This window comes from Danio rerio, chromosome 20 (assembly GCF_052040795.2).
Source record: "Danio rerio strain M-AB ecotype USA chromosome 20, GRCz13ab, whole genome shotgun sequence".
In the NCBI taxonomy this organism is placed as follows: Eukaryota; Metazoa; Chordata; class Actinopteri; order Cypriniformes; family Danionidae; genus Danio; species Danio rerio.
In genome coordinates, this window is record NC_141040.1 from 12,655,001 (window position 1) to 12,706,246 (window position 51,246).

The following is a 51,246-nucleotide window of genomic DNA, read 5'->3' on the forward strand; positions in this document are numbered from 1 at the left end:
AGCCAAGCTTTTGGCCTATGCTGTACCAAAAAAAATAAAATCACCCAGGTGATGACAATTAAATATTACGATTATAACATTGTGTTAGTGGCCAGTGGGGTGGAACAACGTCATTGGTCAGAATTAACCACGTGATGAAGACGTCCTATAATATTGTATTTAATGCGATTTTCTTCCTGTAAACTGTATATAACTATATAACTATAACTATATATATAATGCTGCAAATTACTGTAAATTGACTGTACTCTATATTAACTGCAAAAATTATAAGACTGATTAAATAAAAGACAAATTAACTAAATGCATGTGCTATTGTTTCATTAGTATTTTAATTTAATATTTTTCTTTATATGATATTTATTATAATGTAATTTTGTTCAGATTATAATATATACTATAAATACTAACTATACTATAGTGATCTGCATTAAACAACCTGAACAAATCAGTCCTCTCTCTCTCTCTCTCTCTCTCTCTCTCTCTCTCTCTCGATTTGATCAAAAATGTAAATGAGGCCTTCCGATTAACAGTCCAGTGGACCCTAGCAACAGCCTAGAAACCACTCAGAACACCCTAGCAACTACCTAGAAATGCCTTAGCTACACCTTAGCAACCGCCTAGCAACCACTTATCAACCGCTGTGCTTCCTGCCAACTGCCTTTGAGTCCCCGGCGCAGTCACGTTGGCTTTCTCAAGCCAACATCAAAGTTCGTCAACGAACTTTAGGTTCTAGTTATTATTATTATTACAGGGAGTGCAGAATTATTAGGCAAGTTTAATTTTTGAGGAATCATCTTATTATTGAACAACCATGTTCTCAATGAACCCAAAAAAACTCATTAATATTAAAGCGGAATATTTTTGGAAGTAGTTTTTAGTTTTAGCTATTTTAGGGGAATATCTGTGTGTGCAGGTGACTATTACTGTGCATAATTATTAGGCAACTTAACAAAAAACAAATATATACCCATTTTAATTATTTATTTTTACCAGTGAAACCAATATAACACCTCCACATTCACAAATATACATTTCTGACATTCAAAAACAAAACAAAAACTAATCAGTGACCTATATAGCCACCTTTCTTTGCAAGGACACTCAAAAGCGTGCCATCCATGGATTCTGTCAGTGTTCTGATCTGTTCACTATCAACATTGCGTGCAGCAGCAACCACAGCCTCCCAGACACTGTTCAGAGAGGTGTACTGTTTTCCCTCTTTGTAAATCTCACATTTGATGATGGACCACAGGTTCTCAATGGGGTTCAGATTAGGTGAACAAGGAGGCCATGTCATTAGTTTTTCTTCTTATATACCTTTTCTCGCCAGCCACACTGTGGAGTACTTGGACGCGTGTAATGGAGCATTGTCCTGCATGAAAATCTTTTTCTTGAAGGATGCAGACTTCTTTCTGTACCACTGCTTGAAGATGTCTTCCAGAAACTGGCAGTAGGACTGGGAGTTAAGCTTGACTCCATCCTCAACCCAAAAAGGCCCCACAAGCTCATCTTTGATGATACCAGCCCAAACCAGTACTCCACCTCCACCTTGCTGGCGTCTGAGACGGACTGGAGCTCTGTGCCCTTTTCCAATCCAGCCACGGGCCCATCCATCTGGCCCATCAAGACTCACTCTCATTTCATCAGTCCATAAAACCTTAGAAAAATCAGTCTTAAGATATTTCTTGGCCCAGTCTTGACGTTTCAACTTGTGTGTCTTGTTCAGTGGTGGTGGTCGTCTTTCAGCCTTTCTTACCTTGGCCATGTCAAGTATTGCACACCTTGTGCTTTTGGGCACTCCAGTGATGTTGCAGCTCTGAAATATGGCCAAACTGGTGGCAAGTGGCATCTTGGCAGTTGCACGCTTGACTTTTCTCAGTTCATGGGCAGTTATTTTGCGCCTTGGTTTTTCCACACGCTTCTTGCGACCCTGTTGACTATTTTGAATGAAACGCTTGATTGTTCGATGATTGCACTTCAGAAGCTTTGCAATTTTAAGAGTACTGCATCCCTCTGCAAGATATCTCACTATTTTTGACTTTTCTGAGCCTGTCAAGTCCTTATTTTGACCCATTTTGCCAAAGGAAAGGAAGTTGCCTAATAATTATGCACACCTGATATAGGGTGTTGATGTCATTAGACCACACCCCTTCTCATTACAGAGATGCACATCACCTAATATTCTTAATTGCTAGTAGGCTTTCGAGCCTATACAGCTTGGAGTAAGACAACATGCATAAAGAGGATGATGTGGTCAAAATACTCATTTGCCTAATAATCCTGCACTCCCTGTATTATGCAATTATAAAAATTATGCAATTATAAAGTTAACACATTCTATCTATTTGAACCACACACAGCTAGCAGGCTTACATTCATTGCATATCTATAAATTAGGCTATTTATAAAAACGTAAATTAGTAGTATTATTAGACATTTGCCATGAAAATAAATTCATAGTTCTCTACTGAAGAATAAGACGAATGTGTGATTACGATCCTTGCGTGAGCAGAGCGAAGAATTTATATAACTATAATATTTTTATAGTTTATATAAACTATATATTTTTAATATGAACTATGAAAAGATAAAGTATTATAAGCTGCAGCTAAATGAAGGCGCCTTGTCTGTTGGTGCGTACCTCTAAAGAACAGACTAGTCAGACTACATAATTTTCAAACAAAACTTGATGCTTATTTACATTATCCAAAGACATTCCTTGGATCTGTTGTTGTATACTTTTCTTTTTAATATGAAGTTATTTTCTTAAATGTAGGCATAGTTGTCCTTCATGCGGTAAAATAACCACAGCCTTTGTATTTGATATATTTGTAAATTGTCCTTCCAGTTTGACACAATATAAGTAACATTTTGGCCTGTTACTTATTAAATACTGAGTTAGTGAAATCCTTATTTTTCACGGAGAAACAAATCATCCATCTGCAGTTGTGTAGGACTTGTGTGAACAATATATATTCCATTAGGGGCGGACTGGCCATCTGACAACTCTGGCAAATGCCAGAAGGGCCGGACCATTTTTTAAATGTGGGCCAGTCAGCTATTTTTTTATATGTATTGTTTTTACATGTAGGCAGCTTTTATCTCGTGTGAGATGTGAATATTATCATGATGATGATGATAATAATATTAAGAATAAGAATAATAAATGTTAAGCATTTGCCCAATTTTGAGATGGGCCGACCCAATCTGAGGTTACCTAGACGTAATCAAAATCTGGCAAGAATGTCAAACAAACAGTAAGTGCAACACAAGCTAATTGTCAGAGATGGACCATAAAAAAAGAAAAACCAGACATTGCCAAATACATAAAATTAACTCAACTAGTCTCGAAAGGGGGCAGTGCAGTGGCACAGTAGGTAGTTCTGTCGCCTCACAGCAAGAAGGTCACTGGTTTGAGCCTCATCTGGGTCAGTTGGTGTTTCTGTGTGGAGTTTGCATGTTCGCTTGGGTTTCCTTCTGGTTTCCTTCACAAGTCCAAACACATGCTATAGGTGAACTGGGTAGGCCAATTGGGAATTAGGTAACCCTATAATGGGTTGCAGCTTTGAGGGCATCCGCTGTGTAAAACATATGCTGGATAAGTTGGTGATTCCCAGATTAATAAAGGGACTAAGCCGAAAAGAAATGACATGATTGCATATATAAATGAGTTGTTTTTGTTCCAGTCACATACATTAAATGTTTAAATATCTCTTAAATAGGTACTGCTTAAATAATTTTACCATCTCTACACCAATATAAGTAGTGAATGTGCATGTCTGTGGGAGGGCTGTGTCGGTGTGGTAATGTGGGCTGGTATGGCTACAGTGCCAGGGCTAATTTTTAGTCCCAGTCTGCCCCTGTAATCCATGGCCTATTTTTGTTGGAAAATGTATCTTTTTGAATTTTGTTTGGTATAATTAAAAAATTAACAATACAATAAAAAAATACAGGAAGAATAACATTTGAGGTGCTTCAAAATAAGATCCACTATAGGCTGCAGCACCCAAAACCCAGTATGTTAAATAAAATTATTTAAAAAAATAAAAATAAAATATTCACAGTTTCATAGACTGTAGTATAACCAAACTTTATTCACTGTAAATGACGAAATCTTCCTTTGCGCCGGTCAGTTTCACCTTTATAATCTTTTTTCTTAATCTTAAATAAGAATCTTTAATTTGAATGAGCCAGAACAGCCTTTACAGACTCTTTGTAAGACCGAAAAATTATAACTCGGTCTGTGAAAGAGAAACTCTTTAAAAATGGAGATGCATGTTAGATTTGTTTATATCCCTATACAATGTGAATAAGCAACAAGTTTTTATTGAGATTGTGTCCTTGTACTGTTCTTTGATGCACACGCAGTAAAGCTCTGAAAAGGCGCCTTTAGCCTGTAGCTTTTAGATTTTTTACATATTATGTTCCATTACTGTAAATGTATTTTTTTTTATTTATGGCTTATATAAAAATATATAGTTATATAAACGCTTCGCTCTGAAACTGATCATGCAAGGATCAAGTCCAAAAAATGCGCATTTGTCTTAGGCCTGGCTATTTTAAATAGATCCGTAAATTCTGTATTTTAAAAAATGATCATTTATAAGGACTAAGCTGTTAATAACTGTAAGTCTTCGAATGGAAAAGTTTTGATTAAAGTCCTGTCGTTTTAAAGATTTTTTTACAATTTAGGAAGAATTAGATTAAAGATAACTTAATTCGGCATAGGCTTGTATAGTGCGCGAATGCACTTCCCTTTTTTGTTATTTATTGCAATAGTAAAAGCATAAAATAAAATGCAAACAGTTAGCAGCACTGAGAAGAGCCAATGTCAAATTATTAGCGCAACGCACAGACAGCTAGCTCGTCAGTTAGTCTGAACTACAAGCCATTATTTATTGTCAAATAAGTATGTGTTTAATTAGTTAATTTGAAAATGTGTTCATTAATCCAGCGTTTTAGAATTTCTTGAAAGTCTTGTTGAGTGAAGAATACGCGAGAAATATAATGCGGCTCACCTTAAACACACACATATATATATATATATATATATATATATATATATATATATATATATATATATATATAATACAAAATGAAATAACAGATATGCTACTAACAGCAACAACAAATAAATAAATAATAATAAGACAGGCGCATTTTGGCGTTGCAATAAAATCTTAAAGATCTTAAAACCTGCGTCTTTTTGTTTGTAAAGTATTGTTTTTTGTTATTACTGATTCAAATTACTGGGGTATGGGAGACGGAGCGGGCTAATCAGGCGCAATCATCGAATAGGCTATTCAACGCAAGCCGGCGCCACTGTATTGACTGCATGACCGGATGTGGTGAACTCTCATGATTTTGGCTTTTGCAGGACACTGAGTAATGCTCATCAGAGGGGATTTAGAAGTGGTCAAAGCCACCTGATGAATAAGTGGTGATAGCCATACATACCTGCGCAAACCCGTTCTCACGGGTTGCCTGGGTATAGCCTACCCTTCCAACACACCGCTATCGTCATTTTTTATTGCGATTTGCGACTTGTAAAAATCATTTACGTCCTTGTCTTTTTATGAGTCAATTTCTGAAACTTTAAAAGCACCATGCATGCGCAAATTGAAAGCCACATACACCTGACTCTTACTTTTTTCACGACACACATCTACCAATTTGATTTTTTTTTTTAAGTTTTTACGCCATTTAAGTCATTTTAGGTCATTTTAAGTCATAAGTTTACATACGTTGCATGTTGCATTATAGGCCTACTGACCTAAATAAGCTTTTTGCATCACTTTTCATCACGCAGTTTAAAAGTTTACAGGCAATTCCCTTTAAATTACTTTTGGTCCAATAAATAAGCCAGAATAGTTGAAAGTGTTAACATATTCTTTAAATATATTTATGACATTTAGTTACTAAACAAGGTAAATCATAATTAATTCGCCAAGAAATACTTCACTTATACTACCTGGGCTGTAAGCATATCCATGGAATGAAAATAGGTCCAATATGTACACTCACATTAACATAAAAGTTGTGCTTTTGTAAAATAGAGAAAATAAGCAAGATGCGCTTTCTGCAGCCTCCGTGAAATATGGCGCGTCACAGCAATGTATGCAGCCTTGGTTATCTTAAATTTTTCAGTCAACACTGACTGAGAATAATGCTGCACTATTTTATTAACAAATAATTTAATTTTTTTCTTTTCCCCCAACACATTCATAATCATTACTCTTGCCAGCGCAAGTTTTATGCGCCCGCTTGAGCGCCGTATAGGCTAAGCCTATGCCGGCGCTTATGCAAGATGCCAATTTGGGTGGCACCACGGCACATGCTGGCACACCCGTGGCTATGCCCCTGCTACAATAAACAACATCAACCACAACAAAATAATAACAAAAAAATAATAATAAGATAGGTAGGCTTTGCCTTTGCAATAAAATAATATTAATTATCAAATAAATAATTAAAATAGCCAATAGCATATAATTAAAATAGGAGGAAATTTAATAGAAATGGTACCATTTGTTATAGCCCCATGATGGGGCGTTTTCTTATTCTAGTCCTTGCAACTATTAAAAAACTAAGTAAATAATTATAATAATAATAATTTTATTATTATTATTATTATTATTAGTTATTACTATTATTTAGGCCTACAGCGCATGCAAACCAGGTGCTGCTCGGAAATGGCTATCTTTGCTCAGCATCAGGTGCACAGCAGCAAGTTTGGCTGAACTATGAATTTATTTTAATAACAAATGTTTAATTATACTACTAATTTATGTTTTTATTTAATTTATACATACGCAATGAGTGTAAACCTGCTAACTGTGTGTGCCCCTTTCAGCAGGGGCATAGCCACGGGTGTGCCTGCATGTGCCGTGGTGCCACCCAAATTGGCATCTTGCATAGCCTATATAAGTGCCGGCATAGGCTTAGCCTATTCGGCGCTCAAGCGGGCGCATAAAACTTGCGCTGGCAAGAGTAATGATTATGAATGTGTTGGGGGAAAAGAAAACATTTAAATTATTTGTAAATAAAATAGTGCAGCATTATTCTCAGTCAGTGCTGGCTGAAAAATTTAAGATAACCAACGCTGCATACATTATAAGGGTTTCTATTGTTTAATTTTCAGTTCATTGCTGTGACGCGCCATATTTCACGGAGGCTGCAGAAAGCGCATCTTGCTTATTTTCTCTATTTTACAAAAGCACAACTTTGATGTTAATGTAAGTGTACATATATTTCCATTCCATGGATATAGGCTCACAGCCCAGGTAGTATAAGCATTTCTTGGCGAATTAATTATGATTTACCTTTAGTAACTATATGTCATAAATACATTTAAAGAATATGTTAACACTTTCAACTTTTCTGGCTTATTTATTGCACCAAAAGTAATTTAAAAGGAATTGCCTGTAAACTTTTAAACTGCGTGATGAAAAGTGATGCAAAAAGCTTATTTAGGTCAGTAGGTCTATAATGCAACATGCAACGTATGTAAACTTATGACTTAAAATGACCTAAAATGACTTAAATGGCGCAAAAACCTAAAAAATAATAATATTGGCAGATGTGTGTCATGAAAAAAGTAAGAGTCAGGTGTATGTGGCTTTCAATTTGCGCATGCATGGTGCTTTTAAAGTTTCGGAAAATGACTCATAAAAAGACAAGGACGTAAATGATTTTTACAAGTCGCAAATCGCGTAGGCTATACGCAGGCAACCCGTAAGAACGGGTTCACGCAGGTATGTATGGCTATCACCACTTATTCATCAGGTGGCTTTGACCACTTCTCCCCTCTGATGAGCATTACTCAGTGTCCTGCAAAAGCCAAAATCATGATGACAGTTCACCACATCCAGTCATGCAGTCAATGCAGTGGCGCCGGCTTGCGTTGAATAGCCTATATTCGATGATTGCGCCTGATTAGCCCGCTCCGTCTCCCATATGCCAGTAATTTTAATCAGTAATAACGAAAAAAATACCTATACAAACAAAAAGAAGCAGGTTTTAAGATCTTTAAGATTTTATTGCAACGCCAAAGTGCGCCCGTCTTATTATTATTACTTTATTTGTTGTTGTTGCTGCTAGCAACATTGGGCCTATTTGTTATTTTATTTTGTATTATATATATATATATATATATATATATATATATATATATATATATATATATAAGGTGAGCCGCAAGGTGATATAAGGTGAGCCACAATATATTTCTCGCGTATTCTTCACTCAACAAGACTTTCAAGAAATTCTAAAACGCTGGATTAATGAACACATTTTTAAATGAACTAATTAAACACATACTTATTTGATGATAAATAATGGCTTGTAGTTCAGACTAACTGACCAGCTAGCTGTCTGTGCTTTGCGCTAATAACTTGACATTGGCTCTTCTCGGTGCTGCTAACTGTTTGCATTTTATTAAATAATGCATTAAATAATAAAAAAGGGAAGTGCATTCGCGCACTACAGGCCTATGCCGAATTAAGTTATCTTTAATCTAATTCTTCCTAAATTGTAGAAAATCTTTAAAACGACAGGACTTTAATCAAAACTTTTCCATTCGAAGAGTTACAGTTATTAACAGCTTGGTCTTTATAAACGATCATTTTTTAAAATACAGAATTTACGGATCTATTTAAAATAGCCAGGCCTAAGACAAATGCGCATTTTTGCGCATGATCCTTGCATGATCAGATTCAGAGCGAAGCGTTTATATAACTATATATTTTTATATAAGCCATAAATAAATAAAAAAATACATTTAGAGTAATGGAACATAATATGTAAAAAATCTAAACTAAGCTACAGGTTAAAGGCGCCTTTTCAGAGCTTTACTGCGCGTGCATCAAAGAACAGTATAAGAGGACACAATCTCAATAAAAACTTGTTGCTTATTCACATTGTATAGGGATATAAACAAATCTAACATGCATCTCCATTCTCAAAGAGTTTCTCTTTCACAGACCGAGTTATAATTTTTCGGTCTTACAAAGAGTCTGTAAAGGCTGTTCTGGCTCATTCAAATTAAAGATTATTATTTAAGATTAAGATTAAAGATTATAGTTGATTAAAGGTGAAACTGACTGACGCAAAGGAAGATTTCGTCATTTACAGTAAATAAAGTTTGGCTATAGCTACTACATATGAAACTTTGAATATTTTACTTTAATTTTTTAAAATAATTTTATTTAACATACTGGGTTTTGGTGCTGCAGCCTATAGCGGATCTTATTTTGAAGCACCTCAAATGTTATTTTTCCTGTTTATTTTTATTGTATTGTTAATTTTTTAATTATACCAAACAAAATTCCTTTCAAAAAGATACATTTTCCAACAAAAATAGGCCATGGATTGTATATTGTTTACACAAGTCCTACACAACTGCGGATGGATGATTTGTTTCTCCGTGAAAAATAAGGATTTCACTAACTCAGTGTTTAATAAGCAACAGGCCAAAATGTTACTTACATTGTTTCAAACTGGAAGGACAATTTACAAATATATCAAATACAAAGGCTGTGATTATTTTACCGTATGAAGGACAACTAGGCCTACATTTAAGAAAATAACTTCATATTAAAAAGAAAAAGTATACAACAACAGATCCAAGGATTGTCTTTGGATAATGTAAATAAGCATCAAGTTTTGTTTGAAAATTATGTAGTCTGACTAGTCTGTTCTTTAGAGGTACGCGCCAACAGACAAGGCGCCTTCATATAGCTGCAGCCTATAATAGTTTATATTTTTATAGTTTATATAAAATATTTAGTTTATATAAACTATAAAAATATTATAGTTATATAAATTATTCGCTCTGCTCATGCAAGGATCGTAATCACACATTCGTCTTATTCTTCAGTAGAGAACTATGAATTTATTTTAATGGCAAATGTCTAATAATACTAATTTACGTTTTTATAAATAGCCTAATTTATAGATACGCAATGAATGTAAGCCTGCTAACTGTGTGTGGTTCAAATAGATAATGTGTTAACTTAGTTTATATAATTGCATAATAATAAAAATAATAATAATAATAATAATTAAAAGCTTACGTGCAGGTAAATGCGTGCATTATGAATTTGCCAAGAAATGCTCCACTTTACCAGTGTAAAATAATGCCCCCCACTTACGCTATACTACAACCTGGGCTGTATAGGCCTATATTCATGGAATGGAAATATATGTACACTCACATTAACATTAAAGTTGTGCTTAAAATAAGCAAGATGCGCTTTCTGCCGCCTCTGTGAAATATGGCGCGACACAGCAATGAACTGAAAATTAAACAATAGAAATCCTTGAAATGTATGCAGCATTGGTAATCTTGATTTTTTTTTCAGCCAACACTGACTGAGAATAATGCTGCACTATTTTATTAACAAATTAATTTAAACGTTTTCTTTTCCTCCAAAACATTCATAATCACTGTTCTTGCTAGCGCAAGTTTTATGCGCTTCATTTTTGTCAAAACGCCTCTGAGAAGCGAGATTAGCCATCCGTGGCAGACAGGGAAGATTGCGCACGCTCGGTGTTGCGTGCGCTCGGTCTCTCTTCTTTGGTGCGCTCTCGGTGTTGCGCCCACTCGCTTTCTCCTTTTTTGCACACTCGTGCTCTGTTTCCCTCATTCGTCAGAGTAGTGAAAAAATGTCCTCTTTTGATTGTATTAAAATTTTGTTTTTAATAGCGATTTAAAGCATTTAATATAGGAAGTCCTCAGCTATTATTATTAATCAGACGATGAGTGTACATAGTTTTTTACGTTAGGAAATGCAGTCTTGAATGTAGGCTACATACAGTCTGCAAGTCCCGGAGAACTTGATGAAACACATGTAGTTTTCAGTCACGCTCATGTAAACGTCATATTAAACTCATTTAGTTTTGCCTCCATTCATTTGTGTTTTCAATCGTGACATAACGCACGAATCTTCAACACATTTACAGCACGCTTTTAACATTATAGTTTAACTAACTAAGTTCTAATAACTAGCCTACTTTTTTATCTTTCCCATGATGGTTAGTGTATAAGGTTTAGTTATTTTGCAGACAAAGTCCTTTTTAGTCCCCTCTACAGTCTTTGATTCAGATTCAGATGTAATGGACTTGTTATGGTAACTTTAGGAGAGTTGGAAGTCAAGTTATTGTATAACTGGTTTGTGGTGTAGACAATTAAACAAATACACAGAAAATGAGCAAGCTAATAATGCTGACCTTAAAAATGTTTTTTTTATTGTTATTAAAAACTACTTTTATTCAATACAAACTGTAAGAAATAAGACTCACTATAACTTCAGAAGAAATATTTTTTGTTTTATAGTGTGAAAATGTCCTTGGTTTGTTAAAGATCACTCGGAAAACATTATTTTATATTAATGGAAGGGCAAAAAAATGTCAAGAACCGCCACTGCCTAGTACAGGGGTGTCCAAACTTTTTGGGCCGAGGGCCAGATTAAAAAAAAAAAATGTTGTCCCGGGCCAAATTTTACACACATCACACAGACACGCATATATATATATATATATATATATATATATATATATATATATATATATATATATATATATATTTATATTTATATATATATATATATATATATATATATATATATATATATATATATATATATATACATATATATATATATATATATATATATATATATATATATATATATATATACACACATACATATATATATATATATATATATATATATATATATATATGGATGGATGGATGAATGTATGGATGGATGGATGGATGGATAGATGGATAGATGTGTGTGTGTATATTATTATGGAATTATTTTATTTCATCATCCAACTGTGTTTCTAAAAAGACTTAAGTTTTTAAAAAACTTGAATCTTCTCTGGGCAAATTACAGTTGCAACACTCATCCTTTATAAATTCTCCTTCAGTGAAGGGTTTCCTGTGCTGTGCGATTAGCTGAGCTACCTCATAACTAGCCACACTGCAAAAAATGCTTTTCTTACTTAGATTTTTTTTTGTCTTGTTTCGAGTCCAAATATCTAAAAATTCTCAAATCAAGAAAAATTTTCTAGTCAAGCAAAACATAGTCTTGTTTTGAGAAATAATATGCTTATATTAAGAGATTTTTTCCTTAAAACAAGCAAATTAATCTGCTAATGGGGTAAACAAAATAATCTTAAGTCAAAAGGAAAAACAAGATTATTTTGCTTACCCCATTGGCAGATTAATTTGCTTGTTTTAAGGAAAAACTCTCTTAATATTAGCATATTATTTCTCAAAACAAATTAGAAAATTTTCCTTTATTTAAGATTTTTTAGATATTTGGACTTGAAACAAGACAAAAAATATAAATAAAAAAAGCATTTTTTGCAGTGCAGTTTAGAATTTTCTTGCACTTTATTAGCACGAAAAAACTGCTGTTGTTGAGCTGATAGGGCAGCTGCTAATTGTTTTACTTTTTGATCTCATTCGCCAAAATGTGATTATCAATTATGTTTCCTTCAGTTTGATCGGTTAGTTTTACATTATAACAAGAAGTGCTGCCTAATTGAAGGCATGTAATACCGACACCCGGTGGTTATTTATTGAATTACGTTCATTTTTGTATAGCGGGCCATTTTCTATTAATATTTATAAAAAGCCTCGCGGGCCACCACAGAACTGATTGCGGGCCACAGATGGCCCGCGGGCCGTAGTTTGGACACCCCTGGCCTAGTACATGCAAACCAGGTGCTGCTCGGAAATGGCTATTTTTGCTCAGCATCAGGTGCACAGCAGCAAGTTTGGCACCGAACTATGAATTTATTTTAATGCCAAATGTTTAATAATAATACTAATTTACGTTTTTATTTAATTTATGCATTTGCAATGAATGTATCCTGCTAACTGTGTGTGGTTCAAATGATAGAATATAAACTTATTTTATTTATAATTAAATAATAATAATTAAAACGTCTGGTTGCAGGGCTTTTATTTTGAGGGCGACGTCACGAGCTCCGATTTGGTTGACCAATGAGAGGAAAGTTGGCGTTTCAGCACCGCCTACATGTGTATAATGAACTTTAAACTCATTTATTTGTTTTCCTACCCTAAATAAAAAAAAAAAAAAACGAAAATCCAGCCAAAATCTCGTTTTTTGTGAGCAAAAGAAAAACCGAAAAACTGCAGTTTTCTTCCTTTCCTTTATTCCATTTAAAACCAGAAAATAAATAATGCACGCCCACGCTGAGTTCATTTTTTTTTTTTGATCAAACGAATAAGCAAATAAGTACACGATTTTTTGACTCATTATTTCGTTTTGGTTTTGTTTTTGTTTTAATATTACGTTTTAAGTTAATAAGCAGAATAACAAATGAGTTTCTGTTTTTTCTGCCTACAGAATAAACAGAAAAACGAAATATTCATCGTTTTCCTGATGTTTCGTTTTCCGGAATAAAAGGAAATAATCAAATGAACGGATGATACACGGACCTGTATGCTGCTTGACATTTAGAAATACATTTGTGAAGCAATATTAAAATTGGGGATATTCTAAAATTCTAAAATTGGGAATATTCTATCTGTTAAACTACATTTTATAGCAGAGTTGAAAATGTCCTAGTAGAAAAATAATAAATAAATGAAATTATTAATAAAACAATAAATGTTATTATATGTTAAAAACGTATAATAAAGCAAAATCATATAAATAAAGAAGTTCCAATTAATAAAATAAAATGTAACTGCATTTTTTTTTACATTCATAAATAAAAAAAACACCAGCTGGTTAATTTATGCAGTATATTGCAAGGCTTTAAGAATATATTTAAATTTATATATTTTTTAAATGTCTTTGATGTTTCACTTGAGCAATCTGTTCCTAATTTAGCAATCATCCAACAAAATGTGTATCTCTTGCAATATATTGCTGAATTTTTTAGACTAGAAATTAAATAATAGTTTCTTTAAAATGAATATAAGTGTCTCACCAGTAAGGATATACAGCCACATCACACTGATACGATAGTGATATTGTGTTTACAACAGTTTGATACTTGTGTATAAAAAAGAAAATCAAACACGGAGAGTCTCAAAATTATTTTGTATAAGGAACTACTTTTTCTACAACCATTTCTACACATCTGCTGCTTTTAATGCCAACTGCAGACGTATTTGGCTAAAAGGGAGCTGAATGAAGTGACGACCTAATTAAAAATGCTTGACTCTGCAGTTCTCATGTAATATCAGGTAAGTTCACACTATGCTAAATCATAAACATTACTCATTTTTGATTGCAGCAAGGATCTCAGCAAAAACAGTTCTGCAGACACTAAATGCTAAGAATGAAACGTAAAAGTGTAAGTTCACACACCCTGCCATACAGGTGGAGTACACTGTCAGAAAACAGTTTTGGCAAAAGTAAAGTTTTTTTTTTGGACTTTCAAATTTGGCATCCTACCGCACAACACGACATGTTTGCTACAGCCAAATCATCCTGCAGCCCAAGACCTGTTAAGCTAAGCAGGTCTGAGCCTGGTCAGTACCTGGATGGGAGACCACATGAGAAAAATTAGGTTGCTGCTGGAAGTGGCGTTAGAAAAGCCAGCAGGGGGCGCTTAACCTGTGGTCTGTGGGAGTCCTAATGCCCCAGTAAAAGTGAAGGGGACACAATACTGTCAGTGGGCGGCGTCTTTCGGATGATATGTTAATCCGAGGTCCTGACTCACTGTGGTCATTAAAAATTCCGTTGCACTTCTCATAAAGAGTAGGGGTGTAACCCCGGTGTCCTGGCCAAAGTCCCTTAATCAGCCTTTACGATCATCAGCTACCAATCATCCCCATCCATTGAATTGGATGTATCATTGCCTCTCCATTCCACCAATAGCTGGTGTGTGGTGAGCTGTTGTCCTGTGGCTGCTCTCTAATCAACCAAGTGGATGCTGCCCATTAGTGGTGGTGTGGAGAGACCCCCCACATGATTGTGAAGTGCTTACATTACATTCCAACCAGTCTCTTTTTGCAACCGGGAGCCTGTGTGACGTCATGTGTGACGTAGGTTGGTAAAACCTCTATATGTTTCTCATTTCTTAAAATTATCACAGGAAGAAGAAAAATACTGTAAATAATGTTCCACACAAATCCTTCATGTTGTCTGTTTAAAATTGATTTATGTTTAATCAACTTAAATTTGTAAAAACAATTATGTTGTGCCAAAAAACTCCTAAAGAATTGTGATATTTCAGCTTATTTTTAAATAAGTTGTTTGAACAAGCAGCAAAAATAACAAAACATTTGACGAGGAAGTACTATTACAGTCTTTTCAAAATGTTATACTTGTTACTTGCTATTTCTTTACATCATCTGTGAAGTTTACTAGCCGTTTCTGAATGATTGATCCATTTGCATCAGTTTCCATTGATTCTTTTTTTATAAAGTCTACTCACTAGTCAGAAATATGTTTGGTCAATTTCCTTTGCCTATCCTTCCTAGCATGAAAAATGAACAGGATGTGATATTATTAGCTTTCTGAATCACTTTATTTCTAAGTGGGCTTAGCATTAACTAAGGAAACATTGGTAACACTTTATATTAATGGTCCCCCTTTAGATTGTCTGTTGACCATAAGTTACTTTTCAAGTTCTTATCTGTTTACTCTCATCTAGGTAGTATATGTAGATTGTTTTTTAAATGTTTCTAGGCAATCATTACAATGTCTACAACATGTAAACATTTATTAAACTTTGGGTAAGTTAAGTGTCACCAATATAGGTTCTAGATGGTCAACAATGTATCAGTAGATATGTAACAAATCTTCAACAGATGTTCAACAGAGTATCAGTAGATAAGCAACAAATCTTCAGCATTAAGGTTCTAGATGTTCAACAATGTATCAGTACATATGTAACAAATCTTCAACAGATGTTCAACAAAGTATCAGTAGATATGCAACAAATCCTCAACATTTATTAAACTTTTGATAAGTTACGTGCTACCAAATTAGGTTGTAGTGTATTACAGTGTATTAGTAGATATGCAACAAATCTTCAACAATTTTTTAGTACATTTACCATCAAGATTTTTTTGTTGTCAGTGTCTGCATGTAGTTGCTAATCAGTTTATGAATAGATCTTCAGTAAACATTCAGATGCCTATAAGTAGCAACGCAACATAATTTAAAATGAACTTTAAACAAATATAAAGTTAGGGTTAGGTACAAATTTCATACATGCATTTGCTAACGTGTTCAACTAACTGTTCGTTGCATTTAACCTAACTTTCAGTAGACAGTTAGTTTACTTTAAGTTACATTTATCTGCTCATCTGTTGTCACACTAGGCCCATCAAAATGAAGTGAAAACCTAAGAAATGCTGTTGAATGGCTGTAAGGAGCCAACATCACAGACAGCATGGTTACTATTCTGTAAATGTTCAGCAGATAGTCAACAGACAGGTAGTAGCAACACTGGTGCAAGTATTTGAAGACAGACACAACAGTACCACACATACAAAAACATGAAATAAATACCAGAGTCATTAGTTCGTTCAACTGCTTTTAATGTATTGCTGTAAAAAAAAAAAAGAACAGCCCAAATAATTAAGCTAAAGAAAACTAACTTCAGGACAACTAAAAACAATTGTTAAATTTGAAGAGTTTAGATGCAAAACCATATCCGCTTGTTAAGTGATGACATATGTAATACTGTTTCCGGGTCCAAGTCGCCATTCATTTGAGTGGAGAAATCATTCGTTTATGATCACGTTTTATTCCTATCACACATTAAAGTCAATTTTATATAAAATCATAGTGTACACAACAATCTCTGGGCTTGCTGCATAACAAATACCAAAAATATAACAATAAAAAAAAATGAATCACTTTCTGACATCGGATATTAGGCATTACCACATGTTTTTGGACTTGTCAGGGAAACCAGAGTACCCAGAGGAAACCCACGCGAACATGGGGAGAACATGCAAACTTCACACAGAAACACCAACTGACCCAGCCGAGGCTCGAACCAGTGACTTTCTTGCTGCAGGCAAGACAATGCAGGCACCATATACATTTTTTTCTAAAATGTATATTTTTTTTAAGTCTCAGTTCTGCAATGTAACTTTTTTTGTGGCAAATATTTTTTTTCATTATCTTTAACATAGTAGGCTGAAAAAAAAAACAAATTTTAGAAAAACAATTTAAATGGCGGGCAATGTGGTGGCGCAGAGGGTAAAACGTTCACCTCACAGTAAGAAGGTCGTTGGTTCGAGCCTCAGCTAGGTCAGGTGGCATTTCTGTGTGGAGTTTGCATGTTCTCCCTGTGTTCGTGTGGGTGTCCTCCGGGTGCTCCGGTTTCCTCCACAAGTCCAAAGACATGCGGTACAGGTAAATTGAGTAGGCTCAAATATGTGTGTGTTTGGATGTTTCCCAGTGATGCATTGCAGCTTGAAGGGCATCTGCTGTGTAAAACATGGAATGATTCATTCCATTGTGGCAACCCTAGATTAATAAATGGACTAAGGTGAAAAGAAAATTAATTAATTTAGTCGGAATTTAATAGTTTTTGCATCTGATTTAAATATATATATATATATATATATATATATATATATATATATATATATATATATATATATATATATTTTTTTTTTTTTTTTTTTTTTTTGGCATTATAAGCCAAGTTTATTGTGCTGTAAGTTTTTGCTTCTACAATTTACCAACAGTAAACAGGAGCATTATTGAACAAAGAAACATACAATAAACATGGCAACAATAAGTGACATAGCAAATCTACTCTAATCACTTATTCAGATAAAAAGACAAAAGTGAACCCTTCCTTTTTATTGATACAACATTTATGCAAAAATCTCCAAAAATGAACTCTCTACACTTTTGAGCGAACTGTTAATTGTCCTGGTGTGAAGCTGATGCTGTTAAATCCCTCCCTGTTAGCAAAGTACAGCTCTGCAATTGCAGCAAGCTGAGCCACTGCATTTTGAGAGACACCTTCTCTCTGAAACGCTCTGGTCATGGTTGGTCCACGTCTTGTCCACTTCAAAAGCCTTTTGTAGCAATGTATGACATCAAGAACAGCTGAAAAACAATTTAAAACATTAATACCTTCATGACCAAATAATCACAATGCAACCACCTATCGTAAGCCTAATGAGCACGTAAAATTATAGAAATAAGTATCATTAACATGCACATTTGTTTGTGTGTGTGTGTGTGTGTGTGTGTGTGTGTGTGTGTGTGCGTGCATGCGTGTGTGTGTGTGATAGACAGCATGTGCTAGGGTGTGTAAGAGAGAGAGCCAGTACATGTTTATGAGAGAGCATGTAGAAGTGTGTGTGTGAGTGAGAGCATGTACATGTGTCTGTGAGATGTCTATGTGTTTGTGTTGGCAACATTGTATCATTTAGTCATGCTAAAAAAGTAATTCTGACTTGAATTGAGATAGAATGTAGGTGTGTGTGAGAGAGAGCATGTACAAGAGTGAGTGTGTTAGTGAGAGTGTGTACACGTGTGTGTGTGTGTGTGTGTGTGTGTGTGTGTGTGTGTGTGTGTGTGTGAGTGAGTGAGACTAGTCAGTTAGTGTTGTGCTGAAATTTGCTATGTCCTGAAACCTTGTCAGACAAAACAGTTATTTACTTTTTGGTTTTATTTTTATATTATATTTTTTACATAATATAATCATTTTTATTTTAATATTTTATTTTAAATAATAATAGGCACACACACACACACACAGTCTAAAAATTGATTATTAAGCATGTAATACACACCTAGTCTAAAGACACATTATTAAAACATGCAAAATTACTTGAAATTTATACAAGTTTTCATGTCAAATGGTGATTAAGTGGCCAAGTAAATTGTTTTTGCCTTTATCACTCCGTCTGAACTTGAAAACAGAATTATGCTTTTTAAATCGAGTTTTATAACAACTAACTACTATACAGGCTAAGTTGAAATGGATCTAAGAAACTATGTTGATGCGAGCTGATCACTTTCCATTGGGCCTACTTGAAACAGTAACACAGTAAAATCACAAGTAACATTTGGTCAAAACTTCACACGTACCTTTTCTTCCACGGTAGTTGCATTTGGGTTGATCACGGAGAACAAATTTGCGCTCCTTTTGTTAAGGGAGCTTTATTTAGGCGGCAATCCTTTTTAAGCGCCTTTTATGTAGTTTTCCTGTAGAGGGCGCTTAGCTGTACATAATTTGAAGTAGAGTCTTATGGGAAAGATTAAAAACACTCATATTTTATAAAAACGAGTCATATTACATCTAGCTATATCATGTACAAATCAAAATGGTCCAGCTAACATTTAAAAAATTATTAAATAAAGTTTTTTGAATCATCGGAAATGACTATGTGATGACAGCGCTTAGAAATGTAACAGGTACCCTGTGACATCGACATAAGTTAGTACCCCGAACAGTTGGGACCAATGACTTTAAAAGCCGATATAAATTTAATAAAAATAATAAACTTCATGAAGATTTCTCATTAGATTAATATTATAAATTCAAACCGCAAAGAACAAAATAATTTTAAATATCTGGGCCGCCAAGTCCCGCCCATTTCCGGATTTGTCTTTTCCGCGCCAACAGAGCATTAAGCAGGTCGCACACCAGAAGCGACGCTCGGCCGCGCGCCACGCAGCGCCATGTATTTTAGAATTCTAATCATAGGTTTCTATCAGGATACACACACCGGCGCCGCAAGTCGGCGGCTGTCGGCGGCGCCCGGCGACGGCTCAGGACGCAGTTCATTTTTCAGCCGCGCCACAGAGCGCCATCTGATTAGTTTTATGTTAAATATCATTCGAATGTGCGCGTCTGGTGTGCGATACTTTAATCTGTCATGTACGCGCCGTGTTGCGTCGCCGAGCGGCGCTTCTGGTGTGCGACCTGCTTTATGCTGCATCTAAATTCATGAGTTCGTGCTGTAGCAGTTTAGGTAATGTATTTTCGCGAATGTAAATTAGTAAAAAATAATAGGTTTAATCAGATGTGTAGATGAGCACTTTGTTAAGATCACTCTGAGACAGTTTATATTAGTGAAACAAGTCACGTCTGAAATTAATACAGTGAATGCAAAGAAAAAGACAACGAAAAGCATGAAAATTGTGACATCTTGTAAAGACCGCTACATCTGGTAAGTATATTATATTTATTTTATCCATATCCTATTCAGAAAATAACATCAATAAAAGTAAGTTATTATTGGGCTATTATAGCATATTTGCTTCAAGATTAACAATTATTTTAAGCACTTACAAGTTTCACCCTCTTATAGTACTGTAAATGTTTAAAACCTTTTAAAATTTGATTTTCTTTCAATGCTTTCAACTTTTAAATTACTTTAAACCATTGTTTTATTCAATATAGAAGCAGTTCTCAAACTTAAAATAAGATGACTATAATTGAGACAGATTATTTTAACTTGTCTATTTATTTGTTTGTGTGTTTGTTTGTTTGCATTGCCAAAGGTAATACATGTTTATGAATAACTTTACTACTTATTTGCAGGCAGTGCAAGAAGTCATGTAGACGAATTTGGAAAAGTGTAAGGACGAAGTCTATATTTTTCCATTCCCATGCAAGTCATTTCAGTTGGATGAAGTGTATTTACAGGCAAGTTTTCATATGATCTCTACAGCATATTTTCTATGATCTCTAGTAGCCTGTTCTCTAGTATTCTACATATACATTTTTTTCATTCAGTTTTTTTTACTGTAATATAACATTGCATTATTTAGATTTCACAAGGTCTCCATATGCGACAAGTGGATATGATGTTACCATTGTGTGTATATACATAATATAAATATGTATACTGTTGATGTCAGAATTATTGGCCCCCCTTTGAATTTTTTTTTTCTTTTTGAAATATTAAAGGAGCAAGGACATTTTCACAGTATATCTGATATTTTTTTTTTCTGGAGAAAGTCTTATTTATTTTATTTCCACTAGAATAAAAGCAGTTATTAATATTTTAAAATACAGTTTATTGGCAAAATTATTAGCCCCTTTAAGCTATATATGTATTTTTATTTTTTTATTTTTTGATAGTCTACAGAACAAACCATCATTATACAATAACTTGCCTAATTGCCCTAACCTGCCTAGTTAACCCAATTTACCTAATTAAGCCTTTAAATGTCACTTTAAGGTGTAAGAAGAGTCTTGAAAAATATCTAGTAAATTATTATTTATGTCATCATTGCAAAGATAAAATAAATCAGTTATTAAAAATAAGTTATTAAAACTATTATGTCTAGAAATGTGTTGATAAAATATTCTCTCTGTTAAACAGAAATTGGTGAAAAAAATAAACGGGGCTAATATTTCTGACTTTAACCGTGTATATAGGTGACGCAGTGGGTAGCATGTTCACCTCACAGCAAGAAGGGGGTTGGTTCGAGCCTCGGCTGAGTCAGTTGGCATATCTGTGTGGAGTTTGCATGCTTTCCTCGTGTTTGCGTGGGTTTCTTTCGGGTGCTCCTGTTTCCTCCACAAGTCCAAAGACATGTGGTACAGATGAATTGGCTATGCTAAAATTGACCGTAGTGTATGAGTGTGAATGGGTGTTTCCCAGTGATGGATTGTGGCTGGAAGGGCATCCGCTGCGTAAAACATATACTGGATAAGTTGGCGGTTCATTCCACTGTGGCGACCCCAGATTAATAAAGGGACTAAGCCGACGAAAATGAATGAATGAATCAATATATATATATATATTTACATATATATTAGTTACATAAGTGGATAATAACAATGGAATGACACAAGGAGAAAGTACTGAACTACTGAAATGTATTTGATACTTCATACTACTGTATATTATAGTAGTAGCAGCTTAAAGACGATTAAAATTTTTGAGGTAACTGTTACTTACCCCTAATCTCATTCCAAATCTAAAAGAAATTAATTCATTCATTCATTTTCTTTTCGCCATAGTACCTTTATTAATCCGGGATCGCCACAGCGGAATAAACCGCCAACTTATCCAGCATGTTTTTACGCAGCAGAAGCCCTTCCAGCTGCAACCCATTTTTGGTAAATTAATTAATCTTATGAACACATAAAATATTTTTGTTATGAAGTATTAGAGAAGTGCCTAAAATATACCATAGTTATTTTAAAATTTAGGATGACCAAAAGCCTTTGAGTTTGCAACTTAATGTGGGTAAGTAAATGATGTAATATCGTTATATATGTAATGTTTTTAAACATGATAACAAAATGCTTTATTTTAATGCGTAAGATAAAACTTTTATTTATAAATATTTATTAAACAGTTTGCGATTGCTAACAGCCAGTGAATACAAGTGAGAGGAATTTAAATCTGTTGCCTAGTAATTTGTACATAAACATCCCTTCTGTTTTTGTAGGGTTTAAAGTTTGATAATTAAAATTGTCATGACAAGAATGAATGAATTTGCACCATTTTAGCATTGCAGTTTAACAAAATAGTGTGCTTTGAACTTAAACTTGGTGGTAAATGAGCTATAGTTTAACTACAAGAAATTAGCCAAGAGATTCTAACTAATAATGCAGCATTTTTTTTAAAGTTAATTACAGAGTGAAAAATCCCTAGACAAGTCTGAAAATTTGATTCAGGAAAAGTATGCAATTTTTTAAATGGAATTTGTGTAGTGTTTATACATGTAGATAAAAAAATTAACATTGCTCCATTGCTCTAATAAATTAAATTGCCACAAGTATTTTTATAGACTCACAATATTTGACTTTATTTTAAGGCTGCATGGCTTTTGACTATTCAGAGTTTTTGAAAAGGTTTAACTTAAATTTCTTTTCTATTTTTTCAGTATGGCAGAGGGCGTTTTGGAGGTCTGTGGAAAAGGAAATGCTGGTTATTTGGAATGGTTGAAATTTTGCCTTCCCGAAAACCTGTTTTGCAGCTGGTGGACAAACGGGACAAGAAGACCCTTATACCAATCATAGCAAAACATTTCAAGAAAGGCAGCATCATTCATAGTGATGAATGGCGTGCATACTCAAGTTTTTCAGAGAGGATACCTACATCACACAGTGAACTACAGCATTAGTTTTGTTATTCCATCATCACGGGTACATACACAATACATTGAAAAGGCATAGGCAAACTACAAAAGGGAAGTATGGAGACTGCGTGCAAACCGGACAGAAAAGTCGCTGAAAACCATCTAATATATATAGAATGGACTTATTGGTTGGGTAGGAAACACAAACAAGGGATTCTTGGAAGGCTTATACATGACATCAGTCAGCTCTACCAGTGTGTGTGTATACAGTTAAGGTCAGAATTATTAGCCCCCCCTTGATTTTTTTTTTTTTATGTTTTCAAAATGATGTTTTAACAGATTCAGGAAATATTCACAGTATGTCTAATAATATTTTTTTCTTCTGGAGAAAGTCTTATTTGTTTTATTTCAGCTAGAATAAAAGCAGTTTTTAATTTTTAAAATCCATTTTAAGGTCAAAATTATTAGCCCCTTTAAGCTATATATTTTTTTAGATAGTCTACAGAACAAACCATCATTATACAATTACTTGCCTAATTACCCTAACCTGCCTAGTTACCCTAATTAACCTAGTTCAGCCTTTAAATGTCACTTTAAGCTGTATAGAAGTGTCTTGAAAAATATTTAGTCAAATATTATGTACTGTTATCATGGGAAAGATAAATAGAGTTATTAAATCTATTTTGTTAAGAAATATGTTGATAAAATCTTCCCTCCATTAAACAGATATATATATATATATATATATATATATATATATATATATATATATATATATATATACACACACACACACACAGTTTAAGTCAGAATTATTAGCCCCCCTGAATTATTAGCACCCCTGTTTATTTTTTCCCCAATTTCTGTTTAATAGAGGGAAGATTGTTTTAGCACATTTCTATTTCTAAAAACCTATTTCTAATAAATGGTTTATTTTATCTTTGCCATGATGACAGTAAATAATATGTTTCAAGACATTTTTATACAGCTTAAAGTGACATTTAAAGGCTTCACCAGGTTAATAAGGTGAACTAGGCAGGTTAGGGTACTTAGGCAAGTTATTGTATAACAATGGTTTGTTCTGCAGACTATCAGAAAAAAAATAGCTTAAAGGGGCTAATAATTTTGTCCCAAAAATGATTTTAAAAAATTAAAAACTGCTTTAATTCTAGCCGAAATAAAACAAATAAGACTTTTTCCATAAGAAAAAATATTATCAGACATACTGTGAAAATTTCCTTGCTCTGTTAAACATCATTTAGGAAATATTTAAAAAAGAAAAAAAAATCAAAAGGGGGCTAATAATTCTGACTTTATTTCAACTGTGTGTGTGTGTGTGTGTATGTATATGTGTGTATATATATATATATATATATATATATATATATATATATATATTTATATGAGCAATATCACACGAGTAGCGTGTGGGAAGCGTGCGTTAGTGACCCCACCAGTGCCGATATACAGCCATATCGCAGTGCTACGAGTGTGATATTGCGTGTATACAACAGTTTGATGGCATAATTGTGGATATAAAAACTAAATCAAACATGGTGAGTCTCAAAAACCCTTTTGTATGAGGAACTACTTTCTTCCGCATTGGATTCAAATCATAAGCTGACAGTTAAACAGTTGAGCAAGCATGTTTTAAATTTTAGATCTGTAGTGTCTGCTTTCTGCTGGCTGTATGTGGGCGGAGTAATACACAAAGGGTAAAGAGGCTGTACAGGTGCTGATATTACGTAAATATATCACGGCTATCAGCCAATCAGATTCGAGAACCAGACAGAATTGTTTATATATATATATATATATATATATATATATATATATATATATATATATATATATATATATATAAAGAAAGAGAGAGCGAGTAAGAGCCATTTAATGTTCAGTTGTGTTTACTGAAATTTTTGACAGCAATACATTAAAAGCAGTTGAACGAACTAATGACTCTGGTATTTATTTTTATGTTTTTGTATGAGTGGTGCTGTTGTGTGTCTTCAAATACTTGCACCAGTGTTGCTACTACCTGTCTGTTGACTATCTGCTGAACATTTACAGAATAGTAATAGTACCATGCTGTCTGTAATGTTGGCTCCTTACAGTCATTCAACAGCATTTCTTAGGTTTTCACTTCATTTTGATGGGCCTAGTGTGACAACAGATTAGCAGATAAATGTAACTTAAAGTAAACTAACTGTCTACTGAAAGTTAGGTTAAATGCAACGAATAGTTAGTTGAACACTTTTGCAAATACATGAATGAAATTTGTACCTAATCCTAACTTTATATTTGATTAAAGTTCATTTTAAATTATGTTGCGTTGCTACTCATAGGCATCTGAATGTTTACTGAAGGTCTATTCATAAACTGATTAACATCTACATGCAGACACTGACAACAAAAAAATCTTGATGGTAAATGTACTAAAAAATTGTTGAAGATTTGTTGCATATCTACTAATACACTGTAATACACTACAACCTAATTTGGTAGCACGTAACTTATCACAAGTTTAATAAATGTTGAGGATTTGTTGCATATCTACTGATACTTTGTTGAACATCTGTTGAAGATTTGTTACATATTTACTGATACATTGTTGAACATCTAGAACCTTAATGCTGAGGATTTGTTGCTTATCTACTGATACTCTATTTAACATTTGTTGAAGATTTGTTACATATTTACTGATACATTGTTGAACATCTAGAACCTTAATGCTGAGGATTTGTTGCTTATCTACTGATACTCTGTTGAACATCTGTTGAAGATTTGTTACATACCTACTGATACATTGTTGACCATCTAGAACCTATATTGGTAACACTTAACTTACCAAAAGTTTAATAAATGTTTACATGTTGTAGACATTGTAATGATTGCCTAGAAACATTTAAAAGACAATCTACAGATACTACCCAGTTGAGAGTAAACAGATAAGAACTTGAAAAGTAACTTATGGTCAACAGACTATCTAAAGGGGGACCATCAAAATAAAGTGTTACCGAAACATTAGTTTAATGATGACGATCATTATACTCACAATCTCTACTTGCTTAACTTAAACCCTCCATTTCATGGTTAATATAGCAGAATCCAAAATGCAATAAAATTTCTAATGGTTCAGTACATCTCTAAAGAAACATCAGATCTGAGGACGCACAGACCTGATGCACTGATTTTATTGTCCACATTATACATACTTGAGCCTTGAAATAATTTCTTTTTTTTCTGTGGCGAATTACAGTCCATCTTTTTTCCATTAAACCACTGATCCAAAAACCTGAATTTAACTTAATATCATGCATCAAAAAGGCTTTAAGAAAATAAAAACCAGGTCATTTTCGAGGGCCATCTGTCAGTCTGGTCACTGCTAAAGCACTCAGCATGGGAAAGCAATCCTTTTTGGGAACCGTTTCCCTTCGGTGTCACGTCACATCAACGCGGTCACATTTAAACTGCCTTTAAAAGGGTCTTTTGGAAACTTCCCAAGGTTTGTTCAGTGTCAGAGAATAACTGACCTATCTCTGACTCATCTAGTTCACATTAATGCATAATTCTAGAAGCCTGGTTTTGAAAAGCCAGATGGAAAGTTGAAGTTTCTGAGGAATGTATACAGTATGTGGGAGGACGGGGATTTGTCAATGTTCAAGCAGCATATCCTTATGGATCTCCGATGACCCTCTGCTTTCTTACAGATGCTTTTCTTTGACCCAGTTTACACTTGAAATTTAGATTTTTAAGGTAATTTAAAATCTGATGACCACAAATGGACAATGCTAAATAAACATGCCATAACATACCATTCTTTTTCATATTTATGTAGTAACAATGATTTTTGTAACTTTTTTCATATGTAAAAAAATGTGTGTATTGTACGTCCTGTGTGTATTAAGTGTTTGAACCTGCATAGGCAAGTAACTAACAAGCTCTGTGCTGGACTTTAAACCTGCTTTAACATGGTCAATTGTGCGGTCTATTTCAGTTTCTCAAAATAGCAACGCACCAACAATGCACCTTAACACACCTCTTTTAAAGATCGGCACACCCATGAGTCCACAAAGTAGCGCAAATGGGTTTGTAAACAACGTGGTGCAATATGTGAAAATTGGGGTTGCGCTGGTCTGAAAATAGCAATATATTGTACCTTATATTTTGCAGTCAAGTTTTTCACGAGCAAATGGGCAAATTGTCTGCCAATAAAAAAAATTTAAAAATGGTGGCAACACCTTGCGTTTTTATTAGCAGGTTACAAAGTTTGTTGTATCTATAGGAGCACTTGGTTTTTTAAATTAGTTTGGCCAAGGTTTCATATTATGAAATGTCCTGTCTAGCTTCATTGTTCGGCTATACTAATATACTGTATGGTTTAGGTATTTGTATATGTACAATATTAAGTCAGAAGAGGTCCTTTGTGATTCTTGTGAACTGAGAGCCCTATAGACTTTAATGCAATCACCAAACCATTATCTTCTGCTTTGCAGATGGCTGATTTGAAACATAGTATTCTTCATTATGAGTTTTTCCACCAGGAGGGTTTTATCTGTGATCTTAATAACCAAGATTCTTTTCTCTTCCTCGCTCTCCAGCTTCTTCCCAGACAGTGTCCTACTTCTTTCTGGAGGATGCTCAAAAAAACAGTCGGGCTCTTTCTCTCCAATCTTTAAAGGAAAAGAGATGGCAATTATCTCTGTTCCAAGATAAAAAATAAAATGAAATTATCTCCAGAGATATTTCAAACAAAACTTCATTCTGTTAAGTTGTTTCAAGTCTCCTAAATTGCTTAAAGTCCTGCCTGAGGGATAAAATCATGTCCAGCTTTGTCAGTGTCAGACAAAAGGGACAATTTAAAGGTTTTACAGTGTTAACAGACAAATGGTTATATTAAACCTTTAATTTGCATTAGAACACTCTGTGCCACTGTTAAACCTAGTATTAAGATGCTTTGTTTCACATCAAGTGAATTACATTAAATACAGGTGTAAATGGGGTCTGAAATATCAGTTTCAATATCTCATCCACCGACAGACTTATAGCCAAATCCCAAGAATTGCTTTCATAGTGCAGACATGCATGTGTTCAAAAGCATTTAAATAGTCACAAAACACCATGTAAATGTTATAGGACGTGTAGTGAGAAAATACAGCAAAAACATGGATTCTGATTACCCACCTGATTACCTAGTTCAAAATAGCTCACATTAATAATCTGTGACAAATTATAATGTAGATTAAAGTGCTTGCATATCTACACCATTATTACTGTAGTAAATTAGCTCAAGGTTATTCTTCCCGCGCCTTTCCCCGCCGTTATAATGTTGCGAGTTATGATGAAAAGGGAAAGGGGTACTTTGCAAAACACATGATTACACAAAAAGAGATTAAAGTTTATATGAAAACATCAGTCTTAGACAAGCAGCTTAAAAAGTTCAGACCTGTTCCTGTGTTCAATGCTGCATGGCACATTCCTTTTGGGTTGTAAATACCTTGGAATCAGGTTTCGAGTTTTCTTTGGGGAAAATTGGCTCGGTTGTGGAATAAAAAGCAAAATAATTATGTGTCTGGTCGGCCATATTCGTTACATAATGCATAAGTAAATGTTCAATTAGGATTAATAAATGCTGTACATGTGTTGTTCATGATTAGTTCATGTTAGTAAATGCATTAACTAATGAAACTTATTGTAAAGTGTTACCGATTAATTAAAGCGCTTTCCATAAGTACAAAAAAAAAAAAAAAAAAACTAAACATTTGTTCTACAAGTATCTTCAACATGGTCATAAAGTCATTCAGGGCTGCCTGGCAGTGGCAATATGAAGAAGACTTACATTAGGAAACCTGAAGAGTGAAGAATTACTATGATGAAGAATGTTCGAGGTTACAGAAGTAACCCTTCGTTCCCCGAGGAGGGGAACGGAAGTGCCGTAGAGTGGATTGATTGAATCCACGAATGGGAGGATTCAGATCAGAAGCCGCTTGTCTGGAGAGTATTGAACGGGCCAATGAATGAAATGAGTTGGCAGCGTAAGCTTGCGCAGGTGTGCTGCATCGCCAATTATCCCAGCATATAAGCACACCTGAAGCGAGCAAACGCCATCCTTTTAAGCTGAAGAGACTTTCAAACAGCTAAGGGACAGTCATTATGGCGACGGATTATGGCACTTGGGTTACTTCTTTAACCTCGAACGTTCCCCTTCGGTTGGGGAACTTCAGTGCCATAGAGTGGATTGATTGAATCCACAAATGGGAGAAGTATGGAAAGCGCCATAATGACTGCACCTTACCAACGCCCCCGATGAGGGGATAGTCAAACAAGCGTGATGCACCCACATCATGGGAGGCGCGGTCCTCCAGCGTGTCCCTGGCCCTAATTTATCCTACTTCAACAGAAGTCTTACGGATTTAGATATATTTTTTGGGAAGTCGTGAGCATCTAGATTAGCCGTGGCGGAATAAGCATATGGGATCGCCTAGTGGGGATCACGCATAGCAGGCACCTATACCCAAAACGCGGGCTGACCAGCGGGCAGACCTACAACGTAGTGGGCCAGCAAGTGACTCCTCCGCTGAGTCAGTGCTGGGGGCCACGGAGAAATCTGCAGGGCTCACCTGACGGGGAACTTTACTGACAGATAAAAGGGCGCAAGTATCTCCGTGTTAGGGAAAATGGCGCAGCAAGCGTGTCTCAACACACTACCGAGTTGTTTCCTCAATCACCAAGGGTTACCTAATACCCTTGAGGAAACCGGCTCCACTCGCAGATTGTAAAACCTTGCAAATGTGTTGGGTGTCGTCCAGCCCGCAGCTCTACAGATGTCTGTTAGAGAGGCGCCGCGTGCACGTGCCCAAGAGGATGCAATGCTGCAAGTGGAGTGTGCACACACTCCCGGGGGACACGGCTGACCTTGACTCGAATAAGCGAGTGAAATGGCATCCACAATCCAGTGGGATAATCTTTGTTTCGATACGGCACTTCCCTGCTGCCGACCGCCATAACAGACAAAGAGCTGCTCAGATCATCTAAAATTCTGAGTACGGTCCACATAAATGCGCAGAGCGCGAACTGGACAAAGTAAAGAAAGGGCTGGGTCTGCCTCCTCTGGGGGCAGCGCCTGCAGTTTCACTACCTGATCTCTAAAGGGGGTGGTAGGAACCTTGGGCACATAACCCGGGCGGGGTCTCAGGATGACGCGAGAGTAATCCGGCCTGAATTCCAGGCACGAGTCACTGACCGAAAATGCCTCCAGGTCCCCGACCCTCTTAATGGAGGCCAACGCAACCAGCGGAGATCTTAGAGATACTGATTCGAGTGGCTCAAAGGGATCGGCTTGCAAACTCGTGAGAATGAGGACGAGATTCCAAGAGGGCATGAGAGGGGGGCGAGATGGATTAATTTGCCTAGCACCCCTAAGGAACCGGATGATGAGGTTATGCTTTCCCACGGTGTCGCCAGCTACCGCGTTATGATAAGCGGAGATGGCGGCCACGTAAACCTTGAGAGTGGAGGGCGACAGCCTGCTGTCCAACTTCTCTTGAAGGAAAGAGAGCACAACACTAATCTGGCAGTTTCGGGGGTCTTCTCTGCGAGAGACGCACCATTCAGTGAATAGACTCCACTTCAGGGCGTAGGCGCGCCTCGTGGAGGGGGCTCTAGCCTGGGTGATGGTATTAACAACCGTAGTCGGTAGGTTCCCTAAGTCTTCCTCGCGTCTAAGGACCACACGTGGAGGTTCCAAAGATCGGGGCGAGGGTGCCAGATGGTGCCCTGTCCCTGAGAGAGTAGGTCCACTCTCAAAGGGATCCGCCAGGGGAGGGCCGTCGCGAGGAGTGAAAGCTCTGATATCCAGGTCCGGTTGGGCCAAAGGGGCGCAACTAGCAGAACCTGTTCCCCGTCCTCCCTGACCTTGCACAGTAACTGCGCGGGCAGGCTCACTGGGGGAAACGCATACTTGCGCATGCCCCGAGGCCAGCTGTGGGCCAGTGCATCCGTGCCGAGAGAGCCCTCGGTCAGGGAAAAAAACAAATGGCAATGAGCGTTCTCGGGGGAAGCAAACAGATCGATCTGGGCCTCCCCGAATCGCGCCCATATCAGCTGAACAGACTCGGGGTGGAGTCTCCATTCTCCAGGGCGTAACAGCTGTCGTGAGAGCGCATCGGCTGCACGATTGAGCGTGCCTGGAACGTGAATGGCGCGCAGCGATTTCAGCCGCGGGTGACTCCAGAGGAGCAGACGGCGGGCGAGCTGAGACATGCGGCGAGAGCGCATACCCCCCATGCGGTTGATATACGCCGCCGCCGCCATACTGTCCGTCCTGACCAGCATGTGTTGCTGCTCCAGCACCGTTAAAAAGCGGTGGAGAGCGAGGAACACAGCCAACAGCTCCAGGCGATTGATATGCCATTGCAACTGGGCACCCTTCCACAGGCCCGCAGCTGCATGCCCGCGACACACGGCCCCCCAACCCGTGCTGGAAGCATCTGTTGAAACAACAACATGGCTAGACGCCTGTCCTAGAGGCACACCAGCCTGTAGGAATGAGGGGTCGTTCCAAGGGCTGAGGGCGCGGCAACACAGCGCAGTAACAGAGACCCGGTGTGTGCCCGCGTGCCATGCGCGTCTTGGGACCCGATCGTGAAGCCAGTGCTGAAGTGGTCTCATATGGAGCAATCCAAGCGGCGTGACGGCGGCTGCGGATGCCATATGCCCCAGGAGCCTCTGAAAGAACTTCAGTGGGACCACTAGTTTGCTGTCAAGCTCCCTCAGAAAGTTCAGCAACAGGCGAGCGCATTCCTCGGAGAGGTGTGCTACCATGGTGATCGAGTCCAGCTCCATCCTGAGAAAAGAGATCCTCTGCACGGGGGCGAGTTTGCTCTTTTCTCGGTTGACCTGAAGCCCCAGTAGGCGGAGATGCCGAAGCACCTTGTCCCTGTGCACAATCAATTACTCCCGCGAGTCGGCTAAAATCAGCCAGTTGTCGAGATAATTGAGTATGCGGATGCCTGCTAGCCGAAGGGGCGCAAAGGCACCCTCCGCGAGTTTGGTGAAGACCCGTGGAGACAGAGAGAGCCCGAAGGGGAGGACCTTGTACTGCCACGATCGACCCTCGAACGCAAACCGCAGAAATTGGCGGTGGCGTGGAAGAATGGAGACATGGAAATACGCGTCCTTCAGGTCTATGGCTGCAAACCAATCCCGAGGACGAACGCATTGGAGAATGCGCCTCTGCGTGAGCATTCTGAACGGCAGCTTGTGCAGACAGCGGTTCAAAATGCGCAGATCTAGGATTGGTCGTGACCCACCGCTCTTTTTGGGTACGATGAAGTATGGGCTGTAAAACCCACTCTCCATCTCAGCTGGAGGAACTGGCACCCTTCGCCAGGAGGGCAGCAATCTCCTCTCACAAGACAGGGGCGGACAGGGGGTTGACCCTGGAGAAATACACACCCGTGAACTTGGCGGGTCGTTTCGCGAACTGAATCGCTTAACCGAGTCTGATTGTGCGTATGAGCCACCGCGAGGGGCTGGCCTGCGCTAACCAGGCAGGCAGAGCCCTTGCTAATGGAGTCATCGCTACAATCGCTGACGTACCAGCAGTGGGGCAGCACGGAGTGGGTGTGCTGATCCGGGAAGCACGAGGGTCCTGTGGAAGAGCTGGAGGAGAGAGATTCGCTCTGGCTCCGCACCCTGACTCCGGAGAGGGGGCTGGAGGGCTGAGGGAAGGGAGACGGTCCCCCCAGCGCTCGTGAGCCACTGGCGAAGCACGTCCCTGACTGGCAGAATTCGTGCTGTCACACCGGGGAAGGGGAAAAGTGCTCTTCGATTGATGTTTTGGTGGCACTGAAAAGTACCGTTGTAATCGGGGCCCCGCCCTCCAGCGGGGAAAAAGCAAGTTTCCTCTTCTCCGGATGGCCTGTCTCAGGGACGCTTCGCGGTCCGTTTAACGGACTTAACGGCGCCCTAGGCAGAGGGGGCTGCCTGCTTTCGAGGTGTACGCCGCGCTCACTTGGCCAGAGGCGCGGGCGGGGCAGCACTCGTTGGTGGGGGGCCTCGGCGAGGAGCAGCGGAGGTGGATGGCTCGGCGTGTGGAGCGGGCTTACGGCCACACCGATAGATGACATTGCCCATCGCATCCGACTGCTCTTTCACCGCCTTGAATTCCTGGGTGAATTCACCGACGGTGTCGCCGAACAGGCCAGCCTAGGATATGGGCGAGTCAAGAAAGCAAACTTTGTCAACATCGCGCATATCGGCCAGGTTTAGCCAGAGGTGGCGTTCCTGAACCACAAATGTGGACATCGTCCTCCCCAGCGCACACGCGGCGGACTTAGTAGTCCGAAGAGCATAGTCGGTCGCGGTACGCAGCTCATGTAATAAGCCTGGGTTAGACCCGCCCTCGTGCAGCTCGGCCAGCGCCTGCGCTTGGTAGCGCTGGTAGGTAGCCATCGCATGCAAAGCAGAAGCAGCCTGGCCTGCAGCCTTATAAGCTCTGGCTCCGAGGGAGGCAGACAACCTACAGGCTTTGGACGGGAGGCGGGGCAAACCCCGCCACAGAGAGGCGCCACGCTGACAAAGATTGACCGCGATAGTGCGCTCCACTGACGGGATCGCCTCATACCCCCTGGCAGCTCCGCCGTCAAGGGCGGTGAGGGCGGAGGGACACGCAGCATGGGCAGAGAAAGGTGCCCTCCAAGACTGCTTGAGCCTACTGTGCACTTCCGGGAAGGAGGGGACGAGAGGCTTCGAAGGCTTCGTCTTCTGGTCCTCTACGTAGCACCCATCTGGGGGATGAACCAGCTCCAACCCCACGGCCGAAGCAGCCCGGGAAAGCACGGCTAACATGTCCGCTTCAGGATCCAGCCCGAGCGTGAGAGCTACCATCTGGTTAGACGGATCACTCCCACTACCAGAAGCTTGGATGGAGCGCCGTGAGGAGCGAGAGGTCCGCGAGCCCGTGGGCGGCGGATTATCTCCCACTGGAACCCTCAGATCTGCCCGAGCGCCCGCTGCTTTTTTAGAACAGGAGGCAACTGGGGTGGCTCGCTCTCTTACGAAAGTTAGCCGCGATCTTAGCTGTGCAATGGTCATGGCATCGCAAAGACAACATGAACCGCCCGCGAGCACCGCATTAACATGCTGGACCCCCAAACATACAATGCAGTGATCGTGTCCATCATCCGGAGCCAGGAAACCCCCGCATCCAGAAACGCACAGTCGGAGCGCCATCCTGAAAAGGACGTGCTGCACGACTGTGTTGCTCTTTTAGGAAAGTTGCAACAATACGCACCGCTCTGGAGGACCGGACCCAAAGAACCAGGCAAGGAGGCCTGAGCAGAGGAGAAACCCAAAGCAAAGGAGAAACCCAGCTCGACCGTCTGCCGCCGCGAAAACCCACTCTGGACCGGGAGACACTCGTTCGCTCTGAAGTGCTGAACAGCAAGAGGAACCCTCATCGACTCACTCAGAAAGGATCTGAAGCGAAAAGGATGGCGTTTGCTCGCTTCAGGTGTGCTTATATGCTGGGATAATTGGCGATGCAGCACACCTGTGCAAGCTTACGCTGCCAACTCATTTCATTCATTGGCCTGTTCAATACTCTCCAGACAAGCGGCTTCTGATCCGAATCCTCCTATTCATGGATTCAATCAATCCACTCTATGGCACTGAAGTTCCCCAACCGAAGGGGAATCTCTTTTTATGATAGCAGCATCACAATGAGAGAAAAAAAACTCTAAAGTTCTCATCGATACTGGCTGGAACGCCTTAAAGGCCAAAGTTAACTTTTGATGAGCTGAGATAATTATTTGTCTAGCTGTTTTCATGAAGATTGTACTGATTCAGAAGGATATTTGTTTTTATACTGGCTGCCATTTTGTCTCACTTGATGTACTCACAAAATGCCCATATACAAATGGCACATCCTTCAAAGAGGCTGAAAGGGCATTTTGCTTATGAATATTTAAGCTCTAATTTGCATATGGTTCAAAAAATGATTCCCAGACCAAGGATTTTAAATTATTAAATTTAATGTATCAAGTCTTTTATGTCTCAACTGATATTATCTTGATAACTCTTGAAAATGTTTTACTTTTTTATCTGACTAGACAAATTACAGGCCTCTGAATCCAATAATGAGAATATTTCTTTTCCGCATCGCTTCCTCTTGCCAAGTCTAAATCTATGGTTTATGTTTATGCATTTGTAACATTCAAAACAACCATCACAGCAGATTTACTCTCAAGTGCTGCAGTATAATGAGAGACATTTACAATCCTTGAGTACTCAATGCCCCATTTCCGCCTGATTCTTCAAGAGGAAATATTTCCATGCGGCCCATTATTTTAATGTATTACCAATGTGTTATTTTTTGTACAACAAGTGTCCTACACACACTTTGTATATCTGTCTTTACAACCACAAATTACCATCCTGTAACATTTTACAATCCAATAAATATGGGTTATTGGGAGATGAAAGGAGCACTCTTCCATAAAACAGCTTTAGCGTAAGGATGTGCAGATGCTGTTGAAACCTGTAATAAAACCTATCCCAGAAGCTCTGGACAAACTAAATGTTCTCCACCTGCTGGTGATTAAAAGCGCACCATCTGCTCTCTGCTTCGTTGACCAGAGTGAGAGTGAGGCGGACGAAAGGAGAGCAAGAGGAGGGGACCTTGAAGGAGCTGTGAAATCCAGTCTAGTCTTCCTCCCAGTCTCTTTAGGGCATTTACCAATCCCTATGCTACCTTGAATCCTTGTCAAGCAGAATATACTGTCAAGCGAGTATTGAGCTTTTTCAGCGAAACTGCAGGTTAGCGCATTTCCCTCTAACATCTGGAACTTAAGACTGCAGTATCATCTCATCAATCTAACTGAAAGACAGAGCTGAACTATTTAGCAGTGTTATATGCCTTGGTGTTCCTAAAAATGTATGTCATGCTAATGCTAACAGCATCAACTAAAATGTAGAAATAGGATAGCAATGTCAAGCAAATGTTAGTAAAACAGCAAACCTGCTAAAACCTGCAAGTAATGCAAAAATGTAAATAACTTACTTTATAATGAAGACAAATAACTTGCTATCTACTAGATAAAAAAATGTGCTAATGCTAAACAATATGCTAAAATAAAAAAGAACATTTAAAATCATCTGTGCACTGTCAATTAACATGCTAACAACCCACATTGGACCCATATCAGTTTGCCTACCATGGCAACAGGACCACAGAAGATGCACAGCAGAAAAGCACAGTCTCCAAAGCACTGCACTCTGTACTCACACACCTGGACAATAAAAGCACTTATGCATGAATACTGTTTGTTGACTTTAGCTCAGCATTCCACACTATCAAATCCTCTAAGTAATGATCAAACTTAGAGACCTGTATATCGACACGTCTCTGCAACTGGGTTATGGACTTTTTGACTAACAGACCTCAGAATGTTAGATCAGGCCACATCTGCTCCACCACCATCACACTCAACACTGGTGTACCACAGGGCTGTGTACTGAGCCCCTTCTACTACCTTTTTACCATCGACCGTAGGCCTGTGAACAGATTCAATACCATCATCAAATTTGCAGATGACACCCCAGTGATTGGTCTAATCAGCAATAATGATGCGACTGCCTACAGGGAGGAGATACAGCATCTGGCCACTTGGTGCACAGACAATAATCTGCTCCTTAACACCAACAAGACCAAGGAGCTCATTGTGGACTTCAAGAAGGGATGGTCATTGAGCCTGTCTCATTTTTCAAGTTCCTGGGGACCCACATCTCAAAGGACCTTTCCTGGACCACCAACACCTCCAGCCTGGTTGGGCACAACCATTTATCATCTGGCCAAATGTCTTGTGCAGAGCTGCAGTTACCGTTTGTATCTGCTCAATATAACCAAACATCCACGATCGCTTACGTAGTGAGCTCGTTTACTATATTCTCTCATTTACCAGATTTGTTCTATGCCCACGAAACCTGTCAACACTCGTGCAGACAGTTTCACGTGCTCTGCAGCCCCACAGAGATGTACATTTTTGGGACTTAAAAATTAGTCCGGCCTAGGTTTCTAAATCTCCTTAAATGTCCAGGATTCAAATTTTGCGTTCACTTTCTAAAGCTCGTGTGCATTTTTGCATTACTCTTTAATTAAATATTACTTTCCACCTAGTTTCACAGCTGCTAGTGTGCACAGTCGCAAGATCGAGAGAAAAAGTTAATAAGAGATTCACTAATCTAAACGACACAGAAAAATTTTACTATATACTCTGAGAGGACGAAATGTCATGAGTTTTATAAAAAGTACTACTCAGGTGTGACTCTTATTTTGAAAATGAAAGACAAAATGTTAAGCATGCAGCTATGCATGAGCAGAGTCTTCAATGCACATCAGAATGTAAAATGCAGGATATACAGATTATACACTTATACAGTGACACCCCTGAAGAGGCATATAGTCTGTTTAAATGTACCTTTTGTTGGTTTAATGTCTATGTGGCAGGCGAGATAATTAGTTGCCTAGTGTCAGTAATTTACGGGTCTTTGTCTCAGTCCTATCACCAAACGGCATTCGGGCTATAAAAAGAGAAAAGCATTTGCTACCTGGGATGCATCACCTTGATGAGCTGCGGCGCAGTGAACACGCTTTCGTCACTTCCCGCACCTGCCGAGAGCAGTGAAAGGTTTTGATCGGGCTGAATATCGCTTCGCCTAAAATGTTTTGCTGTGATTGTCAACGCTAGAGTGAGTGTAGAGACTGGAAAAGGTAAGGAAGCATTGTCTGTTTAATGTTGTGGTTAATGCTTATTTGATTGATCTAACCCCAATTCCCTTTGGTGAGCGGTAGGTAGGTGTTTGCATGTGGTTGCAAATTGTTTATAGCAGATTTTAAACTTTTTACCATGATGATTCATTTATCTGTTTATAGGCTGGGTGGATATCTGCAAAGGGAGCTCCATCGGGCGCTTTGCATTTATCTGCGGCTACAGTGCTGTCCAGTTTTTCCTGTTTTTTCCCTTTTCCTTAGTTTAAATTTTCTGTTTTCTTAGATTTAGTTTTCTGATTTTCTTTTTCTATCTTTTCGATTTTTGTTCTGTTTTTGGTTTATACAAGGACTGTTTATTTAACTTATTTTTGTTGGCATATTTATTACTGCTTGTTTGGGTCCTATTTTCCCCTTTTTGGTTAATTTGATTGGATACATTTTATTATAAAGTAGGATCCTTATAGTTTGGCTGGATTTATTTGTTTATTTTCATTATTTTGACTTATTCATCCAGCAGGTTTTGGTTAGATATTCTCTTGGTTAGATACACTCTTTTTGTGAATCTTTACTGTTGTATTTTCTTCATTATTAATGTTTGGTTTATTTTCTCTTTAGTTATTAATTTGGCTTAGATTGAATTGTTTCTTTTCATTGTTTAAGGTGAGATTTAATTGACTTTCTTTGTGTTCATTGACCAATTGTATTACATTTGTATTTTTTTGTTTATTTAATAATTCACTTGTGTAAATTGATTTATTTTTTGCTTTAATTGCAGGGCATTGTTCCGACTTGTCAGCTTGTGACAGAGCCAGAGCTCCCAGGCCGGAAGGCAAATTTTATTGGAGATTTTAGAATTTCTCTCACAGATTGCAGTGGTTTTCACTTGCCTGAAGTACAGTCTGGCCACCTTCCCTGGCTGGGAAGCTCTGGCCCTGGGGCACAATTTGTAATTTCACGAACCACCATGTCAATGTTGCAATATTGGTTTTAATCATGTTTTTATTCAAGATTTGTTAATAAAGTCATTTATTTTTGTAACGTGCCAATGTCTCTGACTGCAATTGGTGGAGCAAACTTGTGCGTGCCTTTTATATAGGTGGTGCATGTATTTTAATTATTTGGGTGAAATTCCCAAGGTGGCGTAGTCGAGTATATTGCCGTAATTATTATTATATTGGGGGTCTTCCTCCATCCGCCCACCTGCCTCCCGTCACATCTATATAGTGAAATCTGCCATGAAAAGCTGGGAGTGTCAGAGCAGAGCTCATTAATAGTAAATTTATGTACATTCACATGTAAATTATGTTAGAGAGTAACTTCATCATTCCGAGTTTATAATAGTCTAAAAGGTGATGATAGTTAAATTTGGTAGATTTGTTCATCTTTTTTGATGCTGAAGGAATCATTTGCTCCTTTGTTTTTTCCGGCTTTTTTTTTTTTTGTTTTGTTTTTTGAGTCAGTTTTGCATTTGTTCGTTTCTGACTGGATCGATGTCAAAAGCATTTCAATAATCACACGCACACTATTATTATCAGCTTAAGAAGTTTGCTATTTCAAGTATATACACGCTTTACAAGGGCAAGCGAGAAAGCAAGACCAATCACACTTTAGATGGCCTTTTTAAAAAAACTACAGGGCACAGGGTAGATTCGGCTCTTCTTTTTGGCTTTGTGGCTGTTCATCAAGACGATGACAAGGTTTGTTTGAGCTCTGGTCAACAATAGCTCGTTATTATATGTATATATTATTACGGTGTAATGTCTCGGCTGTGTATTTAAAACATGGTGGTTCCTTTGTTTTCATTTTGGCTTGATGCTCTAGCGAGTGACGTATCGCTGTAAACCAATAGCATTCAGCTGTGCATCTAGCTCCGCCTTTTGGTACCCTTTTGTTGTGCTAGGGACCCTTTGCAAAGGGTACCCAAAAAGGGGTATGGTGCGTTTTTAGGTACCTTTTGACAGTGAAAACGGCTCTAAAAGCGCACCGAACCATACTACTCCGTGGAAACATACAGTAAGTGTCTTTCACTATTTAGAGGAATTTGTGGGTAGTGTACGAGAGAGATCTCAGGTCTGGTGGGAGCAAACTGCGGAAGGCTCCAACAAGAAGCAGTGGGTCCAAATTCCTTATAAAGATTAATTTTATCTTGAACTGACTCATCTTCACTCAGGGCAAGAAGGCAGGTAACTTCTGTCATCGACCACTGACCACTTTCCTCCTCCATGTTTTCTCTGTTGTTGTTGTTTACCGCCTTGGAGTCTCCACACACGTTCTTCCTTCTAGGTTATTAAACTCCGGAAAAGTACCATATTTAATGATGTACAAAACAAAATGCCTCAATAAATCTATACAATTTTTTTTATGTGCCACATATATGATTTTTATCTGATTTATTCCCACATATGAAGGAGGTCTGACGCCGATCTTTGAATATCCGAATGTATATGTTTTTTGTGTGTGTGTGTGTGTTTGTTTACACAGTCATAGAACAGATGTGATCTGTGTCACATATGAGCAAAACATCGGATTTGCGTCACATTTAATTGCCAGTGTAAACGGAGCCTTTGTTTTCCTCAGTTTAATAAGTGGCTCATATTTAAATACCTTAGTTAAACTAAGGCTAATAAAAGCAAATATTGTGTAAATGTGTATAGCTTTTGCCTATTGTGGTACTGCATGATGAAAGCGGAAATAAGAAAAAAAAGAAGCACTCAAAAATTAGTCTAATATCTTTTTTTTCTGAATTACTGTTTCAGTAAGTTTCAGAAAGTTTACTTGCTGGTTTCTTAAGGCTTTCAGAAAAGGTAATCGATCTGTAACAGGAATGTTTTTACAGCTTCTACTCTAAGTGATTTTGAAATTCTTCTCTGGCTGGCATTCATTAAAAATTAAAAAAAAAAAATGATAATGACAGTACTTGACTGTTTGGGCTCTTCAGCTGTGCTCCTCGGGTAACTAAACAATTTTTAGCTGTTTTCACACATACTTTTGAGGAATGACACAGTGGGAGTTTGAGATGGCAGTTCTTGGAGAACCTTTAAAAATGCAATAATAGAAGTGAGCATGGAACGAACAAAAACAAGGTGTACTGTGCTTGTCATCGGGGAGAAGTGAAGGTCAGGTTGTCTATGGAGGTCTGGCCGTACCTGAACATTGACAAAGTGTCAGTGGATTGACAGGAAGCTGTATTTTTGCAGCAGTGACAAGACACAATAAGCGTCACGTTCACCTCATGCCTTGATCCACCGTACCTGACATCCGGCTGGACAAGTGTTGACGATGATGATCTTCGTTAAGTTGACTGAACATAAAACAATTAATTGTTTACAAGTTGTAAAAAAAAACAAGAATTGTGTTGTTTTAGCTCATTTTAAATAAGTTCTTTAAATAAGGAGCAAATATATATTTTGCACCCCCAACCCCCCCCCCCCCCCCAAAAAAAAAAACTCAATAATTGTGATGTTTTAGCTCTTTTAAATTAGTACTTTGAACAAACACTGTAAAACCCAAAAACTTAAGGAGACTCGAACCATTTGAGAAAACCAATTGCAACAAACCATTTAAGTTCAACATTCATTCATTCATTTTCTTGTTGGCTTAGTCCCTTTATTAATCTGGGGTCGCCACGCCCCTTAAGTGCAACAACGAATCCTAATGAGTACTGTGAACTTAATCTATTTGAGTAAACAAAGCAATTTGAGTAAAGTAAAACCCAATAAATGAAGGCAACCCAAACCGTTTGAGAAATCAATTGCTACAAATCATTTGTGTTAAAAATACTAATCTATATGAGTATTGTGAACTTACTCCATTTAGGTTAGAGTAATGAGGTATTTTATTAACTCATTACCTTCGACACTGAAGTCAACAGTACATTTTGATTACATTTTGAATTAAACTCATTTTATTGGATAAAGTTGACTGTTGGGTTTTACAGTGCAGGAAAAGTATTTTTTGAGTGTAATTCATGACAAAATGAAAACTGTCATCATTTATTCACCCTCACATAGCTTTAACCCAGCAGACTTTTGTTCATCTTCAGACTGAAAATAAAAATATATATTTAATTCATATCATAGACATTTCTTGCCCTTGCATTAAACATCTATTCACAAAACAAGAAAACATGTATAAATCCAACAGTTTTTCATGAGTGATTCGTTTTGTGATTTTGTTTTCATTTATTAAGACCTTGAACAATTTTGTGAAGTTTGAAAAAGTAACTTTTATTGTCATTTTAATAGAAACAAGTGATATTTTTATTTATTTATTAGTATTGTAAATTATGCTACTAACACATGGTAATAAACTGCCTTTTTGATATTTTACATGCTTAATTCTATAGAATTGTATAGAATTTCTACTTCTGTAAAGAAGTATAGAATTGTATAGAAGTTCTTTGCATCAAGCTGAATTCAATTCCTAGCTTTTTTGCCAATCCTTCCTCTTCTCTCTGCTTCCCATGCATTTTTGTTTCTCTCTTTACAGTACTAACTAATAAAGATTAAAAAACTTAAAGTCAAAAAAAAAAAGCTAAGCAGAGGTCAAGATCCCATAAATCATAACTTTAAATAAATGGAAAACACCAATTTAGTGGGGTTGAATTTGAGGGTGGGATTGGGTGTCACACCTCCTTTTTAAAATCGTACATCGTACGAATTAGAAACATTGACAAAACGTGAAATAGTTATGTTTCCTTGATGAGATCAGGCTGAAAACACACATGAAACACAAGTAAACTGAAACTTTTTATTTTTACAGTGTATCATATGCAGGCCCGTGCAGAGAACGTCCAAAGGGCATGTGCAGGATAAATTTTTGGAAGAGCAGGGGGTGGGGGTGGTGGGGGCAGATCTGCAGAGTGGATGAGTGGATGCGCGCGTACTGATCAGCTGTGTTGTCGCGCGCGTACTCAAGAGCGGTGTTGTCGCGAGCCTACTGAAGGGCGGGACCGAAGGTGTGCCGCGTTCCCGGGGCACTTTTGATCATTTTGGAAGGGCACTTTCTATCCAAGACTAAAAAGGGCATGTGCACTGCACAGGTTGAGCCCTATGTGTGCACGTGCCTGATAATATGTGCTTCAGAGTGTTAATAAAATGATTTTTAAAAATCCATTTGAAACTAAATAAATCCAAGTGTTCTGTATGACTGTTTTATTTGATGAACACCTTTATTGTATCCTGTGTTTGGATGCTATCTGCTTTTGGCACATAGGGAGTTGTAAATGACACACACACACACACACACACACAAACACACACAAAATGGTTCTTTTAGAAAAATTACCAGCAAATTACTGTAAAGAGATTATGCATGAGTAGGCTCTTTTAAATATACCAGAAATTCAGTTATCACAAGTTTCCATAAAGAATCAGAATTTTTTACTACCAGTAAAATTCTAGAATTTTGCTATGTGTGAATGCAGAAGGAAAATTACCGGAAAGTTCAGAACACAATAAATCAATCAATCTGAATGTTCTAACACCAATGATGCGTTTACTCGCTGTTGCGCATTTTATATGTACTGTAATTTCTGGTTAATAATGCCACATAATTTATGAATATTTTGGAACGGATGTGTGAATAGTGTTTTTCTGTTAAAAAAATAATAAAAAAATCAACCTAAGAGACTAACGTGTTTATTTTATTTTTTCAATCTTTCATGACAGATTCCATCACATCTGTGACACTGACCACTCAGTCGCCAGTTCTGTCTTCTCGATGACATCATGCATCGATCACTGACAGCAAGTGATTGTGACATCACATGATCAGAATGATAGTTAAAATGACATAATTTCACACCGACTAGTTTAACCGACAAAAATACAGTGTAGTATAAACCTAACAAAACAATGAATAATTTCATTAATTTCAAGTCATTGAAGTCAATAGAAAAAAAAAAAAAAACAGCAGAGACAGGTCATATTGGTAACTTTCACACAACGTCAAGCTGTAACATCATTTGACAATGATATTTTTTATTTTTTTATGTTGCATTGGTAAGTAACCAAAATCTGTCCGAAGTTGGACACTGACATCGGCCTGACGTTGAGTTATGATGTCAATCCGACTTTCGTTTTAAAACAAAACTCAACGTCCGACGACCTTGGGGTACAACATCAATCTGACATCATGTTGACATTTTGTGCCTGCTGGGAAGATATTCTAGGAGTAAATCATGACAAAATTTTCATTTTAGGGTGAACTACCCTTTAAATAGTCAAAAGTTTGTTTTCGCAAATTTTTTGGTGTATAACCAAACCAAAAATTGGCCAATTTACTCAGGCCAAGATGTAGGGGACATTTTTTTCTTCAGTGGAAAATAAAACAAATATTTTAGCTGAAGCCATGGTACTTGGAGATTCATAAAGTGCAAGTCAACAAATACTGCCACTTTTTACAGTAAAAAAATATTAAAAATACTGGTTTCATTTAGAGATAACAGATGAAATGTCTCATTTCATTCCTCCCAAAAGTTCTAAGAACTATGAAAAAGTTCCTCCATTGCTCAAGCCCCTATTATTAGCTTTTATCCTAAATAGCTTATGAATAGGCTACTCCTTTAACAAAAATTTGAACCAAAAGCAAAGATAAATGACAAATGACCTGTATGAAATCAAAATGAGATTGTTATCAAGGGCATTCACACATCCAAAGCTGAGCTGTGATCTAAAAACGTTTTGATGGCTTCAAAAAGCTCCCGCGGAGAGAATAAAACGAAACTTTATGATTACAAACTTTTCGTAAACTCTGAAGTCTGAGAGTTTGATGAGGTTAAAGATGGAAAAGAGTTTTTATAAAAACTCCCCGCTGTGCATAAAAAGCCATTTCCAAACAATTTTGATACCGATGAGAACTGAGAGAAGAAAACCGGGTCATAATGACTGGAAGAAGAGCGCAGGTATGGATGAACGCAGACACACCTTTAAATAGTCATCAGTATTCAACACTTGCTCTTCAGACTTTCTGAAACTTATCTTTGATTCCTTAAGAACTGAATAAAACCGCAGGAGGCCTTGTTGATGTCTTTTGCAAACTCACCTTAATAGGCCCTCTGGCTCTAATTTTCCTCTCACGGGAGGAATAAAAGTGTTTTACATTTGTACTTTATTCTTATTTTTGGCAGCCGAAGGGCGAGAAAGACAGATCACATCATCTCACAGATCAGTCTCAAACCTGAGATCACAGTCTACATGAAAATCTTTTATGCTTTTTTACTCAAATCTCACATCATCCTTCCCCCTGATGTGGAACTGGCGTTTGTGAGTCACTCATGCAAATTTTTGTTTGTAGCAACAATTTTTGGCTGCAACTTATATGTGTTATATAGACTCAAGACTGACTGTATTTCAATAAGCATGTCTCATTGGATGTATTTTATCAAAGAAAAGAGATGCAGGGTTATGTTTTTACTCACCACTGTCTTCATTTCCAAGAACACTCTCCTCAGGCCTTCCGGTGCATGAATATTCATAAGCGTGCGGAGCTCATACTGATGTTATAACACACCAGCTGCATTCACTGTCATTCACTGAGGTATAAAATAATCATCCTGCTAATCATCTCGAGGTTGTTTTTCACTGCTAAACTAATGTACGGGTTGCAATTGAGTTGTTTCAGAGCAGGCAGTTTGAAACACGCGTCATCGTATTTTCATGTGTTGTGGTGTTTGTGGTTTTGCAGCGACATCTTGTGGCTAAACTGGTGACTGAATGTGGACGAAGCCTAGTTACAAGGTGAGATTGATGACCTGGATCAGTAGATATGATATATTTACAGTGAATGATATCTAAAAATGTTGGATTTGATACAAGTTAAAATGTAACATTTACTCACAATGCAAGGGCTGGAGTAAAAAAAAATATAATAAGACACTTATCAGTTGCTTTGTTTTGACTGTGTGTTTATTTTTATACCAAGACTTTTAAAGTAATATAATTTGTGAACTTAAACTAATAATGTGTTAATACTAACTACATTATATATTTATATATAATTTTATATATATATATATATATATATATATATATATATATATATATATATATATATATATATATATATATATAATTTTTTTAAGCTTATAATAAATGATAATTATTTGCAATTGGAATTTTAAGAAACGGTGACCAAGCTCCATTTATTTGGTCAAAATGATGGTGTAATATCATCACAATTTAAAATAACTGTTTTATTTAACATATTTAAATAAAATTTATCCGTTAAGCATTAACTCTACATTAATAAACGTTAGTAAGCAGTTTATAACTGCAGCTACAAATGCTCTATTCTTGACTTATAACCATATTTATAATGTGCTTAATAATTGTATTTTCATACTTAGTAAATGATTTATTTTTCATTACTAAATTAAGTATCGCATTATTTACAAACCAGTTGTATTTAAGAGTAGTTGAGGGTTTTTAGGATCATTCAGAATGAGTTATGATTAATGAACTATTGAAATTAACGTTTATATGTCTTATTATTCAGGCATATATTAATGGTTACTATGTATGTTAATAAATGCTTTATTAACTCAACTTTACCTAGTTTTGTGACCTAATCTAAAGTGGGGAGTATTCATGCTTTATAAATCCTTTATAAATGACAAATAAAGGCTCAGTTAAATTCTAAACAGGAAAAGTGACATTATTCATTCCTATGCAATTAAAGATACACAAATGAAACTTCTTCAAATAAAAAATAAATCTTTGCAACCTTATCTAAAATAAAATCACTGTAGAGTTTAAACATTACATTTTATTACATTGTTTAATTATTATATTGTTGTTTTATCCAGTTTTGTTGTATTTTGACACTCCTGTTACTCAGCAATGTTTAAACTTTACAGTAATTTTACATTTTAGAAAAGATTGCAAAGATTAGAGTTCATTTGATTCTAAGCCTTTATTCGTTATTTATAAGGGGTTTATAAAGCATGAATAGTCCTCACTTTAGATTAGGTCACAAAACTGCATGAAGTTGAGTTAATAAAGCATTTATTAACATATTAGTTAACTATTAGTATATGCCTGAATAATAAGACATATAAACGTTAATTTCAATAGTTTATTAATCATTTACTAACTCATTCTGAATGATCCTAAAAACCCTCAACTACTCTTAAATACAACTGGTTTGTAAATAATGCAATACTTAATTTAGTAATGAAAAATAAATCATTAATAAAGTATGAAAGTACAATTATTAAGCACATTATAAATATGGTTATAAGTCAAGAATAGAGCATTTGTAGCTGCAGTTATAAACTGCTTACTAACGTTTATTAATGTAGAGTTAATGCTTAATGGATAATGAATTCACTATTTGCTAATGCTTAATTAATGATTTAAAGTGTGTAGGTATTATAAAGTGTTACCAATACATCTTAAATGTGATTACTGAATGTATTGAGTTTAAGCATACAGCAGGGGTGGCCAACCCAGTTCCTGGAGAGCCACCTTCCTGCAGATTTCAGTTGCTACCCATATCAAACCTGAACACCACGGGATAATTTGATGTGGGTTTGTATTTGATATGGGTTGCAACTGAAATCTGCAGGAAGGTGGCACTCCAGGAACAGGGTTGGCCACCCCTGACACACAGTATAAAAGTGTGTGAGTGTGTTATCAGAGCTTTATTCATATATATATAAATGTCAAAGTCGCGAGCTGTCAAAGACAGGGCATTACTCTGCCTTTCAGCATGAGCCCTCCAAGTTAGCGTGTTTCCTCATTAAACGCAACGAAAGTGTATGGTTTGCATTGTTGTGTCAGAATTCTTGTGAAATACAGTAATACTTTAGGACGCTTAGTTTAAGCAAATTTGATGAACGTGATCATGCTTGTTGAATCTTAGGGGAGTTGCTCCAGTATGGAAGGCCGTTGGGGCCAAAACGTCTGCAGCGCGTTGTGTGTGTGTCTGAGTCAGGCCCATTGAGGGGTGTCAGGGGTGGAGTGAGCGACGTATCTGAATAGGGGCGTGTGCGCGTGAGACGTACCTGAAGGACGGTGGGGGTGAGTTGCGCACGACATAGGCTACCTGAAGAGCTGGGAGGGATGCGGGGGAGAGGGGTGTGCAATATATTTAACGACCGGTTTGCGAAAAATTATCATTCATTTGCAGGCATTTGGGAGTCACTGTGCACTTGCGGGATACTCCTAGTCTTAGCAACTGGATGAATGTATAGGAGGATTGAGCAAAATTGTTTCTACTCTATAACTAATGTTCTCAACTCACAGCAATAAAACTTTACAATGTTTACAATGTTTACAACAGTTACAACAGTTTGTATTCTATAGTTTATTATTATAATTTTTCATTTTCCATATCTGCAATTCCTGTATTTTGGCATTTTTTTGCAGTCCACTTAGAATCAGCTAAGAAATCAATGTTTTCTTTTTTGTCATTGATTGTTTTGAAATTTAAATGTCATTAACATGCCTGTGTTTTAATTTATTTAATAAATATGGCTGTCAAGCCAGGATCTTGATGGTTTTGTTGTTTACATGAAGAAATCTGTTACAAGTTAAACAAAAATTCTAATAAACAATTATATTTTGAATTTAAATAGTTTTTGTCTTGCGTTTACATTGATTTTACATTTGAATAGCCAAAATTACAAGTTTCAGTATTTTAATTGCGATTAATCGCAATTAGGTGCAATTAATTCGTTTTGACAGCACTAATATATAAATATATATATATATATATATATATATATATATATATATATATATATATATATATATATATATATATATATATATACATACATATATATATATATATATATATATATATATATATATATATATATATATATATATATATATACATACATATATATATATATATATATATATATATATATATATATATATATATATATATATATATATATGAAGTCAGAATTATTAGCCCCCTTTGAACTTTGTTCTTTTTAAAATATTTTCCTAATCATATTTAATAGAGCAAGGAAATTTTCACAGTATGTCTGATATTTTTTTTAATCTGTAGAAAGTTTTATTTGTTTTATTTTGACTAGAATAAAAGCAGTTTTTACATTTTTTAAACACCATTCTAGGGACAAAATTAGCCCCTTTAGGCTATTTTTTTTCTCAATAGTCTACAAAACAAATCACCGTAATAAAATAACTTGCCTAATTACCCTAACCTGCCTATAGTTACTTTAAGCTGTATAGAAGTGTCTTGAAAATTATCTAGTAAAATATTATTTACTGTCATCATGGCAAAGATAAAATAAATCAGTAATAAGGAATGAGTTGTTAAAACTAATATGTTTAGAAATGTGTTGAAAAAATTTTCACTTCATATATATATATATATATATATATATATATATATATATATATATATATATATATATATATATATATATATCAAAGGTGTAATGATACGCGTATTCGTATTGAACTGTTCGGTACGAGACTTTCGGTTCGGTATGCATTACAAACCGAACGATTCGATTCAGACTAATATCTAAAAAGACAAAAGAGATAAAATACAAAATACAATGTTTTCAGTGCAGCAACCCTCAACATGGCATCCCAAATGATGTGGCAGACAACATGCTGCCTTCCCGCTGCCATGTTATATGTTAGACCATCACTTTTCAACCCAGAATGTCACTTTAATAAAGCATAAAGCATGCACTCATTAAGAATTTTGCTGCCTAGGACCTGACACAGAACAGCCAATCTCAATTACCTGTTTACATATCACTACACTTGCCCACCTCCAAACAGTACTCCAGTCAGGCACACGCTACACTAGCTTGCAAAATGGCTAGTTACGTTAATGTAATGTTTTAAGAAAATGTTAAATGTAATAGAGCCCCATTACATTATTCCTTCATAAGCCCATTTAAGTCAGATAATTTCTGCTTTCAGATCCACTAAAATGGCAGGTGACAGTCAAATCAAGCAGATCTGTGGTGTCTGAAGAAAAGGTGGACACTCATCTTTCTGAAAATAAAAAAAATACTTAAAATAGATTAAACTGAGTTCCATATAAAACTAAATTGTTATTTTCTTTTTGTTTGTTTAACTACTACAATATTATATTTATTTTTTAAAGGAAGCTTTTTGGTTTTGAGTATAAAGAAGGATTTGTTTTATTTGCTGCCAAGCAGAAACCCCGGAAGTATAGCTCTATCACTGTTTAAAAAAAACAAGATCATACTTTTATGATGTTAGTTTTAATACATAAAAATTTTAATCAGAGAAATCCTCATTCATTCAAATGAGAAGACTGATTCATTTAAAGGAATAATTCACTATTTTGGAAATAGTTAAGTTTTATAATTGCCATAGAGTTTTTTTTCTGAAAATCTATTCAGCAGGTGGCTCAGTGGTTAGCACTGTCGCCTCACAGCAAAAAGTCAGCTGGTTCGAGTCTCAGCTGAACCAGTTGCCATTTCTGTGTGGAGTTTGCATGTTCCCCCATGTTCCTGTGGGTTTCCACCAGGTGCTCCAGATTCTCCTGCAGTGCAGTCCAAAGACATGCGCTCTAGGTGAATTGGATGAACTAAATTGGCCGTAGTGTGTGAGTGTATGGATGTTTCCCAGTATTTGATTGTGGCTGATGTGATGTTTATGTATTTCTGTGATGATGACAATAGACTCGCATGCTGGAGGAAACATAGCTCTTTATTCTTCACTTGCACACTAGTGCTTCCTTACATGCGCCACCTGCATGTGACGTCAACTCACGTGACTTCACAGGTCACATCCAAATGCATATGTTACAGCTGGAAGAGCATTTGATGCATAAAGCATGTGCTGGATGAGTTAGTGGTTCATTCCACTGTAGTGACCCTTGACAATAAGGGACGAAGCTGGAGGAAATTGAATGCTTATAGCTTAGCATACATTATTGAATCAGATTAGACCATTAGCATTTTGCTCAAAAAAAAAAAAGGGTTCTGATCATTTTCCTATTTAAAGCTTGACCCCTCTGAGGTTACACTGTGTACTAAGAATGAAAAGTCAATATTTTCTAGCCTGATAAGGCTACAAATTATAACATTCTAACTATAACATTTAGGAACTAACATGCCAGCATAATAATCAAGGGACCTTGCTCCAATATCATGGTTGCAGCAGTAGCAATGATCTGCTGAATAGATTTAAAAATGGTAAAACTCAAAACTATACTATACTTTTACTTTACTATACATTTACTATAGGTGACTTCTAAATTGAGTTTATTTAAAAAATAGTGGAGTGTTCCTTTAACTAGGCTGTGCTCACTCAAAGCAAACTTCCACCAACACCTCAATGATGTCATGTTTGCCACACATAACAAAGTGAACTTGGATTGCAATATTACCTGTTTGGTTCACCCAAAAATTCTGTTATTAGAAAGGTTCTGTTATAAGAATTTCTCACTCTCATGATTCTGAAACATTCAAAGTCT

At 36.9% G+C, this 51,246-nt stretch overlaps 3 long non-coding RNA genes across 3 annotated transcripts; 1 reads left to right on the plus strand and 2 right to left on the minus strand.

The window, feature by feature from the left end:
• Positions 1-15,141: 15,141 nt before the first annotated feature.
• On the minus strand, positions 15,142-45,467 carry LOC141379542 (uncharacterized). Its single transcript, XR_015518209.1, has 3 exons — positions 45,221-45,467; positions 26,045-27,700; positions 15,142-15,553 (listed from the first exon to the last, which is right to left on the minus strand). It is a non-coding gene; the product is annotated as an uncharacterized LOC141379542 (long non-coding RNA).
• Positions 16,530-19,190, minus strand: LOC147839108 (uncharacterized). Its single transcript, XR_015518203.1, has 2 exons — positions 19,071-19,190; positions 16,530-18,080 (listed from the first exon to the last, which is right to left on the minus strand). It is a non-coding gene; the product is annotated as an uncharacterized LOC147839108 (long non-coding RNA).
• On the plus strand, positions 19,918-23,465 carry LOC141379541 (uncharacterized). The gene is made up of 3 exons (XR_015518200.1): positions 19,918-20,155; positions 20,530-20,634; positions 22,833-23,465. It is a non-coding gene; the product is annotated as an uncharacterized LOC141379541 (long non-coding RNA).
• Positions 45,468-51,246: the final 5,779 nt, after the last annotated feature.